The 72,089-nt window shown below is 38.7% G+C and overlaps 1 protein-coding gene across 1 annotated transcript; it reads left to right on the forward strand.

The window, feature by feature from the left end:
* Positions 1-11,965: 11,965 nt before the first annotated feature.
* Positions 11,966-45,670, forward strand: LOC128660055 (gastrula zinc finger protein XlCGF26.1). Its single transcript, XM_053713653.1, has 6 exons — positions 11,966-12,093; positions 15,929-16,035; positions 23,126-23,239; positions 27,213-27,296; positions 32,430-32,534; positions 43,451-45,670. Exons 2-6 carry the CDS (start codon positions 16,020-16,022, stop codon positions 44,788-44,790), a joined length of 1,659 nt encoding a protein of 552 aa, XP_053569628.1. The 5' UTR covers positions 11,966-12,093; positions 15,929-16,019; the 3' UTR covers positions 44,791-45,670.
* The last annotated feature ends 26,419 nt before the right edge of the window (positions 45,671-72,089 follow it).

Below are 72,089 nucleotides of genomic sequence, written 5' to 3' on the forward strand. Positions count from 1 at the left end.
ATTTTGGAGGGATGTTGCTCCATGCTTATACTGATATATATATATATATATATATATATATATATATATATATATATATATATATATACATACACACACACACACACACTAATACAGATACACACACACATTAACACACACACATTAAAACACACATACATTAAAACACATGTACATTAAAACACACACACACAAATTAACACACACAAAAACATTAACAAACACACATACACACATTAACACAAACACACATTAACACACAAACACATTAACACACACACACTAACACACACTAAAACACACACACATTAAAACACACACACACACATTAACACACACACACACATTAAAACACACACACACATTAAAACACACACACATTAACACACACACACACACATATCAACACACAAACACACTTCTATATATTAACACACATTTATTTAAAAAAAACTAAATCTGGCTCCTAAGTATATTGGTTGGCTCCTAGAATACATTTGTTAAGCCCTGACATACCTTTTCTGCAATGGGCTGTTTCCCTGTACCACACTGGAGTTCAGGAAGTGGTAGGAAATTGAAAAGAGACGTAGTAAATATTTACACTGTGATAGAACGGAACAGTGACACATGCAGGTAGAAATTAAAAGTGCAGGCAATTTTTTTTTTACTGTCACGGACGGTCTTTCTGCAGACGCACTACAGTTTCTGCGATGAGATCGCACATCGCACACTGTTCTGCCTTGGGGACAGCAATTTGTATTGTCAGAACAGAAGTGAACAATTTTTAGTTAAGTCTCCACTCCAGCTTAAAATGAAATGGGAACATGCAGTTTAAAAAACGCCACAAGATGGCATATGGGTAGGAATTGGAGGTATCGGTTTAAGTATCGGTGCATTTGCATGAGTACTCATGCAAATACTTGGTATCAGTGCTACCCTAGTATTAACCCTTCACTAGCACAGAGAGGTGCAAAATGTGTATTAAAGGGCAATTGTAGTGAAAACATCTTTTTTGTAAGGATGTAATTTTGTCACTATTGACACTGCATATCTATTTAACCCCCGTCAAGGGGACTAAAAGAAGTAAATGCACAGAACAGAGATGTTCAGTGTGCTAGCTGGGAGCTAGTTCCTGATTGGTGGTTACCCACATATGCCTCTTTTCATTGGCTCACCTGATGTGTTCAGCTAGCTCCCAGGAGTGCACTGCTGCTCTGGAGCTGACTTTTATTCTGTATTTAACACATTTGCAGAGGTTAAACAACTTCATGTCAACGTTCAAATCTAAATATATAAATCTAAATATATATATACACAGTTTATATATTATATATCCTATATTATAAAAGACAAGAGTTTGTCTGAAGCCGTCATGCGCAGTTCAGACAAACTCTTGCAGCTGATCGCACGCGCACCCACCCGACAGCAGCGCGAGGACCCGGCAGCACAGCTGATCGCAAAAACATAGCAGCGCGAGGACCGGCATGTGGAGGGGAGAGAGAGAGAGAGAAAGAGAGAGAGAGAAAGAGAAAGAGAGAGAGAGACAGAGAGAGAGAGACAGAGAAAGAGAGAGAGAGAGAGAGAGAGAGAGAGAGAGAGAGAGAGAAGAGAGAAGAGAGAAGAGAGAGAGAGAGAGATAGAGAGAGAGAGAGAGAGAGAGAGAGAGAGAGAGAGAGAGAGAGAGAGAGAACAACACGGCCCGTGTGAACGGGCTTTAGGACTAGTATATATATATATATAAAACATTTAACTAATGCTCTTCCATATTCATTATAACATTTTTAGCTTCTTGTCCTTTCATTTATATTAGTCCTCAGAATATATTTTATGCAGTTCATGGAATAAATCTGTTTTAAACAACTGGGTTTATAACTAAAAGGGACACACATTTTCATATAGTTCCAGTTTTAGAGCTGTTGAATGGAGCATGTGCAATTTTATCATTCAGAAACTGGTTGTATTTGTTGCATCAGCATATGCTCACAGCTCTGCGTCAGTGTAAATAGTGATCATTTCAGAGTTACAGTAAATCAGAGCAGATTTTTATAACACCTTTATGCTGTAAAACGACTTTTATTATTCTTAGGCTACACATCCACAGTAGATTTTATTACCTTCCTTTTTGTCAGTAGGGGCAGTGTAACGAAATCTGTAAATAAAGCTGATTAAAACAGAACACCTCTTTTTCCCCCTGATCGGATGCATCCTGTCACATGACCTTTCATGTATTCTGGGAATTGTAGTCCTGCTCTTGTACTATTTTCCTGCCTGTTCAGTCTGCAGCTAGGTGAGTGCAGGATGCAGTAACTGTCTGTATAATGTAGCACTGTAATTAGCTATAATAGGCAGTGGTACTGTATAATATGCTGTAATCTGTGTGTGTGTCATGTAGCACTGTAATTAGCTATAATAGGCTGTGGTACTGTATAATGTGCTGTAATATGTGTGTGTGTCATGTAGCCCTCTGATTAGATATATATAGTCTGTAGTACTGTATAATGTGCTGTAATCTGTGTGTGTGTCATGTAGCCCTGTGATTAGATATATATAGGCTGTGGTACTGTATAATGTGCTGTAATCTGTGTGTGCCATGTAGTCCTGTGATTAGATATATACAGGCTGTGGTATTGTATAATGTGCTGTAATCTGTGTGTGTGTGTGTCATGTAGCCCTGTGATTAGATATATATAGGCTGTGGTACTGTATAATGTACTGTAATCTGTGTGTGTGTCATGTAGTCCTGTGATTAGATATATATAGTCTGTGGTACTGTATAATGTGCTGTAATCTGTGTGTGTGTCATGAAGCCCTGTGATTATATATATATATATATATATATATATATATATATATATATATATATATATATATATATATATATATATATAGGCTGTGGTACTGTATAATGTGTTGTAATCTGTCTGTGTGTGCCATGTAGCCCTGCGATTAGATATATATAGGCTGTGGTACTGTATAATGTGCTGTAATCTGTTTGTGTGTCATGCATGCAGCCCTGTAATTAGATATTTATAGGCTGTGGTACTGTATAATGTGCTGTAATCTGTGTGTGTGTATCATGTAGTCCTGTGATTAGATATATATAGGCTGTGGTACTGTATAATGTGCTGTAATCTGTGTGTGTGTGTCGTGTAGTCCTGTGATTAGATATATATAGGCTGTGGTACTGTATTATGTGCTGTAATCTGTGTGTGTGTATCATGTAGTCCTGTGATTAGATATATAGGCTGTGGTACTGTATAATGTGCCGTAATCTGTGTGTGTGCCATGTAGCCCTGTGATTAGATATATATAGGCTTTGGTACTGTATAATGTGCTATAATCTGTGTGTGTGTTTTAGTTATATATAGGCTGTGGTACTGTATAATGTGCTGTAATCTGTGTGTGTGTCATGTAGCCCTGTGATTAGATATATATAGACTGTGGTACTGTATAATGTGCTGTAATCTGTGTGTGTCATGTAGCCCTGTAATTAGATATATATAGGCTGTGGTACTGTATAATGTGTTATAATCTGTGTGTGTCATGTAGCCCTGTGATTAGATATATATAGGCTGTGGTACTATATAATGTGCTGTAATCTGTCTGTGTGTATCATGTAGCCCTGTGATTAGATATATATAGGCTGTGGTACTGTATAATGTGCTGTACTGTGTGTGTCATGTAGCCCTGTGATTAGATATATATAGGCTGTGGTACTGTATAATGTGCTGTAATCTGTGTGTGTGCCATGTAGCCCTGTGATTAGATATATATAGGCTGTGGTACTGTATAATGTGCTGTAATCTGTGTGTGTGCCATGTAGCCCTGTGATTAGATATATATAGGCTTTGGTACTGTATAATGCACTGTAATCTGTGTGTGTGTGTGTCATGTAGCCCTGTGATTAGATATATATAGGCTGTGCTACTGTATAATGTGCTGTAATCTGTGTGTGTCATGTAGCCCTGTAATTAGATATATAGGCTGTGGTACTGTATAATGTGCTGTAATCTGTGTGTGTGCCATGTAGCCCTGTGATTAGATATATATAGGATGTGGTACTGTATAATGTGCTGTAATCTGTGTGTGTCATGTAGCCCTGTGATTATATATATATATAGGCTGTGGTACTGTATAATGTACTGTAATCCGTGTGTGTGTCATGTAGCCCTGTGATCATATATATATAGACTGTGGTACTGTATAATGTGCTGTAATCTGTGTGTGTGTCATGTAACCCTGTGATTAGATATATATAGGCTGTGGTACTGTATAATGTGCTGTAATCTGTGTGTGTGTCATGTAGTCCTGTGATTAGATATATATATAGGCTATGATACTGTATAATGTGCTTTAATCTGTGTGTGTGTCATGTAGTACTGTGATTAGATATATATAGGCTGTGGTACTGTAATCTGTCTGTGTGTGTCATGTAGCCCTGTGATTAGATATATATAGGCTATGATACTGTATAATGTGCTGTAATCTGTGTGTGTCATGTAGTCCTGTGATTAGATATATATAGGCTTTGGTACTGTATAATGTGCTGTAATCTGTGTGTGTGTGTGTGTGTGTGTGTGTACCATGTATTCCTGTGAATATATATATATATATATATATATATATATATATATATATATATAATATATATATATATATATATATATATATATATATATATATATATATATATATATATATATATATATATATATATATATATATATATATATATGTTATGGTTCTGTATAATGTGCTGTATTCTGTGTGTGTCATGAAGCCCTATCATCGTATTGTATATCTGGAAAATGAGGGCACAAACATGTTGTGGGCAGAAGGGTTGGCCATCTCACATATTACCCTCTACCTGCACCCCTGGTCTGGCACTTTATTACCCAGATCGTAGAGCGCAAATGTCTTTACAGTATCTATCTGGATAGAACAGGCATAATTTGCTGGGAATTACCAAATAACACAACACAAGGCCACATGCACAATTATGTGTGTGTTTGCTATTACATAACGTATAGGGCTACCGTAGTTAGTACTGATTGCATAGCAGCTGGTTAATAGCAGCATATATAGTGACATAACAGTACTTACAGTACAGCAGCTTGTTAATATAAGCATATACCGGTATAACAGTACTGACAGTACAGCAGCTTGTTAATAGCAGCATATACAGGTACATAACAGTACTTACAGTACAGCAGCTTGTTAATAGCAGCATATACATGGATATCACAGTACAACAGATAGTTAATAGCAGCATAGACATGGATATAACATTACTGACAGTACAGTAGCTTGTAAATAGCAGCATATACAGGTACATAACAGTACTGACAGTACAGCAGCTTGTTAGTAGCAGCATATACAGGTATATAACAGTACAGCAGCTTGTTAGTAGCGGCATATACAGGTATGTAACAGTACTGACAGTACAGCAGCTTGTTAGTAGCAGCATATACAGGTATATAACAGTACTGACAGTACAGCAGCTTGTTAGTAGCAGCATATACAGGTATATAACAGTACAGCAGCTTGTTAGTAGCGGCATATACAGGTATGTAACAGTACTGACAGTACAGCAGCTTGTTAGTAGCAGCATATACAGGTTTATAACAGTACTGACAGTACAGCAGCTTGTTAGTAGCAGCATATACAGGTATATAACAGTACTGACAGTACAGTGGATTGTTAATAGCAGAATATACAGGTATATAACAGTACTAATAGTACAGCAGCTTAATAATAGCAGCATATACAGGGATATAACAGTACTGACAGCACAACAGCTTGTTAATAGCAGCATATACAGGTATGTAACAGTACTGACAGTACAGCAGCTTGTTAGTAGCAGCATATACAGGTATATAACAGTACTGACAGTACAGCAGCTTGTTAGTAGCAGTATATACAGGTATATAACAGTACAGCAGCTTGTTAGTAGCGGCATATACAGGTATGTAACAGTACTGACAGTACAGCAGCTTGTTAGTAGCAGCATATACAGGTTTATAACAGTACTGACAGTACAGCAGCTTGTTAGTAGCAGCATATACAGGTATATAACAGTACTGACAGTACAGTGGATTGTTAATAGCAGAATATACAGGTATATAACAGTACTGATAGTACAACAGCTTAATAATAGCAGCATATACAGGGATATAACAGTACTGACAGTACAACAGCTTGTTAATAGCAGCATATACAGGTACATAACAGTACTGACAGTACAGCACCTTGTTAACAGCAACATATACAGGGATATAACAGTACTGACAGTACAGTAGCTTGTTAATAGCATTGTTATGCACTGACTGTACTGTCAGTGCATAACAATACTGACAGTATAGTAGTTTGTTAATATCAGCATATACAAGTACATAACAGTACTGACAGTACAGCAGCTTGTTAATAGCAGCATATACAGGGATATAACAGCACTGACAGTATAGCAGTTTTTTAATAGCAGCATATACAGGGATATAACCGTAGTGACAATGCAACATCTTGTTGATAGCAGCATATACAGGGATATAACAGTACTAACAGTACTGCACTGTTGATAGCAGCATATACATGGACATAATAATATTGGTAATACAGCAGCTTGTTAATTGCAGCATATACAGGGATATAACAGTACTGACAGTATAGCAGTTTGTTAATTGCAGCATATACAGGGATATAACAGTAGTGGCAATGTAGCAGCTTGTTGATAGAGGCATATACAGGGATATAACAGTATTGACAGTACAGCAGCTTGTTCATAGCAGCATATACAGGTATATAGCTGTATTCACAGTATAGTAGCTTGTTAACAGCAGCATATATTGGATATAACAGTATTGACAGTACAGCAACTTGTTGATAGCAACATATACAGGTAAATAACAGTACTGACAATGCAGCAGTTTGTTGATAGCAGCATATACAGGGATATAACAGTACTGACAGTACAGCAGCTTGTTAATTGCAGCACATACAGATACATAACAGTACTGACAGTATAGTAGATTGTTAATAGCAGCATATGCAGGGATATAACAGTACTGACAGTACAGTAGCTTGTTAATAGCATCATATACAGGGATATAACAGTACTGAGAGTATAGTAGCTTGTTAATAGCATAATATACATGGATATAACAGTACTGACAGTATAGCAGCTTGTTAGTAGCAGCATATACAGAGATATGACAGTACAGCAGGTTGTTAATAGCAGAATATACATGGATAGAACAGTACGGACAGTATAGCAACTTGTTAATAGCACCCTATACAGGTATATAAAAGTGCTGACAGTACAGTAGCTTTCTCCCCAGCCACGCTCCATTGTGCCAAACTCTGAAGAATAAAGTGAATTGGAGGATATCATGTGAGCACTCCTTTACACAGTACTATTGTGTTTTTATATAACAGTACTAATAGTACATCAGCTTATTAATAGCAGCGTATACAGGTACATAACAATGATAACAATACAGCAGCTTGTTAATAGCAGCATATACAGGTATAACAGTACAGCAGCTTATTAATAACAGCATATTCAGGGATATAACTGTACTGACAGTACAATAGCTTGTTAATAGCAGCATATACAGGTATATAACAGTACTGACAATAACGCAGCTTATTAATAGTAGCATATACATGGATATAACAGTACTGACAGTACAGCAGCTTGTTAATAGCAGCATATACAGGTACATAACTGTACTGACAGTACAGCAGCTTATTAATAGCAACATATACAGGGCTATAACAGTACTGACAGTACAGCAGCTTGTTAATAGTACTGTTATATCATTGTATATGTTGCTATTAACAAGCTGCTGTACTGTCAGTGCTATTATATCCCTGTAAAAGCTGCTAACAGTACAGCAGCTTGTTAATAGCAGCATATACAGGGATATAACAGTACTGACAGTATAGCAGCTTGTTAATAGAAGCATATACAGGGATATAACAGTACTGATAGTACAGCAGCTTATTAATAGCAGCATATACAGGTACATAACAGCACTGACAGTAGAAACAGCTTGTTAATAGCAGTAGATGCAGGGATATAACAGTACTGACAGTACGGTAGCTTGTTAATAGCAGCATATACAGGGATATAACAGTACTGACAAAACAGCAGTTTGTTAATAGCAGCATATACAGGGTTATAGCAGTACTGATAGTACAGCAGCTTATTAATAGCATCATATACAGGTACATAACAGCACTGACAGTAGAACAGCTTGTTAATAGCAGTAGATACAGATATATCACAGTACAGTAGCTTGTTAATAACAGCATATACAGGGATATAACAGTACTGACAGTACAGCAGTTTGTTAATAGCAGCATATACAGGGATATAACAGTACTAATAGTACAGCAGCTTATTAATAGCAGCATATACAGGTACTGCTGTACTGTCAGTACTGTTATATCCCTGTATATGCTGCTTGTTAATAGCAATATATACAGGGATATAACAGTACTGACAGTACAGAAGTTTGTTAATAGCAGCATATACAGGGATATAACAGTACTGATAGTACAGCAGCTTATTAATAGCAGCATATACAGGTACATAACAGTACTGACAGTATAGCAGCTTGTTAATAGCAGTAGATGCAGGGATATAACAGTACTGACAGTACAGCAGCTTGGTAATAGCAGCATATACAGGGATATAACAGTACAGCAGCTTGTTAATAGCAACATATACAGGTAACATAGAAACATAGATATTACCTAACAGTATAAACGTATCTAGTTCGTAGGATAGCCATATGCTTGTCCCAGGCATTTTTAAAGTCCCCGACAGTGGGCTCGCTTCCATTGAGTCTTTAAAAATGGAGCCGTAAGCTACCGAAGCGGCCGACAGCTAAAAGTAATTTACGGCTCCATTTTAGTACCAGGTTTCCATTGAAATATTTTGCGGATAGCGTGCAGTCGCTCTTTTCGTGTAGCTGTAAGTTAACGTTGTATTAACGCTTCCATCTGATGTCGGATTTCTTGAAAATCAATTAGTTGCTAAGGTAACCCGACCTTACGCTATAGAATTTACGTTTAACGTCCGTGCTCCTTACCGGTGATCACCTCTCAAGAAAAATAAAGATACACTTATCCATATTTTTAATAATCAAATACTATTTTCTAATATAATTATATTTACAACTTCATAAATATAAGTAATATTTATTGCTGCCCTAGGCATAGGTCTAGTTTGCATTCTGTAGATATGTTCTTGCATATATTATTATATTTAAATATATACTGATATTTCTATTAGAATATAAGTTCAACTATTTCTATACATGAGACAACAATAAATATTACTTATAACAATTTATTTCTACATTAAAACACTTGCATTATTTGCAAGTTTTATAATTTCAATAGAAAATAGGTCTCAAAAACCACAATTTTCCTCTTTTACACCTAGTTGAGCTGGGTGTAATATTTCTCAATGTATCGACAGCCTCCGACAGTGTATTAACGGTTAGCGCTTTCATTGGAAACCTGGTATATTTTATCGATTAACGGCTTCTATTACTTTCTATGGGACGCGAAGATCTTTTCGGCAGCCGAAGTCCGGCTGCCGATATTGAGGTATAACGCACCATTGGAAACAGTCGATAAACGATATTGCTTCCAACAGCATATTTATCGGTTTGCGAGTGCACGCAAACTGAATTACGACTCAATGGAAGCGAGGCCAGTGTTTGTTATTACTACCTCTTGAGGAAGTTTATTCCATTAATCAATCACTCTTTCTGTAAAGAAGTGCTTCCTCAAATTACTCCTGAATCTACTACCCTTCAGCTTGAGATCATGACCCCATGTTCTTGAATTTTTCATTTTATGTAAAATACCCACAGCCTCAGTTTTACTAAGCCCTTTAACGTACTTGAAAGTTGCTATCACATCACCTCTTTTCCTTCTCTCCTCTAAGTTATACATATTTAGGTCATTGAGTCTATCCTGGTAAGTTTTATTTTTTAGACCATGTACCATTTTGGTAGCCCTCCGTTGTACAGATTCAAGTTTGTTAATATTCTTCTGAAGATATGGCCTCCAGAACTGCACACAATACTCAAGATGAGGCCTAACTAATGATCTATAAAGTGGCATAAGAACCTTACTATTTCTGCTGCAAATACCTCTACCAATACATCCAAGCATTCTGCTAGCCTTACTTGCTGTATTACTACATTGTTTACTAAGTTTTAAATCATCTGAAATAATAATTCACAAGTCCTGTTCCTCATCTGTAACAGTCAGTAAAGTGTCATTGAGTCTGTAATTAACATTTGGATTTTTCTTCCCTAAATGCATTATTTTACACTTTGCTGTGTTAAACTTTAGATCCCAGTCGTTTGTCCAATCCTCCAATTGTTGTATATCACTTCTCATTTTATCTACCCCCCTGGAACATCCACTCTGTTACAATTTTTTGTATCATCTGCAAACAGACATACTTTCCCCCGTAGCCCTTTGCTGATATCATAGATAAATATGTTAAACAAAACAGGCCCCAGAACTGACCCCTGAGGAACACCACTAGTTACATAACAGTACTGACAGTACATCAGCTTGTTAATAACAGCATATGCAGGGACATAACAGTACTGACAGTACAGTAGCTTGTTAATAGCAGCATATACAGGTACATAACAATACTAACAGTACAGTAGCTTATTAATATCAGCATATACAAGTACATAACAGTACTGATAGTACAGCAGCAACATATACAGGGATATAACACTACTGACAGTATATTAGCTTGTTAATAGCAGCATACACAGGGATATAACAGTACTGACAGTATATTAGCCTGTTAATAGCAGCATATACAGGGATATAACAGTAGTGACAATGCAGCAGCTCGTTGATAGCAGCATATACAGGTATATAACAGTAATGATAGTACATCAGCTTGTTAATAGCAGCGTATACAGGTACATAACAGTGATAACAGTACAGCAGCTTGTTAATCGCAGCATATACAGAGATAACATGGATATAACAGTGCTGACAGAACAACAGTTTGTTAATAGCAGCATATACAGGTATTTAACCGTACTGACAGTACAGCAGCTTATTAATAGCAGCATATACAGGGATATTACAGTACTGACAGTATAGCAGCTTGTTAATAGCAGCATATACAGGAATATAACAGTACTGACAGTACAGCAGCTTGTTAGTAGCAGCATATACAGGGATATAACATTACTGACAGTACAGCAGCTTGTTAATAGTACTGTTATATCATTGTATATGCTGCTATTAACAAGCTGCTGTACTGTCAGTACTATTATATCCCAGTAAAAGCTGCTAACAGTACAGCAGCTTAATAGCAGCATATACAGGGATATAACAGTACTGACAGTATAGCAGCTTGTTAATAGCAGCATATACAGGGATATAACAATACTGACAGTACAGCAGCTTGTTAATAGCAGCATATACAGGGATATAACAGTACTGACAGTATAGCAGCTTGTTAATAGCAGCATATACAGAGATATAACAATACTGACTGTATAGCAGCTTGTTAAGAACAACATATACAGAGATACAACTTTTAGTACTGGCAGTATAGTAGCTTGTTGATGGGCACAACAGTTATCTGAGCATAGTTACTATACACATATTGGTCTGTCAGTCAAGCATGTGCAGGGTTCAAACATAGCAATTAATAGTGTAAAACAAAGAAAAACAGACAGAGCCTGCCTCCGGAGAAATACTGCTTCAGTCTGCATGACCAGCACTGGTGATCGTAGTGACATTCTACTCTTGACCATCGCTATATGCGACCTACGCTTTTAACATACCTCATACTTGTTTGAGGGTATACCATGTGAGTGTGCTGTGTATTATTTGTGCTGTAATAAATTTGTTGTAATCTGATTTACACTTAGAGTGGTTTGCGCTCTGTCTGTTTTTCTTTGTTTTACATGTTTTGCCAAGAGGTGTTCCAGCACCTGTTTGACTTAGAGCTGCAATTCCACCTGGATGTTTAACTCTTTGAAGATTCAGTAATGAACTTTTAAGCATTGCACAGTGTTCTATTGGTTTGTAAGTATTGGATGTATGTTTTGTACTTGTTATATCTATTTCCTATTTATTGAATACTAGTCATTATATATTTTTTTCATTTGCATCTATGTTATTATTTTTTATTAGTGGCGCTCTTATGTGTGTGTTTATAGCAATTAATAGGGCTTTATAAATGCTGATTACTTTTGTGTAAAAACTGTGGTTTGTCCCAAACTTCCTGGAGAGACAAAAAAGTAAAATCTGTAACCTAGTTTTTCAAAACACTGCAAATTGCCTAAACCAGATATCTGATTTGCAACATTTAAAAGAGAACCTTGCGCTACAGAATGTGCTTATTGGCCTTGTCGGATAGCGTGAGACAAAGCACACATATTAAACAAAAGCAAGAGGTGTTTTAATGGCGTCACACACTCTGTACCTAAACATAGGCAGTATGTAAAATGGTAGCTCCCGTTCATAAAACAATATATAAGCTGCCTTTTTAACAGAATGTGCATATAAGAAATGTGTAGATCTTATAACATTTTTTGTCTGTTTTCTTATGGGGGGGTTCAAATGTATTCCAATTCGTATAATCAGATCCTGAATGTAAACAATATTATAGATGGACTTTAATTAATCTATTCTAATCAAAATACGCTATAAATCCCGCGTTCTGGCCACCCAGCTTAAAAGTTGTTTTTTGGGGGGTTTTTTTGTGAGCTAACAGTATGAACTGTTCTCCTCCAGTTATCGCTCATAGCTAGAGCCCTGATTGGAGAACAGTAAAAACCATCAGCTAACAAAACTAAAAAACTTTTAAAGTACAGTCAACTACAACATTTTTATTTTAAAAAAAATAGATAATCCCTTTTTTACCCATTCACCAGTTTTGCACAAAACAACACTGTTATATTAATGCACTTTTTACCTCTGTGATTACCTTGTATCTAAGCCTCTGCAGTTCTTTTAACAGACTTGCATTTTAGCATATCAGTGCTGACTCATAAATAACTTCACAGGAGTGAGCACAATGTTATCTATATAGCATGCAGTAAATTCAGAGTAGTGGAATTTTTGAAATTCATCTATATAGCATGACCTATCTAAATCATGAAAGTTTAATTTTGACTAGACTGTCCCTTTAAAGTGGCAGGCTGGAATGCGGGGTATAAGAATTTTATTGCTATATTAAGTTATTGCGTATCTTATAACTAATTAATTAAAGGGACAGTCAACACCAGAATTTGTGTTGTTTTAAAAGATAGAAAATCCCTTAATTACCCATTTCCCAGTTTTGTATAACCAACACAGTTATATTAATACGCGTTTTACCTCTGTAATTATCTTGTATCTAAACATCTTCTGACAGCCCCCTTATTTCAGTTCTTTTGACAGACTTGCATTTTAGCCAATCAGTTCTCACTCCTCTGTAAATTCACGTGCATGAGCTCAATGTTATCTATATGAAACACATGAACTAACACCTTCTAGTGGTCAAAATGCATTCAGCTTAGAGGTGGCCTTCAAGGTCTAATAAATTAGCATATGAACATCCTTGGTTTAGCTTTCAACTAAGGATACCAAAAGAACAAAGCAAAATTGGTGATAAAAGTAAATTGGAAAGTTGTTTAAAATTACATGCCCTCTTTGAATCATGAAAGTTTTTTTAGGACTTGACTGTCCCTTTAATGTCTATCTAAAATATTGTTTCCATTTCAGATCTGATTATACGAATTGGAAACGTTACTTTTATTTTAACAATCTATGGCCTAGATTACGAGTTGTGCGTTAGGGTTAAAAAGCAGCGTTGGCCGGTCCCAACGCTGCTTTTTAACGCCTGCTGGTATTACGAGTCTTGCAGGTACAGGTGTACCGCTCACTTTTTTGGACAGACTCAGAAATACTGCAAATCCACTTACGTCAATTGTGTATCCTATATTTTCAATGGGACTTGCATAGCGCTGGTATTACGAGTCTGACCAAAAGTGAGCGGTAGACCCTCTCCTGTCAAGCCTGGTACCGCATTTAAAAGTCAGTAGTTAAGAGTTTTACACTACAATGCCGTAGCATAAAACTCGTAACTAAAGTGCTAAAAAGTACACTAACACCCATAAACTACCTATTAACCCCTAAACCGAGGCCCCCCCCCCACATCGCAAACACTAAAATAAATATTTTAACCACTAATCTGCTGAACCGGACTTCGCCACCACTATAATAAATATATTAACCCCTAAACCGCCGCACTCCCGCATCACAAACACTAGTTAAATATTATTAACCCCTAATCTGCCATCCCTAACATCGCCGCCACCTACCTACATTTATTAACCCCTAATCTGCCGCCCCCAACGTCGACGCCACTATATTAAATGTATTAACCCCCTAAACCTAAGTCTAACCCTAACCCCCCCTAACTTAAATATAATTACAATAAATCTAAATAAAATTACTACAATTAACTAAATTATTCCTATTTAAAACTAAATACTTACCTATAAAATAAACCCTAAGCTAGCTACAATATAACTAATAGCCAGCCAGCTCACCGCTAACGTAAGCAGCGCTGGTATTGAGGTGAGATGTGGAGCAAAATTTTGCTCTTCGCTCACTTTTTTGCGGTTAACGCGGGGTTTGTAAAAACACGTAATACTAGCGCTGTCTGTAAGTGAGCGGTGAGCATAAACTGCTTGTTAGCACCGCACAGCTTCTAACGCAAAACTCGTAATCTAGGCGGATGTATGGCACATGTTCCTGGTGTGAATAAACCTGTTTGAATTGTCCCTGTTCACCAGAGAGCTGTTGAGTTAGAACATATTTCCTGTTTCACTTTAAAGGAACACTAAAGTCAAAATGAAACTTGCATGATTCAGATAGAGCATGCAATTTTAAGACACTTTTAAATTCACTTCTATTTTCAAATGTGCTTTGTTCTCTTGGTATCCCTTGTTGAAAAAGAATATGCACATATCCTACACTAGTCGAAGCTAGGTGCTCATTGGTACTTGCACATATTTGTCCCTTGTGATTGGCTACTAGTGCATTGATGTTCCTTCAGCAAAGGATAACAAGATAATGAAGCACATTTGAGAATAGAAATAAATAGGAAAGTTGTTTAAACAAGTTGGGATAGAGACAAAATAATATATGTACTTTAATTACTTTATCTGCAAATTTATACTGCAGTGCCTCGCCATTAACCCTTTCTTTTTAGTTTCTGAATTGTAAAACTCTAACTCCCCCCACACAATTCGTTTTATGGCTGTATCTATGTTTATTGTTCTTTTGGTAAAATGCAAAAGTGAATAGGGATTATCTGCTGGAGCTTGCCTAGAAGCTGTGAACTTGTTGAAATACAATGCCTGTGTCTAAACGCTGATAAGAGGGGTGGAGTTGGCTGCTCCAGGCAGCTTAGCTATGTAATTAATTTTGCTTACTTTTGAAAACTATTTTAAAATACTTGCCAGCAATTTTTAAACATTGTTTTTATGCAAACTATTTTAAATTAATTAGCCATTTTAGGATATGCACAGATCTCAACATGTTTTATGGCACTTTAAAATTGTATGTCCTATCAAAATCATGAAAGAAAATGTTGGGGTTTCCTGACCCTTTAAAGGGTTAAACACAGGATCAGTATTGCTAAATGACATGCTATAACAAATAAAAACGTAATTTTCGTACTAGAATGTTTCTTTAAACAAGTTAAAAATATTCCTGAAAAATGGCAAGTTGCTGCTGTTCTTTCAAATACAAGAACATTTTTGAGACTCATTTCCCTTAAATGATGTATAGTTTCTCTTTTTTTTTTTTTGCTTGTGGTTATTTTTAGTATCTTTTTATTAAAATCAAAAACTTTATTTTTCTCCAGACTGTCAAGTCCTTCCAATCTTTATTGCAATCAAGAAAGTTAGTGTGGATCAGCTTATTCCAGCAGAACCAGAGGTTCTGGCCCAACTGAAATGGATCCGTACTTGTGTGAGTATAATTAACAGTGGTCAGGATTTCACAGAGCGTAGCGGGAATATATGACACTCACACCTACAATTCTAACATTTGCCAACTAGAGAAAAAAATCAAGAGATTATGTGCAGATTATAAGAGTTTGTTTAGTGTCTAACACCTTTACTGTGCATGATTCTGCATGGGCGTCTTCTACACAATGTTTTTAATGCAAACTACAAATTGGCATCCTGGGGGATGCGAGATGGAATCACCAGGCCCTGGACACCTGGAATTGCCCTGCTACTAGACCATTTTGTAAACACCTTAATCTCAGCTTCTTAAATCCTAGAAAATATGTATTATATCCATCCAGAGGGAGGCACTTTTGGACCTCCCACCTGTAATAGTGATTTTTTTTGCATGAAGGTCAATAATAAGATAATGCACTTTTTTGTATGCTACTGAAATAGCAAAAGATAATACAACAATCTATTGAATAATATTATGGCTATTAACTGTTCCTATTTCAGTAGTGTACCCACAGAGGAATAGATTACAAGTGGAGCGCTATATATTGCTTTCATGAAAGCGGTATTAGTGCTCCACTTTGTAATTCCAGCGCATGATAATGTGCGCTGATATAACTAGTTAGTCGCAATGCGAACAAGACCTTGCGTTCGCATTGCTAGGAAGCATTGTGCTAATGAGAGCGCGCTTCCATAGGCTCCTATGGGAGCCTCGTTCTGATACCGTCACAAACGGCATCATTACTTCAGCACTAGCGAAGGGGGTAATTCGCACAGCAATGGCAGCAATCAAATATATATGTATATGCTGATATACATATGTATTTATTTCTTAATATGTTTATATACACTTATAAACACATAAATATATATGTTTCTAAGCATATACTTATATATTTACTGGGAACACACAGTTCCCATAGACCGCAATGCAATGGCACTTCCCCCCCCCCAACTTTAACCCCAAATACTGCCTAGTGCAGTAATTTTATTAAAAAAAAAATATGCTGCCATCTTTATTTTTTAATAAGATACGCTAGACTGTATTTTAGGGGCATTTGAGTCAGATTTATAAAATTAACCAGAGATCCAATCTCTGGTTAATTTTATAAGCGCTAATTGGTAGCAATAACCAGCAACTTGTAATGGCTGGTTAATTATTGCACTATCGCAAATGGGCAAATTTGCCCATTTGGGGGAGCACAATAATTTAGCGATCCACTTGTAATCTAGCCCAGAGTGTATTATGTGTTAAAATATAACAATTACTATGGAATCTTTAGCACATATTTCCATATATTACATTAAACTAACATAACTGTTACCATTTTTGTTGCCTGATAATTGGTGGAGTTTGTTAACATTCTAAATGATATAATTTACAACTTAAATTAGCTCTTTGGAGGGGAAAACTGTATTTAGAGTGTATCCTGCAGCCTTTTCTAAATCAAGACCTTTGCCTCTGGACATTTTAAGAAATATAGTATTTGTGTGTTCAATACACATACACCTAGATTTAGAATTTTGCGTTAGCCGTCCAAACCAGCGTTAAGGGGTCCTAACACTGGTTTTGGCCGCCCGCTGGTATTTAGAGTCAGTCAGGAAAGGGTCTAACGCTCACTTTTCAGCGGCGACTTTTCCATACTGCAGATCCCCTTATGTCAATTGCGTATCCTATCTTTTCAATGGGATCTTTCTAACGCTGGTATTTAGAGTCTTGGCTGAAGTGAGCGTTAGAACTCTAACGACAAGACTCCAGCCGCAGAAAAAAAATCAGGAGTTAAGAGCTTTATGGGCTAATGCCGGTTCATAAAGCTCTTAACTACTGTGCTCTAAAGTACACTAACACCCATAAACTACCTATGCACCCCTTAACCGAGGTCCCCCCACATCGCCACCACTATAATTACATTTTTTAACCCCTAATCTGCCGACCGCACACCGCCGCAACCTACATTATCCCTATGTACCCCTAATCTGCTGCCCCTAACATCGCCGACACCTATATAATATTTATTAACCCCTAATCTGCCCCCCCCCCCCACGTCGCCGCTACCTACCCACACTTATTAAACCCTAATCTGCCGACCGGACCTCGCCGCTACTCTAATAAATGTATTAACCACTAAAGCTAAGTCTAACCCTAACCCTAACACCCCACTAAGGTAAATATAATTTAAATCTAACGAAATAAAATAAATCTTATTAAATAAATTAATCCTATTTAAAGCTAAATACTTACCTGTAAAATAAACCCTAATATAGCTTCAATATAACGAATAATTATATTGTAGCTATTTTAGGATTTACAGGCAACTTTGTATTTATTTTAACTAGGTACAATAGCTATTAAATAGTTATTTACTATTTAATAGCTACCTAGTTAAAATAATTACAAAATTACCTGTAAAATAAATCCTAACCTAAGTTACAATTAAACCTAACACTACACTATCAATAAATTAATTAACTAAACTACCTACAATTATCTACAATTAAATCAACTAAACTAAATTACAAAAACAAACAAACACTAAATTACAAAAAATAAAAAAAGATTACAAGAATTTTAAACTAATTACACCTACCCTAAGCCCCCTAAAAAAATAACAAAGCCCCCCAAAATAAAAAAATGCCCTACCCTATTCTAAAATTAAAAGTTAACAGCTCTTTTACCTTACCAGCCCTTAAAAGGGCCTTTTGCGGGGCATGCCCCAAAGTCATCAGCTCTTTTGCATTTAAAAAAAAACATACAATACCCCCCCAACATTACAACCCACCACCCACATACCCCTAATCTAACCCAAACCCCCCTTAGAAAACCTAACACTAAGCCCCTGAAGATCTCCCTACCTTATCTTCACCACGCCGGGTATCACCGATCCGTCCAGAAGAGGGTCCGAAGTCTTCATCCTATCCGGCAAGAAGAGGACATCTGGACCGGTAGACATGTTCATCCAGGCGGCGTCTTCTATCTTCATCCATCCGGCGCGGAGCGGGACCATTTTGAAGCAGCCGACGCGGATCCATCCTCTTCTTCCGGCAACTCCCGACTAATGAAGGTTCCTTTAAGTGACATCATCCAAGATGGCGTCCCTCGAATTCCGATTGGCTGATAGGATTCTATCAGCCAATCGGAATTAATGTAGGAAAAATCTGATTGGCTGATTGAATCAGCCAATCAGATTCAAGTTCAATCCGATTGGCTGATCCAATCAGCCAATCAGATTGAGCTCGCATTCTATTGGCTGTTCCGATCAGCCAATAGAATGCAAGCTCAATCTGATTGGCTGAATCCTGTATGCCATACAAAGGGTTAAATGTATGCCAAGCCCTGTTATTCTTAACACTTAACTGTGTTATATACACCAACTAAAGACAGCAACTATGTTCCAGAGACTCTAAAGGATCTTAGTTTTTAGGGGAAATGTAAAATGTTGACTTCCATCTCCCCTTTCACAGAATTTTCCACCCACTAGTTTAACCCTTTTGCAGCTATCATCAGATCTTGTATTTATTGCACTAGTATTGAAAGGTGATACAGCCCCACTACCAGCTGTACATGATGACTTTCCCATTCCTTGTTTACAGATTCTCCAATCATCAGATCTGTATTTATTACACTAATATTATAGGGTGATACAGCACCACTACCGGCTGTACATGATGACTTTCCCATTCCTTAATTACAGGTTCTCCAGTCATCAGATCTGTATTTATTACACTAATATTTTAGGTGATACAGCCTTACTACTAGCTGTACGTGATGACTTTCCTATTCCTTGTTTACAGGTTCTCCAGTCATCAGATCTGTATTTATTACACTAATATTATTTGGTGATACAACACAACTACCGGCTGTACATGATGACTTTCCCATTCCTTGTTTACAGGTTCTCCAGTCATCAGATCTGTATTTATTACACTAATATTATAGGGTGATACAGCACCACTACCGGCTGTACATGATGACTTTCCCATTCCTTGTTTACAGGTTCTCCAGTCATTAGATCTGTATTTATGACACTAATATTAATGGTGATACAGCACCACTACCAGCTGTACATGGTGACTTTCCCATTCCTTGTTTACAGGTTCACCAGTCATCAGATCTGTATTTATTACACTAATATTATAGGTGATACAGCACCACTACCAGCTGTACATGATGAGTTTACCATTCCTTGTGTACAGGTTCTCCAGTCATCAGATCTGTATTTATTACACTAATATTATAGGGTGATACAGCGCCACTACCAGCTGTACATGATGACTTTCCCATTCCTTGTTTACAGGTTCTTCAGTCATTAGATCTGTATTTATTACACTAATATTATAGGTGATACAGCACCACTACCAGCTGTACATGATGAGTTTACCATTCCTTGTGTACAGGTTCTCCAGTCATCAGATCTGTATTTATTACACTAATATTATAGGGTGATACAACACCACTACCGGCTGTACATGATGACTTTCTCATTCCTTGTTTACAGGTTCTACAGTCATCAGATCTGTATTTATTACACTAATATTATAGGTGATACAGCACCACTACCTGCTGTACATGATGACTTTCCCATTCCTTGTTTACAGGTTCTTCAGTCATTAGATCTGTATTTATTACACTAATATTATAGGGTGATACAGCACCAACACCGGCTGTACATGATGACTTTCCCATTCCTTGTTTACAGGTTCTCCAGTTATCAGATCTGTATTTATTACACTAATATTATAGGGTGATACAGCACCAACACCGGCTGTACATGATGACTTTCCCATTCCTTAATTACAGGTTCTCCAGTCATCATATCTGTATTTATTACACTAATATTATAGGTGATACAGCACCATTACCGGCTGTACATGGAAGACTTTCCCATTCCTTGTTTACAGGTTCTCCAGTCATTAGATCTGTATTTATTGCACTAATATTATAGGTGATACAGCACCACTACCAGCTGTACATGATGACTTTACCATTCCTTGTGTACAGGTTCTCCAGTCATCAGATCTGTATTTATTACACTAATATTATAGGTGATACAGCACCACTACCGGCTGTACATGAAGACCTTCCCATTCCTTGTTTACAGGTTCTCCAGTCATCAGATCTGTATTTATTACACTAATATTATAGGTGATACAGCACCACTACCAGCTGTACATGATGACTTTCCCATTCCTTGTTTACAGGTTCTCCAGTCATCAGATCTGTATTTATTACACTAATATCATAGGTGATACAGCACCATTACCTGCTGTACATGATGACTTTACCATTCCTTGTGTACAGGTTCTCCAGTCATCAGATCTGTATTTATTACACTAATATTATTTGGTGATACAGCACCACTACCAGCTGTACATGATGACTTTACCATTCCTTGTGTACAGGTTCTCCAGTCATCAGATCTGTATTTATTACACTAATATTATAGGTGATACAGCACCACTACCGGCTGTACATGATGACTTTCCCATTCCTTGTTTACAGGTTCTCCAGTCATCAGATCTGTATTTATTACACTAATATTATTTGGTGATACAGCACCACTACCAGCTGTACATGATGACTTTACCATTCCTTGTGTACAGGTTCTCCAGTCATCAGATCTGTATTTATTACACTAATATTATAGGTGATACAGCACCACTACCGGCTGTACATGAAGACTTTCCCATTCCTTGTTTACAGGTTCTCCAGTCATCAGATCTGTGTTTATTACACTAATATAGGGTGATACAGCACCACTACCGGCTGTACATGAAGACTCTCCCATTCCTTGTTTACAGCTTCTCCAGTCATCAGATCTGTATTTATTACACTAATATAGGGTGATACAGCACCACTACCGGCTGTACATGAAGACTCTCCCATTCCTTGTTTACAGGTTCTCCAGTCATCAGATCTGTATTTATTACACTAATATAGGGTGATACAGCACCACTACCGGCTGTACATGAAGACTCTCCCATTCCTTGTTTACAGGTTCTCCAGTCATCAGATCTTTATTTATTACACTAATATTATAGGGTTATACAGCACCACTACCTGCTGTACATGATGACTCTCCCATTCCTTGTTTACAGGTTCTCCAGTCATCAGATCTGTATTTATTACACTAATATTATAGGGTTATACAGCACCACTACCTGCTGTACATGATGACTCTCCCATTCCTTGTTTACAGGTTCTTCAGTCATTAGATCTGTATTTATTACACTAATATTATAGGGTGATACAGCACCACTACCGGCTGTACATGATGACTTTCCCATTCCTTGTTTACAGGTTCTTCAGTCATTAGATCTGTATTTATTACACTAATATTATAGGTAATACAGCACCACTACCGTCTGTACATGATGACTTTCCCATTCCTTAATTACAGGTTCTCCAGTCATCAGATCTGTATTTATTACACTAATATTATAGGTGATACAGCACCACTACCGGCTGTACATGATGACTTTCCCATTCCTTGTTTACAGGTTCTCCAGTCATCAGATCTGTATTTATTACACTAATATTATAGGTGATACAGCACCACTACCGGCTGTACATGATGACTTTCCCATTCCTTGTTTACAGGTTCTCCAGTCATCAGATCTGTATTTATTACACTAATATTATAGGTGATACAGCACCACTACCGGCTGTACATGATGACTTTCCCATTCCTTAATTACAGGTTCTCCAGTCATCAGATCTGTATTTATTACACTAATATTATAGGTGATACAGCACCACTACCGGCTGTACATGATGACTTTCCCATTCCTTGTTTACAGGTTCTCCAGTCATCAGATCTGTATTTATTACACTGATATTATAGGTGATACAGCACCACTACCTGCTGTACATGAAGACTCTCCCATTCCTTGTTTACAGGTTCTCCAGTCATCAGATCTGTATTTATTGCACTAATATAGGGTGATACAGCACCACTACCAGGTGTACATGATGACTTTACCATTCCTTGTTTACAGTTTCTCCAGTCATTATATCTGTATTTATTACACAAATATTATAGGGTTATACAGCACCACTACCGGCTGTACATGATGACTTTCCCATTCTTTGTTTACAGGTTCTCCAGTGGTCGAACAGGAGAGTTTAGAGGTGAAGACTGAGAAGGACAATCCGCACACTGATGGTCATGTGACCACAATAAAGCGGGAATACGAAACATTTACTAATGATGGTGAGAAGATTGTAATATTATTATTACATTTTGAGGTTGTTTTGTTATTATTACAAGTTTTCAAATTCTCCTGTGGATAAACTGGGAGAAAAAAATATATAATATATTGCACAAATTTGTGGGGGTTTTTTTAGATTAAAATAAGATTTCAGTGAAAGAAACAATAAATAGAATCTTACGGTTAGTGCAATATCTGACAATGTGAGTATGTGATCTTATCATCATCAATACATTAAGTCTTTGTGTTTAACCCCCACAAAGGATTTAAAACATAATTAAAGTTTCCAGCTGTTCATCTGCCGCTGCTGATTGTCACAGCGGCTGTGTCTGTTTGGATCCAACTGTTTTTACCTCTGTGATTATTTTGTATCTAAGCCTCTGCAGCCTGCCCCTTATTTCAGTTCTTTTGACAGACTTGTATTTTAGCCAGTCAGTGCTGACTCATAAGGAACTCCACGGGAGTGAGCAAAATGTTATCTATTTGGCACACCTGAACTAGCACTGTATAGCTGTGAAAAACTGTCAAAATGAGAAGAGGCGACATTCAACGGCTTAGAAATCAGTTCATTAGCCTACCTAGGTTTGACTTTCAACAAAGAATACCAAAAGAACAAAGCAAATTTGATGATAAAAGTAAAATGGAAAGTTGTTTAAAATGACATACCATATCTTAATCATAAAAGTTTAGTTTTGACAAAATACTTAATTCATGCACCTCCCTCTAATCATGTGTGCTGTCATTATGGAAATTAGGGTTACACTGCTGGTATCTGGAGGAGAGTTACTGCACATGTGTAGTGAAAGATAGATTTCAACATGGCGGCACTCAATTTATTTAGTGTTACATATTCTTGCACAAAGTGCTAAATTTACATTCTCTAAGGCAGGGGTGCCCACACTTTTTTGTGTTGGGATCTACTTTTCAAATGTCCAGCTCAATAAGATCTACCCACTAAAAATGGGCCAGCTCCTAAGCTTACATTCCTGCTTTTTTAAATAAAGATACCAACAGAATGAAGAAAAATTAATAATAGGAGTAAATTATAAAGTTGTATAAAATTGCATGTTCTATATCTAAATCATAAAAAAATAAAATGTGTGTTTCATATCCCTTTAAGGTTGCAAGATTTAGCATAAAGATACAACAGATTAATACTGAAGATAAAAGTAGCACTGACTTTAATTTGGGTTTACAGGAGCAACTCCTTGTGCCATGTTACAAAACCCTGCATTCAAATTACTGCCAGTGACCCCTTTACTTTGCACCGCATACTTGGCCTGATATGACCCAGTGAGGCTTACACAAATAAATTTCAATAGTGCGCCATGCAGACCATTTCTTACCGGATCAACACGTTAATTTGCCAGATGTCAATCAGACTTGTTCCTTTAGCATAGCACAGCAGCCTCCGCATTTACTTTTTCTATATATTGACACTTACCCTCCTAACCCTAAAATACTCACTATACTATACTCACTCAACCATGCTTTTGATAGGCCAATTGTGTTGTCGTTCAAAAATCATCTACATTGATTGGTTGAAATCGATGTCCCTCAAGATCCAATCCTGTAGCACTTTTTGTGTCCGACCATCAGACTGTTTAATGACCTGCCCCTTCACACACTGCGGTAGATAAAGTGGTATCCCTACCAACCATACTCTACTCACGCCCCAGTGTTAAGATCACGTAACTTGACCACATTTTTTTGATCACATAGGCCACGATCTACCAGCAGTGCCTTTGGGATCTACTGGTAGATCCTGATCTTGCTATTGGGCACCCCTGCTCTAAGGAATTAAAATATCTAATCCTGTACTACAGCATCATTTTAAAGTGATGGTAAACTCTGTTATTGGTAACTGACAGATTTTGATTATTTAATTGTCAGTATATGACCGGGTTATAATACAATATATTTAATAATTATTTTTTAAAACAAACACCCAATAAAATGCATATACGAAACAATTACAATTAATATAAATTCCTAAATTCTTTATATTAGTTACATTTATAAACACATTGAATTATATTTATAGAAAACCAGATATGAATCAAACTATACAAGCTTAAACTGTTACAATATTCTTTACAAAGCAAACCAAATGTACCTTTAGAATTAACCTTATTCACAATTGAATTGCATTACATCACCACAATGAAATACCAAAGTATGGGCCACTAACTTTCAGACCAGTACAACTAAACTACTTAGCCTACAATTTATCCTATATAACTCTAATTTAAAACATTGGAAATCATATATATTATTTGTGCAAATAACTCTATGCCAATTTATCTCAGCTGAAATAAATTCTTAATTATCTACAATTAAGACAAATTATAAAATATATTTATATGGCTGCAATTATAAATTACTTGGCAAACAAAAGACTAGTTTTAAACTACACAGGATTATGAATGCAAGCTAAAATACAAAGTGCCCTTTTAAATTTATCAGCTTCAATCTGACTATGGCAACAATGAATGTATTTCTTTATACAAATAATCAGATCAATATTTCAGCTTCCAAATTTTCTTGTGGGTCATCTATGGAGGGTGCACTCACAATGTGCAAAAGTAACAGATCCCAATTTGTTAATCTCTTTGTTCAAGAAAGTGTCCCCAAGATGGCAAAGAGTATACTGGTCCCAAAGCCTATGTATTTTCTCTCCAAAAATTAATGCTTCTTTGAGTCTGTGCTAATTACTGTATTCTCAGAATTTCTGTTTGTTACCCCCTACGGGGCTTTGAGCTTCAAAAGCTAAACCTTTTGTTTTTTGCTGATGTATTGTAATCAGGAAAAAGGTATCTTATGTTTGATCTAAGATTTGCAATACACAGCCATATAGATGACCATCTCTTTGAAGTATATTGCCTGACCTAATGACCTAATGTTTCAGAGCAAGAAGAATGGGGGTTGTTTCACCCAGCCAATACCATCTCATATCAAATTGGATTTTTAGCTACAAAATGAAATATTAGATATCTATGATACATCTGTAGTTTATTTAATGTTACTCACAGATACCCTGACATAATACAATATCTATTAAACCGCATTAACATTTAAAGTGTTTTATATGCACTTTTATTAAAATGTATACATATTCACAAACCGTTGTAGCGCCGCATCGCTCCACCCCTCTTATTTGTTTCCCTGAATAAACTGGACGCTTATCTTGTTTCCACCCTCTCTGCACGTCAGAGAATTTGCTCGCTCCCGACACTGATATTTTTAACACATGCGCATTGGTGAGAATGACGCATACCAAGTAACCATTGAGTCACGAGATTCAATGTTTACTTGGTTCAGTGTGAATGAAAAATTTCATGTGAGTGAGAAATAGGAGCTATAGGTCCCTTATAAAATGAGCATTCGTTGACAATTCTGAAATATCAGTAAGTTTATAACTATTTAATTTATTAGTAAATACAAATTGCATATTTATTTATTAGATATCACTGTTTACTTTTGCGTGCTGTGTGGAAAGTGACAATTAATGCATGCGTTCCACAAAACATGCACGCGCAAAATTGTCACCGGATTAAAACGCTCCTGATTGGATGGGCGTATTGGTAGAATGCGATACTGTGCATGCGCAAAGCGGATTGCATAGAAGTAAACCTATCTCGTGACAGGCTTGCTGATTGATCGAAATATATAAACAATGGATATGACGTCACAGGGGGCTGGAGATAGAACACATAAGACTGACTTATAATTACAAGATTTGTAAGTTATTCGTCATATATTGTATTAAATTAAATTTGGTGTGTAAATTTAATGTAATCGAACAAGATTATTCCTATAATCTATTAATATGGAGTTTACGATCCCTTTAATATTAATCTGCATTGAAGAAAATGGCGGACAATGCTCTAATGGGATTTCTGCATTGTGTATCATTAGTATGTATCTGCACATTAAACTCATTCCTTATTGACTGGTTTCCATTGGTTTCTATAGAGATTTTTGAGGTGAAGATAGAAGAATCAGATGAGGATTGTTCAGACCCCTTAATGACTGAAAACGTTACATCAGCAGCCGATGGTGAGAACTGATTGATCTAATTGACTCTGATGCTGTTTTGTTCTGTGTGTTTTGTCCCTGATTCTTTACTGTTGCACTTTTTTCTTGAGGGCGAGTTGAGTTTTTCTTAAGGTCCTCTTCTATCCGAAATCTCAGAGCATCAGGTAAATTAAAGTTAAAAGGGACATGCAATCCCAAATGTGTCCATGTCAGACAGAGCAGAGCATTTCTTTTTTATGACAAGATGAGTCCACGAATCATCTTAATTACTAATGGGATATTCATCTCCTTGTCAGCAGGAGGCGCAAAGAGCACCACAGCAGAGCTGTTAAATAGCTCCTCCCTTCCCTCCCACCCCAGTCATTCTCTTTGCCTACGTTAGTGATAGGAAGTGGTAAAGTGATGTGTTAGTATAGATTCTTCATTCAAGAGTTTATTATTTTTAAAGTAGTGCAAGATTGTACTGCTTTGTTCTAGGGTGTAGCCGTAGTCCATATCAGTCTCTTCAGTAGAGCATTAGTGGCTTTAGAGCAATGGGAACTTGTGGGACATAATTCTCACTGCGCCTCCCATATATAGGTTGCTGTCCTAATTCAGAATACCTGAGAGATATTTATTCAGGAATTTCTTTCTTTCTCAGGCCCATGTGGGGGAGAGGACCTATCAGGCCTGGGGTTCTGCCTTGCTGTCAGGCAGACTTAAAGGTAAGTGCTTCTTTTTCTTTTTCTGGGGCTAACACTGAAATGGACGCTCAGAAAAGGGTGGGAGCACTTCACTATTGTTTATTCATAATATGGGTGACACAAAGATAGTACTCTTTATTATGTTTTGGGCAGCATTTAACTTTTTGGGCAGCATTGAACATAAAGATGTTAAGCAGGCACTGGGTGGCAGTTGGCTATGGTGGTTTCACACATTAACGGCTGGGAGACATGGTTGTTTATTTTCAACGCCCACGATGTGCGGGGCCTTCCGTTTTCGTGCCTTTTACATTGCGCTCCTGTATTACGATCAAACAGGGGACAACATAGGCAGAAGGTTCCAGTCTCTCCCTAGAAGGGCATGTTTTAAGTCGGAACAAGTTCTTCTTTGTGCCAGATAGTAAAAGGGAAGTCCTCTGGTTCTTGCAGTCAGGTAGGCACCTCAGCTGAGGTGTAGGGTGTCATTTTATTCGGTCCTATATGCTAGAAAGTACGTTTTTTGCTTGCACAGTAAAAAAGTTAAACGTTTAAATTTAAAGTGACAGTAACTTTTTTATCACTTACAAATTTTTACTACTAATTTGAGGTTTTATTTGATAATTTCTCAATTGTGACCTAGTATGGACCAATGGGACTTGCAAGATGTCACTTGCTCCTTATGTTTTGAAGCTAATGTGGAACCACCAATCCCTTTCTGTCCCTCATGTATTGAGAGGACTTTGAATTTTAGGTAAAAGATTTTTTCTGAAAAAAAGGAAAGCAATCCAAGAAGCCTGCTAGTGAATCCAAGACAGCATGAAGGACATGCCCCCAATCCGGGACCGGATCTGGTAGGGGGCAGACTTTCCTTCTTCGTTCAAGCTTGGGTTTGGGATGTTCAGGATCCCTGGGCAATAGAAATAGTGTCTCAGGGATACAAACTGGAGTTCAAAAGTTTTCCTCCCAGAGGCAGGTTTCTTCTTTCAAGATTATCTGCAGACCAGACAAAGAGAGAGGCGTTCTTACACTGTGTAGGAGACCTCTCCGCCCTGGGAGTGATTGTTCCCGTTCCAGTACAGGAACAGTGTTTGGGATTTTATTCCAATCTGTTCGTGATTCCCAAAAAGGAGGAAACCTTCAGACCAATTTTAGACCTCAAGAGTAAACCAATTTCTCAGGGTACCATCCTTCAAGATCGAAACTATTCGTTCCATTCTTCCCTTGATCCAAGAGGGTCAATGTATGACAACAGTGGATTTAAAGGATGCATACCTACATGTTCCCATCCACAGGGATCATCACAAGTTCCTAAGGTTTGCCTTTCTGGACAAACACTTCCAGTTTGTGGCTCTTCCTTTCAGTCTTGCAACAGCTCCCAGAATTTTCACAAAGGTTCTGGGATCTCTGTTAGCGGTGCTTTGATTACAGGGAATTGCAGTGGCACCCTATCTGGACGACATCCTAGTCCAGGCGCCATCTTTTCAACTAGCAAGATCCCACACAAACTTGGTGTTGTCCTTCCTACGATCTCACGGGTGGAAGGTAAATTTGGAAAAGAGTTCCTTAGTTCCAAATACAAGGGTAACTTTCTTAGGAACCATCATAGACTCCTTGTCTATGAAGGAAATTAAAGATTATCGATACTTGTCTAGTCCTTCAGCCCACTCCTCGACCATCAGTGGCTCAGTGTATGGAGTTAATCGGACTGATGGTGGCGGCAATGGACATCATCCCGTTTGCTCGTTTCCATCTCAGACCTCTGCAGTTAAGCATGCTCAGGCAATGGAACGGAGATTATGCAGACTTGTCTCCTCGAATATTACTGGGGCAGGAGACAAGGGACTCTCTTCAATGGTGGTTGTCTCTGGACCATCTCTCCCAGGGAACCTGCTTTCGCAGACCATCTTGGGTGATTGTGACAACAGACGCCAGCCTTCTGGGGCAGGGAGCAGTCTGGTTCTCCCTAAAGGCTCAGGGAGTTTGAACTCCGTCAGAGTCTGTTCTTCCTATAAACATTCTAGAACCGAGAGCGATCTTCAATGCCCTTCAGTGGCTTATATCAATCATCAGGGAGGAACGAGGAGTTCCTTAGCGATGACAGAGGTATCCAAAATAATCCAGTGGGCGGAAGCCCACTCTTGTTCTCTATCGGCGATCCACATCCCAGAGGTGGACAACTGGGAGGCGGATTTCCTGAGCAGACAAACATTTCATCCGGGGGAGTGGGAACTCCATCCGGAAGTGTTCTCCAACCTGATTCTCAAGTGGGGTCAGCTGGAATTGGATCTCATGGCATCCCGACAAAATGCCAAGCTCCCGAGATACAGGTCGAGGTCCAGGGACCCCCAGGCAGAACTGATAGATGAGGCTGCTTCTTGGGTGGTAACTAGCCATAGAACAAGCTATTATGCTATTGTTCGTTCTCAGGTTGAGCGCTTCTCTCTTTTTATTAATGCAAATTATGACATTTAGGGAAGTCTCCCTAAGTGCGATGCGGGAATCCAGACATGGACCCGTTGCTCAGTGTGCCTAGAGGGATATGGCTGCACCTCACTGACGAGGCCCACAATTGGCCGAAATGTACGTCTGGGGTTTTGCTGTTTCTCTCGTTCAGAGAGGTATTGCCTGGTATTTTGACGCTAGACTGTACTGTGAAGTCAGGATCAGACTGATATGCTTCAGGAAAGTTCTTCTCTGTGAAAGGCACATGTTGAGCAAAAAGAGGCTGCTTCTTGGGTGGTAACTAGCCATAGAACAAGCTATTATGCTATTGTTCTATTGTTCGTTCTCAGGTTGAGCGCTTCTCTCTTTTTATTTATGCAAATTATGACATTTAGGGAAGTCTCCCGAAGTGTGATGCGGGAATCCAGACGTGGACCCGTTGCTCAGTGTGCCTAGAGGGATATGGCTGCACCTCACTGACGAGGCCCACAATAGGCCGAAACGTACGTCTGGGGTTTTGCTGTTTCTCTCGTTCAGAGAGAGATTGCCTGGTATTTCGGTGCTGAACTGTACTGTGAAGTCAGGATCAGACTGATATGCTTCAGGAAAGTTCTTCTCTGTGAAAGGCACATGTTGAGCAAAAAGAGGCTGCTTCTTGGGTGGTAACTAGCCATAGAACAAGCTATTATGCTATTGTTCATTCTAATGTTGAGCACTTCTCTCTTTTTATTTATGCAGAACTGATAGATGCTCTGGCGGTTCCTTGGAACTTCAGTCTAGCATACCTATTTCCTCCATTTGCTCTTCTTCCTCGGGTAATTGCTTGAATCAAACAGGAGAGGGCCTCGGTGATCCTCATGGCACTGGCCTGGCCTCACAGGATTTGGTATGCAGATCTGGTGGAGATGGCATCTCTGCTACCTTGGAGACTTCCGTTGAGGAAGGACCTTCTAATTCAGGGGCCCTTCCTTCACCCAAATCTAGTTTCTATTTTGTTACACAAACGTTTGGCAGATATTCCAGATGTACAATCATTTTGTCAGGCCTTGTTTAGGATCAGGCCTGTGTTCAAACCAGTTACACCCCCATGGAGTCTTAATTTAGTTCTCAAAGTTCTTCAAGGGGCTCCGTTTGAGCATATGCATTCCTTAGATAATAAGTTGTTATCTTGGAAAGTTTTATTTCTTGATGCTATTTCTTCTGCTCTGGAGAGTGTCAGAGCTCTCGACATTACAGTACGAGTCTCATTACCTTATTTTCTATTCATATAAGGTAGTTTTATGTACTAAAGTAGGATTTCTTCCTAAGGTTGTTTCTGATCGGAACATTAATCAGGAGATTGTTGTTCCTTCTTTGTGTCCTAATCCTTCTTCTCAGAAAGAATGACTTCTGCACAATTTGGACGTGGCCCATGCTTTAAAGTTTTATCTGCAGGCGACCAAGGACTTTCGTCAGTCTTCTTCTTTGTTTGTGATTTTCTCAGGAAAACGTAAGGGACAGAAAGCTACGGATACTTCTCTTTCTTTTTGGCTGAAGAGTATCATACGTTTTGCATATGAGACTGCTGGACAGCAGCCTCCCGAGAGGGTTACCAGCTGACCAGGAGGTGAAAATCCCATTAGTAATTAAGATGATCCGTGGACTCATCGTGTCAAAAAAGAAATACATTTATCAGGTAAGCATAAATTTTCTTTTTTAACAATTCCAATTTGCTCTTAAGTCTACCTAGGTATGTTTTTCTACAAAGGATACCAATAGAACAAAGCACATTAGATAATAGATGCAAATTGAAAATTATTGCTCTTAAGCATGAAAGTTTAGTTTTGAATTTACTCTCCAGCTCAAATTGTTTCCCACAGTCAATGTCTCAATATCCTCAGGTTTCCCTTGAAGGATCTAGTTCAGTAAGCAGTACTGTAGGGTCATTGTTATAAAGATTGGAATTAAACACCCTCCTGGCTACTGCACTTATACTATAGGGGTCTGTTGCCCTCTGTATATAATATATTTCCTATTGCTTATCATTCTACAGAGCGTTTTCCAGAGTCATCAGAGGTGAAGAAAGAGAAAGAAGATATGGACACAGAGGATCATGTGACCATCATAAAGACTAAAATAGATACATTTACTGATGATGGTGAGTATTGTTTAGCTTTGTTTTGTGACCTCTGCAGGGACATTACACTTATAGCACATGTCAGCAAATACGCAGCCATTGCCTTGCAAAAGAAATAACACTGTCATTTTGTTGGTGCGTTTTACAATGTTTTTCAAATCAAGAGCAGTTCAGAGATAAAAGCCTAATGGAAACTATGTTCATGGTCCTGATTGTTGTGGTCAATTAGGGAGAGTTATGAATTAACTTGTGCTGTGAGTTAACCAATCACTGTGTAGAATATTGTAGGCTCAGGTCAATTTTACCACTGTTAAGGTAACATATTGCTGTTTTTTTTCTATTGGTATATGTACAGGAAACAGTTAATTTAAAAATATTTGTAATTACAAAACACTTATGTTGTCCTGCTGTAGAGCAAATAGGACAAGTCTAAACATTTTAAAGGGAAGTCGCACACACAAGTTTTGTATCATGCATGCAGTATAGGTTTTGTACGTCCCGCTGATCCTTACTGGCTGATCAGGACATCTGCCTCTGCTTTACTCTGTCTAAACCTCTGCTAGTGGGACAAGAAAACACTGATTTATCCAAGACTGGAGCATGAGTCTAAAACACATTTTATTACATTTTGAAATAGAATAAATGCACACTCTGACATGCACATGCATATATACCAAGAAGCAGTTTTTACATATCAAACTCAAAAAGGTACTGGAAACAGCGGTAAGTAAAACAACTTTTAATCCGCAAACTGTTTAAAATCTATTGACAAGTTCATGGTCAGATGCACAGACCAACGAAAAGCACAGTATACGCATTTCGACTCAGCGCCGTATTCATAACTGTATAAAACGTATTGCCCATTTCAGTTTAAAAAGGGTGTACTAAGCACCCATAGGTTAAAAGAGGACACTACTCCATTAGGAATTAACCCTTTATGTTGGAAAAGTTTTGTTAACATTATTCCCTTTACTTTGGCAAAGTAAAATAGTAGCACAAAGCTCCCTTACACTTATCAATAATATTTCTGGTATTGAGATGACAAATCATAACAGTGAAAATTGTGATCGTACATCCGTTCTAGAATTTTGCTCTATGGGTGATTCTACAAACAGGGACTATACAAATGCATAATCAAATACTTATTAACCCTCAGATACAATTTAGTATGGACTAATTAGATCAACAATAATATAGATTAATAGTACCACCAATGCTCAGAAGTGGTACTATGACATTCATCCATATAAGGACATGTGAATAAGACCTTAATCACACCTAATCTGTTCATATTATGAATTAATAGTAAGGAGTAGTTTGTAGATATACTCATCAATACAATATCTATCATCCTGGGCCATCCAGTTGCTAGAACTGTTGCAGAAGCTGAAGAATGTTACATGAAAAACCTATGAAAAAAACAAAATTTATGCTTACCTGATAAATTTCTTTCTTTCCGAACATGGAGAGTCTTATCCACCTGACTCAGCACAGCCCCTAGCCCATAGTTATAAGCATCCGTTTGCACTATGAATCTCCTGTGGAAATCAGGGGCCTGTAGTACAGGGGAGTCCGTAAGGGCAATTTTCAATGAATTAAAAGCTCTGTCACACTCAGGGGTCCATTTGACTGTTTGAGGTAGGCTTTTTTTGTAAGGTCTGTTAGGGGTTTGGCTATGGTACTATAGTGTGGCACAAACTTTCTATAGTACCCTGCGGTACTCAGGAAGGACATAACCTGTTTCTTTGTCTCGGGGCACAGTACCCCTCCTCCCACCAGGTGACCCAAGTACTGGACCTCCTCCATGCCCAGCTGGCACTTATCTGGTTTTATAGTTAGCCCAGCACTGGCTATTCGGTACAATACACTGGCTAAATGTGTGAGGTGTTCCTCCCAGGTATCACTGAACACTGCAATATCATCCAGGCATGCAACAGTTTGCCCCTCTAGCCCCTCCAACAAGTGGTTAACTAGCCATTGGAAGGTGGCAGGGGCATTTTTCATCCCAAAGGGCTTCACTTGGAATTCATATGACCCAAAAGGAGTGATAAAGGCAGACCTCTCTTGTGCTTCTTGGGTCATAGGGATCTGCCAGTATCCCCTGCTTAGATCCATGATACTAAGAAACTTGGCCCCTGCTAGCCTGTCCAGTAGCTCATCTATGCTCATCTATGCGAGGCATAGGATAGGCATCAAGTTCAGTCACTAAATTTAGCTTTCGGTAATCTACACAGAACCTAGTGGTTTTGTCCTTTGGGGACTAGTACTACTGGGGAGGCCCAAGGGCTGTGGGACCTTCAAATCACTCCCAGCTCCAGCAACTCCTCTATCTCCATTTTTATGTCAGCACTGACCTGCAAGGATACCCTGTACTCTGCTTGTCTGAGGGGATGGTTATTCCCAGTATCTACATGATGTGTGACTAAGTGTATCCTGCCAGGCTTCCCTGTGAACACGCTGTAGTAAGGCCTAAGCACCTCAGACAGCTGATGCCGCTTATCCCCAGTTAAGTGGGCACTAATCTGGGCGGCTTCTAGGGTGTTGTTTTTTCTGGTGGGGGCCAGTAAATCAACAAGGGGGTCAGTCTCATGCTCTTCTCCAGGCAAACTACACAGTTAACACGGTGGGTTATCTGTCATAATAGGCTTTTATTATATTTACATGATAGATTATTTGCCTTTTACCTTCCTCATCCAGAGACACCACATAGTTCACATCATTCATTCTCTTTAGGATAGTGAACGGACCCTCCCAGGCAGCCTGTAGTTTGTTCTGTCTCGTGGGTATTAAAACAAGCACTTTCTGTCCCACATCATACACTCTCTCTCTGGCATTCCGGTCATACCACTGCTTCTGCTTAGACTGGGCAGCCTTTAGGTTTTCCTGTACCTCTGTCCCATTCTGTCCCTGAACCTTATTACATAGTCTACTACCGAAGTCTCTTGAGCACCCAATTTTCCTTCCCACTTCTCCCTGATCAGATCAAGGGGGCCACGCACTCCATATAGGAGTTCAAAGGGGGAGAAACCAGTGGATTCCTGGGGCACCTCTCTATAAGCATAAAGGAGGTGCGGCAGGTAACGCTCCCAGTCCTTCCCCTGTGACTCCACAAAGGTTTTGAGCATCTGCTTCAGGGTCCCATTAAACCTTTCACACAAGCCATTGGTCTGGGGGTGGTATGGGCTAGTCACTAGGTGTTCTACCTGCACTTTTTTACATAGACTCTGCATAAGGCTAGACATAAATTGGGTGCCCTGATCAGTTAGCATTTCCGTAGGGAAACCTACCCTTGAAAAGATACCCAATAAAGCATCAGCCACTTTATCAGTCCTGATAGAGGACAGGATCACCACCTCTGGGTAGCGAGTCGCATAATCCACTACTGTCAGAATGAATCTTTTCCCTGAACTGCTTGGGATAGCTAGGGGCCCTACTATATCCACAGCCACCCTCTCAAATGGCTTAGTCACTATGGGAAGGGGAATTAAAGGGGCACGACCCACCTCTCCAGGTTTCCCCACTTTCTGACATGCAGGACAGGAGCGACAATAATTAGCAACATCAGTACCCATCCCCTGCCAATAAAAGTGATGGGATAACCGGGCTTTGGTTCTCTGTACCCCTAGATGTCTTGCCATAGGAATTTCATGGGCCACTCCCAACAGTTCTAAACTGTTTAGGTACCACTAACTGTCTCTCAGCTAGCCAGGGATTCTGTCCCTCCACTGGAATAAACTCCCGGTACATCCTCCCTTTATCCCAGTTCACTCTCTCTTTATTAGAGTCAGCAGGCAGCTGCCTAGCTAGGTCCCCGATCTCCTCTAGTGTGGGATCGGTCCCCTGGGCCTGCTGAAAATCTTGACTCTGACCAATGATTAGTTGCTGTGCGGTTTGAGGCCCCCGACCTTCCTTATCAGTGTTCTCCCCTGGGTCATCGGGCTGAAGCACCCACTGCTCCCTAATCTGGGCAGACTGCTGTGGGGTCACCACTGATACAGAGGGGCACTCCCCTTCTGGCACTACTTCCACACACTTCTGGTACTGAGGGATGATTGCTTCACACACCAACAGACTGTCATTCTCATTCAGCTCTCTCTCTCTCTGTCAGTGCATACTCCCACATTTTCACAGGGCACTAGAGACATGTCTGGTTCAGGTAAAGGCTGCATCACACACACACCCTGCCCCCTACCCTTCAGCACATATCTGGGCATAGTTACATATGGTCTCTTGTACATTAGGACCCCTATCTTGTTTACCTAGGTCACAAGTATCATGATCAGGTATATACTGTGACAATAATCTACCAAAATCAGTACCAAGCAATACATTTGTAGGAATATTATTTGACACTCCCACATCTCTTAACCCTCTTCCTGCTCCCCAATCTAGATATACTCGTGCCATAGGCACTGCATGCTGTACTCCCCTAATCCCGTTTACTGCTAGAGTTATTCCAGGGATAATGTCCTCCGAGCTCACTAGCTCTGGACACACAATAGTCACTTCTGCACCCGTGTCCTGAAGCCCCAATGTTACCTTATCTCCAACAGTCACAGGTTGTAAGTTCTCATTGGTACTTTCCTCTGGCCGGGTTACAAACAAAACAGAAGATGATAATCCTGAGGAGCGGCCTCCTCCTGCTGATGCTGAAGGTTTCTTCCTCTCTGGGCAGTTAGTGCTGATGTGACCCATTTTTTGACAAGCAAAACACTTGCGGGTATCCCCCTGCCCAGGTGCAGCACCCGCCCCTCCTTTCCCAGAGGGAGCAGACACACTAGACAAAGGCACAGCAGGTTTTGTAAAGTTGGGGTCATGCAGCAGCTCCTTTCCAGGTGGATCCCCCCTTAGCAAAGGATTTTCTCCCATTCCCTGGTGACCTGTTGGCTGTGTAAAAATCAGCCAGCTCACCAGCTTCCAATGCTGTTATGGGTTTACGATCCAAAACCCATTCTTGAACTTCTGCTGGGCACAGCTGTATAAATTGCTCCTTCACTATCAGATCTTCCAGCTCCTCTATAGTGGCAACCTTTAGCCCTCTGACCCACTGTTTAAAGGCTGTCATCAGGTTTCCAACAGCTGCAGTATAGCTCTCTGACGAACCTTTCTGCAGAGAACGGAATTTATTCCTGTACACCTCAGGAGTAAGATTATACCTCCTCTGCAGTGCAGCTTTGATGGAATAATAGTCCTGATCAAACTCTGGGGGTAGTTCAGCAAAAGCCTCCAGTGCAGGACCTTTCAGGCCAGGGGTAAGGTACTTGGCCCACTACTCCCTTGGCAGCTGGAACTGTCTGCAAACTTTCTCAAAGCTACGCAGGAATACATCCACATCGCCATCTTTCTCCAGAGTGGGAAAATTCTCTGCGCACACTCTGGGAATAGGTGGGTCTCTAGGTTCACTAACAACAGGTGAGACCATCCCTCTCTCCAACCGTACAAGCTGTAGCTGATACTCTCTCTCAGCCTGTCTTTCAGCAGCCTGTCTCTCATAAAATTTGGCAATCAGCTCCATGCGCAAACTTGCATCCACTGAGCCCATATGTTTCAGAGCCGTTTGCAAATAACAGTCCAATGAATCCTCAGATCCTGATGAATCGCTGCCCCCAGCTGCAGACACCTCTCCTGAGACTTCAACTGGTGTGGCCTGGCTGTTATCATATTCGATAAGAAGTTGTATTAGTCCATCTTTGTTCTTTCCACAGAATGGGATATCTCGCTCCTGGCATAACAGTGCCAACATTTCCTTCATTTGTTGCTGATATAACTCCATAGTAAAAATAAAATAGAAAAGAAAAACAGAATAGGGAAGGGGACTGTTTGCAATGAGTGACTATATAATGCACTGAGTTTTAGCCTTTGGAAATTGGGAGTTACAATTTCTTTTTAGTACTGGGATTTTCACACTAGCAAATCCACAAGCACTAACATCAAATAACAAAATGTATCTACACCACTGCCCACCAATTTGTGATGACCAGGGTTATCCAACCCTGCGCCAGTCACTTATTTTGCACAGAAAGGGTTATCAGACCCCTTCTACTCTCACTAATATGTCACAATCTAGCCACACCAGGCAAGTTTGTGATTTAGTTCAGTGGGTGCAAGGGTTAACAACACTCTCCAGTCTGTACTAGACGTAAAAGAAATGCCCCAAACTCCCCTTTAATGAAACCCACACTAAACTAACTATAATATCTAGCTGCCACCACTTAAGATTATATGATATGGGAAATCTTAAGGAAACCCCAGATTTACACATTAACTCTTAGAATACAATTTAGCAGAAAATAACCTAAAATATACAGTTCTAATATTCCAGTCTCTTTCAGTAACATGGTTAAATTATTAGACAAAGGCCAAAGCTTAATAAATGAATTATTTATTATGCCAAAAATATTATGCACACTGCATTATTAATAAAAAAAGTTGTTACAAATAAAATTACACACAGCAAACAGGTTAAAATAAAATGAAGAAAATAACAGACCTAATACTGTCCTAGCTTATAAGTCTGCACCAGGGAGATGGGCAAGAGAAGATGGTCACTCACGCTGTAGCAGCCTCCCATGTAGAATGAACAATTTCAGTGTTAAAACACAAGACCTTTATACCTTTTTTTCCATAGATCAGGTTGCCTGACCTCACTCACTCAGCAGGGGCTGGCCCGGGAAACCCCCTATATTTTACAACAGTCAATAAACTTTAAGTACCTTTGGCTGACATTAGAGAACACAATATAATTTCTGCTAGATACATCCATTTTCATATAGACTGACAGGCAATCTCTTCCTTACATTGTGAGAAACGGTTTGATACCAGATATGACAGGGTTGTCATACTTCCCTTCATTTAATGTCATCATATGTCTTAAACACATCTCTACATTGTACCAATGTCCTTTTATTTACCTTATCAGTTTTTGGGACTGAGGCACTGTGTTGTATCTCTGGAGCTGACAGATTGACTGGCTTTATGACTCAATGCATACACAATAACATTTGGAAAAAGGGGTCTTAGAAACTATTTATGAGGGGTTCTGGCACATCAAAGAAAACACAAACACAGTTCTTCTTAAAAAAACAAATCTTTTTTAGCTCACAGGCTAAAGAGAATTAACCCCTTAGCAGCTAACATTTACCAGTGTCTTGTTCATCGTTGGGAGGTGGTGGAAGACCGGTATAACCGGATGTTTCACATCTAGATAGTCAAAAGTATCCTTATCTAGAATTCCTTCTTCCAACCCATCATCCAAAAGGTGCAAAAGTTCAACCTGCTATTTTTCTGTTTTCCTCTGCTTACACCTCTGCAAGTGTGACAAGAAAACACTGACTTATTCAAGACTGGAGCATGAGTCTAAAAAAATTATATTAAATTTTGAAATAAAATAATAAATGCACACTCTGACATGCACACGCATAAATACCAAGAAGCAGTTTTTACATAAACATACAGGATATGCACAGAAGCAGCCTATATACAAATATATATATATATATATATATATATATATATATATATATATATATATATATATATATACAGAAGCAGCCTATATACACATATATATACAGAAGCAGCCTATATGCATAGAAGCAGCCTATATGCACTGAAGCAGCCTATACACACAGATATGCATAGAAGCGGCCTATACACATAGATATGTACAGAAGCGGTCTATATAAATATATGCAGAGAATCGGCCTATACACACACACATATGCCCCAAAGCTTCCTATACACACACATATATGTACAGAAGTGAACTATATACATACACTCAGAAGCTGCCTATACACACACACATATGCCCCAAAGCTGCCTATACACACACATATATGTACAGAAGTGAACTATATACATACACTCAGAAGCTGCCTATACACACACATATGTACAGAAGTGAACTATATACATACACTCAGAAGCTGCCTATACACACACATATATGTACAGAAGTGAACTATATACATACACTCAGAAGCTGCCTATACACACACATATATGTACAGAAGTGAACTATATACATACACTCAAAAGCTGCCTATACACACACATATATGTACAGAAGTGAACTATATCAAGTTGGAGGATTATCAGAACGCTCGCTCACTGTGGAGCTGAGCGAGTGCTGCATTAGATGTATATAGTATTACATTTATCTTATGTGTCTCATATAAAAAATACATTCAGTTTGTGAAGGCATTCTAATAAAAGCACTCACACTTTTTCTGCATTATAAATACATCTGCACTATTGAGTGCACAGCTCCAGGAATGCACACCTCTGTGAATGATTGTTATTTCTCATTGCAAACTACGGGGGGGGGGGGAAAGTGAAAACACCCTACTATAAGCCCTAGCCTAATAAACCCTAAACTGCTACCCCCACATTGCAAAGTACCTAAATAAACTATTAACCCCTAAACAGCCATCCCCCCACAATGAAAAGTAATAAACTATCTTCTAAACCCCCTAACCTAACACCCCATAACTTAACCAAAATTAATATACCACTAAATTTAAAAAAAAAATCCTAACTACCAAGTACCGATACTTTTTTCAAATACTCACCAATACCAATTACCGATACTTTTTTAATGTCATAACAGTTTACTAAGCACAATACAGACTAATGAGTTAAGATCGCTTCTTTATAATTATGAACTGTATCTCAAAAGACATTTTGAAATAATAAAACAGTTGTATGTGCTTGTTGTCACAAAGTTCACAGAACATGTTTATAAATAAAAATATTACAATAACATATATTAAAGGGACAGTAAAGTCAAAACTAAACTTTCCTGATTCAGATAGGGCATGCAATTTTAAACAACTTTCCAATTTACTTTTATCATCAAATTTGCTTTGTTCCCTTGGTGGTATTTTTGAAAAGCTAAACCTAGCTAGGCTCAAACTGATTTCTAAACCATTGAAAACCGCCTCTTAGCTCAGAGCATTTTGAAAGTTTTTCACAGTAAGACAGTGTTAGTTCATGTGTGTCATATAGATAACATTGTGCTCACTCCCGTGAAGTTATTTAGGAATCTTCACTGATTGACTACACTGCATGTCTGTCAAAAGCATTTAGATAAGGAGGCTGTCTGCAGAGGCTTAGATACAAGGTAATCACAGAGGTAAAACGTATATTAATATAACTGTGTTGGTTATGCAAAAACGGGGAATGGGTAATAAAGGGATTATCTATCTTTTTAAATAAGAAACATTTTGGTGTAGACTGTCCCTTTAATAATAACAATAAATAACAGCTGCAGCAGCTGGGGCTGGAAAACTACAGTTTAAAGGGGTGATAACTGGATGCAATTGGGTTGTAGGGTGCCTATATAACTCATCAATCTGACATTTCTACTTAATACAAAGTAATATAATTTAATTCTAAAAATAATATTGGGGAAGGAGTATCCCAGTAATTCCCTTTGAGAAAAATAGGGCATTTGCATTCTACTGACTCAACAGAAAATAGGGCTGGTCTTCATATTTTTCCAGGGCTGCTTTTTATTCCCAGTCCAGCCCTGGTTAAGGATGTTCCTCAGAGTACAGTATGTTTTGAGCATAATTGTGCAAGATGAGAGCTAGCAGTATAACAGGCAATCTAGCAATTAGAATACATTTTCAAAAGTTAGTGGCAAGTTCATATTATGGAACAGAAGCATCTCTCTATGTTCAGCTATTAGTCTGTTTCTGCTATCAGTAAGGACCTTGATGCTAAGCTGAACAGTCTTTCACTTTTCACACTACTGCATGGGACAGAAAGATATTTTTGGGCCATTAAATCTCAGTTTATTAACTTCCCAGTACTTCAGGGGTTTGTCTGAATGAGGTACAGTGATCTCTCCCAGGTAGGCTTCCAGCTGTAAAGTAGCAGCTTTTGTGTACTGCTCTGACGTACAATAATACAAATAACAGCAATTTGTATTGGCAGAACAGAAGTGAACAATTTTTAGTTAAAGGGCCATAATACCCAAATGTTTAAACACTTGAAAGTGATGCAGCATATCTGTAAAAAGCTGACTAGAAAATAATCACCTGAACATCTCTATGTAAAAAAGAAAGATATTTTACCTCAAAAGTTCCTAAGTAGCCACATCCCATTGTAAAGGATTTCTAAGCAACATATCAGTATGTCTGTCCCGGGACAGCCGAAGGGATGAGCCTCATGCACTCTCATGTTATTTCCCTATTCAGTGTAAGGAAGTTTATAATGAAATCTCATGAGAGTTAAGTCAAATCTCATGAGATCACATTAAAAGAGTTCATGACCTCAGCACTGCTGATGCTGATTGTCTGCTCTTCATTTCTTCATTTTTTTTTTACCTACAGCTGAGCAGTAGCTGAAGTATAACTTTTTACACAGAACTTACTCTGCTGAGCTGAGGAGATTGTGAGGTAAAATATCTTCCTTTTTTACATAGAGATGCTCAGGTGATATTTTCCTGTCAGCTTTTTACAGTTATACTGCATCAGTTTCAAGTGATTTAGCATATGAGTATTATGTCCTTTTAAGTCTCCACTCCAGCTTAAAATGAAATGGGAATATGCAGTTTGAAAAACACCACAAGATGGCGTATGGGTAGGAATTGGAGGTATCGGTTTAAGTATAGTACAAGTATTAATGCAAATACTTGGTATCGGCACCAATACTGATACTAGTATCGGTATTGGTGCAACCCTAATTTTAAGTATTTCTATTTAAAACATGTTAAAAATGATGTTGTATGTTTGCACATATTTAGACGTGTGTTTGTGTGTATGTATATATATATATATATATATATATATATATATATATATATATATATATATATATATACACACACACACAAGTAAAATTCATTAATCTGCGTTTACTAGAGTTTGGAATATAGTATACCTATTCACATATTGAAACACTTTTATGTTCTTCTTTTGTTTTTTTAGAGAGTAACTTTAATCATGCATATCAACACGAACCAACTGCAAGCATCAGAATGCCACCACACAGCCCAAATGTACCAAGGACTAATTCTCAAATATTGGATATGTTTCAATGGACATTTGAAGATAACAGTGAAATAACAGATCTTGGACAACACACAATATGCATAGAGCATAAAAAATCACTACAACAAAAAGGAAAATATCAAAATGTATCTCACCAAAGGACTCATATGGAGGATACATCTTTTTCATTTTCTGAGCATTCAAAATGGCTGAAACAAAAGAAAATTAGTCAGTTACAGCAAACTATTCACACAAAACCAATTATATGTATAGAATGTGGAAAATGTTTTACATACAAATCTGGTTTTCTGAGACACCAAAGAATCCACACAGGGGAAAAACCATTTACATGCACACAATGTGGAAAATGCTTTACATTTAAGTCTGTTCTTCTGAAACACCAAAAATTTCACACAGGAGAGAAACCATTCACATGTACACAGTGCGGGAAAAGCTTTACTTGCAAATCTGATCTACTAAAGCACCATAGGATTCATACTGGGGAAAAACTATTTGCTTGTATGGAATGTAGGAAAAGATTTTCTCAGAAGTCTGATCTCATCAGACACCAAAAAGTTCATACAGGAGAGAAACCTTTTAAATGTAGAGATTGTGGAAAACGTTTTGCACATAAATCATATGTGATAAAACACGAAAAAAGTCACACAGGGATAAAACCATTCAGTTGCACGGAGTGTGAAAAAAGCTTTGCATGCAAGTCAAACCTTATAAAACACCAAAGGATTCATACAGGGGAGAAACCTTTTATATGTAGTTGGTGTGGTAAATGTTTTACACAAGAGAGCAGTCTTACAACTCATGAAAGAGTTCACACGAGGAAGAAACCATACACATGTACAGAGTGTGAGAAATGTTTTACACAAAAGTCAGGCCTCCAAAAACATCAAATGATTCATACAGGGGAGAAACTATACAAATGTACAGAGTGTTCAAAGTGTTTCACACTAAAGAGTCAACTCATATCTCATGAAAGAATCCATACAGGGGTAAAACCATTTACTTGTGCAGAGTGTGGAAAATGTTTTACATACAAATCCGTTCTCATAAAACATCAACTGATTCATACAGGGGAGAAACCTTTTGCGTGTACAGAGTGTGGGAAATGTTTTACACAAAAGAATAATCTCACAGCGCATGAACGAATCCACACAGGAGAGAAACCATTTGCTTGTAACGAATGTAATAAAAGTTTTAAACACAAGGCATATCTCATTAAACATCAAAAAAGTCATACAGGGGAGACAACTTTTGCATAAATAGAATGTGAGGTTTGCACAAAAGTAAGGTCATTTAAAAAATTCCAATACTCGGATGTCAAAATAGTTATGTAAAAAAAGTTTTAAAAAAAATGTTTTACAAAAGCATTTCTGTTAAACTCAACAATAGGTTTACATAGGGGTAAAACCTTTAATGTAAGAAATATTTTACACAAAAATGTTTCTCATAATCTATCATTGCATACATACTGAGGTAAAATCAGGCATGAACATCATATATACATATGCCCTTGAAACAGCAATACGTTTTACTCAAAGCATTTTTTATAATCCAAGTGTAAAAGTGTTTCTACTAAACTGAAATTCAGATGTGCACATTTTAATTTTAACCTTTACGCCCCTTTAAATAGGGGATCTTATTCTATAAAATGCAAATATTCACCATAAAAATAAACATAATCTTCAACATTAGGCGCCAGGTTTTTATGAATTGGATAGGGACCTTATATTCCTGTTTTACTACAAATATATAAACTAGAAAGAGTGGATTTTTTTGTTTCAAATAATGGGTCACTTATTTTCTTGTGATACTGTCTATAACTATATGAATTGTATACACCTGTAGCACTAGGCTCTATGTATATCTTTTATAGAGAAATAGACAAGTACAGAATTACATCCAAATCATTTAACATGCTTTAGCATGGAAGCAATTGTTGTGGGTAAGTTATTCACTTGCAATACTAAACAACAGGAATGTTATTTTTCTAAATAAACTTTATTGAAAGCTGCATAAGGGGTACAATGTAAATATAAAACAGTAAATATGAAATGTGACAAATGTTTTTTAACCTAAGCATCTAAAAAAGATTAAATATTTGTCATTGTATAATTTCATAAATAAACATGTCATAACAGATTATTTGTTTCTGTTAAATGGACAGTATACACCAATTTCCATGTAACACCATGTAATAGACACTACTATAAAAAAGAATATGTACAGATGCTGATGTAGAAATCAAGTATAAAACCTTTTAAAAATGTACTTAGAAGCTCCCAGTTTAGCACTGTTGATTAGGTTAGAATGGGACACCCAGTGAAAGAGGCTGGGAAAACAAGAAGAGCAAACCCTCCCCCCTCCCCTGATATGAAAAGACAGATAACATAAACTGGAGCCAGCAGGAATCTGTAAACGCATGTATACATCTGACACTGTGAGACTTGGTTTGGAGTCTGAAAATCAGCACAATGTTATTAAAAAATAAGCAAAACTATACATTGTTCCAAAAACACACCCAGATGGTCTATATAAATGTATCATCTACAAAACATTTATGCAAAGAAAAATCTAGTGTAAAATATTTATTTAATTATAATTTGAATCTGACTTGAATAAACCAACAACAATTAATAATAAATACAGTAGACTATACAATGGGCAGGTGATAAAAAGGAAAGGAGAAGGATCAATTTGGCTTGAAGGAAAATAACATAATTTTCTTCTTAAACGAGGAGAGTCCACAGCTGCATTCATTACTTTGGGAAATACAGAACCTAGCCACCAGGAGGAGGCAAAGACACCCCAGCCGATGGCTTAAATACCTCTCTCATTTCCCTCTTCCCCGGTCATTCTTTGCCTTTTGTCACAGGAGGTTGGCAGAGAATTGTCGAAAGATTTGGTTTAGTCTCTTATGGAGGATAGTACTCTTCGGAATGGGACTGGAGTTTTATGTAGTCTTGTCAGCCTCTCAGTGAGAGCATGGATGAAAGTTAGAGTTCAGAGATGCAGGGAGAGTCTTTCTGCGAAACCATCCTGACTCATCTAAACAGCTCCTTAGGCAATCAGCGTTGACGAGTTTCGCTGCCTGCTTTCTTCACTCAAGTCCATGTCAGAAGCGATGCTACTATCTGTCACACTTTAAGGGCCGTGTTCCTGTTCCACGGCGTAGATTCCGGCTCGTTTCATTTTACTTTCAATATGTAACGTAAAGAAGAAGTCAGGGTCTCAGTGAGACTCCTTTATCTTTATGGAATCAAGGGTTAATATCTCCTGAGGGGTACTTTAATCATGTTTTGTTATGTGATTATGTCTGCTTATGTGTAGTGATACTTGGGCTTGTGGCTATTTCTGAACATAACAGCCTTTTTTGTCAGGCTGCATAGTCTTTTTGGACTGGCACGCTTTTCTTTGGCCTGCACGGTGCACCTTGTGACCAGGCGTGGTCACGTTTTCTGTTTTCCATTTCCGTATTCTGACCGTGTGGCGACTAAGAGAGTCTGTTTCGCTAGTTGTCTGGGTCATAGGAGGTGGTGAGTGCCCCAGCCATTGGGGGTGTAAGGTGCCGTTTATTTTTTATACCTCAATCACCAAGTTATGGAGGATTCTGATTTATTGGAGACGGATGTCTCTGATTCAGATTCTTCTTCTTGGCAGAGAAGTGTCAGAATTTATTTTCTCTCTTATGGAGGGTAGTACTCTTCGACATGGGACTGGAGTAATCCTATCAGTCTCTCAGTGAGGGCTTGGATGAAAGTTAGAGTCCGGAGATGCAGGGAGAGTCTTTCTGTGAAACCATCCCGACTCATGTTAACAGCTCCTCAAGCAATTGGCATTGTCAAACTTAGCTCCGCTGCCTGCTTTCTTCTCTCAAGTCCATTGCGGAGGCGATGCTACTATCCATCACACTTGAAGGGCCATGTTCCTGTTCCACAGCGTTGATTCCGGTAAGATTGTCTCATTTTACTTTCTTTGTGAATGTACTGTAATTCAGATGTTTCGCCGAGAGGCTACCACCTTGCGGGTCTAACTTAACATAAGGGTCTCCGTGAGTCTCCTTTAGTATCTTGGACTCCAGGGTTAATATCTCCTGAGGGGGGTTATTGAACAGGGTTTTTTTTATTATGTTTGTTATGTGATTCAACCTGCTTATGTGTGGTGTTAATTGGGCTCATGGTTTGGAACATTAAGGCCTCTGAAGTGACGTGACCTTATGGTTGGGCGCGCTTTTTTGGACTGTACGGTTCACCTTGTGACAGGGCGTGATTACGTTCCGTCTTCCATTTCCGCATTCCTGAACGTGTGGCGAAGGAGAAATTCTAGTCTTTTGGGGTCTGGTGAGTGCCCCAGCCATTGTGGGTGTCAGGTCCATATCCTCTTTCCAGTTATGAAGGATTCTGATGCTGAGACTGTTCATATTTCAGATTCAGTTATGGAGGATTCTGACACTTACACTGTTTTAATTTCAGATTCAGATTCTGCGTCCGGTGACGAATCCAGATTGGCCTCGTTGACACATGTCAACCATTTATGTTCTGTATGCCATATGAGAGCGCCTTGTTCCTTGGGCTCTTGGAATCAAGGAACAGCTGAGCAATCCACCTCTGGGGGTCCTGTCCTCTGAGAAGCGAGTTCCCTACCGCTCCATACTTCTACACATGCGGGTAACTCAGTTTATAATTATTCCTCCATGCAGGGAGGCGTGTTCCCCCCGGAGGTTGCAGCACGTTTTCGCTTCCACATATTGTTGGTGATTATTCGTCTGCAGAGTCCAGGCGTTTATTTGCGATTGTGCTCGTGCCCTATTGTCCCGGGTCTCCCGCCTTGGGGAGGGCCTCTACAGTTCCCTGTGGGTGTAACTGTTCCTGAGTGTTGTGCCTTTCATTACAGAATTGCACGCCTTTGCGTATTACTCAGACATGTTTTTCAGTTATTAAATGACCCTATCCATATCGAATACGGGAATTTTCAGTCTGCTAATTCGAATGGTGCACCTCATTAGACATGTGGGGATGATGTAATCTCCTGATTTTTATTTTATTGAGATCTTTCTCATTTTATGGAAGATCAGGGCTCCGTTTGGCTGGTCCTGTGGGTAAGCCTGTGTCTTCTTGGGCGTTAATCTCCGGGTTGCCTTAGGTTTTATTTTTATCTGTTAGGTTGTTTTTTATTTTGTTTATGTTTCCTTTGGGAACCTTCTGGGATCAATACTCTTTGTTACTTCTTCGGAAGTTGTTTTGGACATGTAATTTCTATGTTAAAAATGTCTGTTTTCCTTATTTCCCCTCTGAGCGAGGATTTATGCAGCTTGATGGTTAGGGCCCTGGGTGCAGGCTGGTCCGGTTGGGTTTGTTCTGTCTTGTGGCTGTTTAGATACGTGGCGCTGTTCTGCTTGGCTGGTCCAGTTGAGGCTCTGAGTGCTCAGGTTATCATTTGTCTAACATGTTTCAACTAAGCATTCAAGAGGACCTGTGGGTCTGTGAGGCGGGAAGGATTGTTTAAGTCCTTATAGCCTTCAATCATGGATGACTGGGTCAGTGGAGTTCCGCTGCATCACTCTTTCTTACGTCTGGTCTTATCAGACCCTATAGTTTCCTCCCCCACGCAGTGGAGGGTTGGAGGGCTTAGCGTGTACTGTCTAGCTGAGTTATAAGACTTTCTTGGTCTTCAGTTGTCTCCGGGTGAGTTAGGTCTCCTTTTTAGGGCCCTGGATTCCCTCTGGGAGATGGTTGATCCCTGTGGGACATTGGGCTTAGCTCGGGGCTCCCCGGAGCTGGGAAGGCTTTGTGCCTTTTCTCCCTGTATTCCTCTGTTTGTATGGAGGTGATGTGGAGACTAGCCCTGCTCAAGGGGTTTTGACCTCAAGGTATCCCTTGCTTTGTTGTCCTGAGGCTAAGGATTGGTTCCTTCCTTCGGTCTGGACTTACGAGTTATTCTCATTATCCAGATTGATCTGGATATTGCATTCATATCCCTTGTGTTTGTTTTTTTGTCAGACAGGGTGTTCAGTTCTCAGGTATTGTTTGATTGAACAATTGGGTGCCCACACCTGTTTTCTCCCTGCGGCTTCCAGTTGCTGAAGCTTCGCTCAGCATTTTCCCTTGTGGACCCAGTTATGGGTTGTTACTGGAATCTTAGGCCTAAGGGCTGGTTTGGGGTTCCCCAGTACTGAGAACTTGAGTTATGCCCTTTACTTAATCTACCTGACCTGGTCATGGTTGGCCAGGTTTTTCTGATTGTCTGTTACTCATTAGGCTTGATGCACCTTAGGGTTGGATTCCCTAGGTCAGCTTGCTAGGATAACTTGGATTCACTGCTCTGCAGGATAATGGGTTTACAGTGTCTCTGCTGCATCCATTACATAGGGGATGTGTGTTAGCAAGCTACCTTTTAAGGGGGTCCATTCCAAGGACATCTGTGTTGGGGATTGAGCTCTCCTTTAGCCGGTGGCTTCGTGCCTTGAGGACAGATGTTGCCCTTCTGGCTCCATCCCTTTTCTTAAGGGGTTATTCTCCTTCTTATGGAGATGTAGTCCCTTTTTTGGGGTTCTCCTGGATTCAGGAGGTTGGAACTGTGGGTTACCTTATCAGAGAGGGGTGTCTCTCTGGGTTGTTACGTTCCATCTGGAGTCTTACTGGCTCCAAGTTGAGACTTGTTGAACTTTTTGCTAGATCCTTTGGGTCTGTGGCCTTGTCGTCTGTTTTAGGAGTTGGGTTGTGCCCGTGCTCTGTGGGGATGGCTGTGGCCAGTCTTCCGCTCATTCTTGAGCTGGTTTCGGGGTTCTTCTGTTCCCCTGTTTCAGATCCGCTGATGCTGGGTTGGTCTGGCTGGGTGTGGGTTCTGAGAGACATAATTTTCAGCATCTAGGTGGGCATAGTTGCTAGCTCCCTAGGCTTACAGGCAGAGGGGCCAGGATTACACCTCCTTTGGGCTCTGGGTGTAACCTCTCCTCGGGGGCCTCGATTGAGGTTCTGTTTTCCCCTTTTGGAGACCTATGTGTAGGTCTGTCAGCTTAGGTTGCCTAGAGCGTGCCCTCTGTCTGGGGGTTGCTTTTTGCAGTCTGTTCCCATGTTGGCTGCTTCTACTTACTAGCAAGTATCCTCTGTGTCATCCTGATGTTGACTTTGTGTTCTTACTCAGGGTTTTTTGTCTGAGTCTGTTACTATGTTTTTTTGTGATTGGATACTTTGGTATTCCATGTTCAGTCGCTTTGAGGACTCTGTCTTCAGTTGTCTTTCACTGCTTGCATGATGTTGGAGAGAAGACTTTATCTGTCTTTCTGCCCGGTCTTATCCCGGGTTCCGCTTGGTCTAGACGTAGCCTCCTTTTCTTTGTTGGGCCCATTTGAGTCTTTGTAAGCTGGGCTCACTATTGGAGGTTTCCTTTTATGGATGTGGTGACCTTTTTGGTTTCCTTCGGTTCTCCTTGCCTTGTCCCTTTGGGAGTTTAGGCTGGTGTCCCCTTCATTAGTGTTGGGGGAGTGGTGAGGGACCGACTGTTGGGCGACGGTGTCTCCTGCAGGACTGTTAGCTCAGTTGAGTCCAATTTACGGTCTCCAGCTTGGCTTCTGTACTATCTGCGGGTCAGTGTCCTTGGGGCCTTTCCTTTTAAAGTTTGTTTGTTGTTGGGTAGGGGTTCAGGGCTGGTGCCCTCAGTATGGGCCTCCTATTGTACCCTCCCGTCTTGGCATTCAGTGTCCTCTATAGCTTGGGTATTGTTTTCCCAAAAGTAAAGAATGCAGCTGTGGACTTTTGTAATTGTGTAATTTTTTTTGTGGGGTGTCCCTATTTATTCTTCTGGCACCTTTCACCTGATATTTCTTTTACTGATCCTTGTTCCTCGGCTGAATGACTGGGGGATGAGTGGAGTGGGAGGAGTATTGAAGCCTTTGGCTGGGGTGTCTTTGCAGCTGTGGACTCTTTCCATCAGAAGAAAAGAAAATTATCAGGTAAGCCTAATTTATGTTTTTAATACATTTTTATACATTATTTGAGCATCTTTGGAGTCTTTTTTTTATCTGGAATCATCTACCGTTTGGGGACACAGGACCCTTTTGCTGGATGATTAGTGTGCTGGAAGAATAGTGAGCTGGGCCATTTTATTAGTCCAGTAGGTGATATTAGCACTATTAGGTGTTTCCCAAAGTGTGAGTACCCCTTCTATCATTGGGCTACCATCGTGTTGTTGTCATTTTGTTTAACTGCTCTTGGAGGCGCCATTTTTCTATATGTTTACTTCTAGATTTTTGTTTCCCATCGGCTAGATTACGAGTTTTTGTCAGTAAGGCTTGCGGGGCTAATGAGCCTTTTTTCTCACCGCTCCCTTAAGACAACGCTGGTATTACAGTTTTTTTTAAACCTGGCGTTAGCCGCAAAAAGGTAAGCGTAGAGCAAAATTTAGCTCCACATCTCACCTCAATACCAGCGTTGCTTAAGTCAGCGGTAAGATGGCTAAACGTGCTCGTGCACGATTTCCCCATAGGAAACAATGGGGCTGAGCTGGCTGAAAAAAACCCTAAACTCTAAAGCAGCCCCATTATTTCCTATGGGGAAAGGAATTTTATATCTGCACCTAACACCCTAACATGAACCCCGAGTCTAAACACCCCTAATCTTATTAACCCCTAATCTGCCACCCCCGCTATCGCTGACACCTGCATTATATTATTAACCCCTAATCTGCCTCTCCGGACACCGCAGCCACCTACATTATCCCTATGAACCCCTAATCTACTGCCCCCAACATCGCCGACACCTACATTATATTTATTAACCCCTAATCTGCCCCCCCCAACGTCGCCGCAACTATATTAAATTTGAAGTTCAATCCTATTGGCTGATTGGATCAGCCAATAGGATTGAGCTCAAATTCTATTAGCTGTTCTAATCAGCCAATATAATGCAAGCTCAATCCTATTGGCTGATTGGATCAGTCAATAGGAATTTTCCTACCTTAATTCCGATTGGCTGATAGAATCCTATCAGCCAATCGGAATTCAAGGGATGCCATCTTGGATGACGTCATTTAAAGGAACCTTCATTCTTCGTTAGGACGTCGATGGAAGAGGATGGCTCCGTGTCGGCTGGATTGAAGATGGATCCGCTCCGGATGGATGAAGATAGAAGATGCCGCCTGGATGAAGATTACTGCCGGTCTGGATGTCCTCTTCTTGCCGGATCGGATGAAGACTTCTGCCCCTCTGGAGGTCCACTTCTGTGCCCGGCTGGGTGAAAACGTCTCAAGGTAGGGTGATCTTAAAGGGTGTAGTGTTAGGTTTTATTAAGGGGGTATTGGGTGGGTTTTAGAGTAGGGTTGGGTGTGTGGGTGGTGGGTTTTAATATTGGGGGGGTATTGTATTTTTTTTTTACAGGTAAAAGAGCTGATTACTTTGGGGCAATGCCCCACAAAAGGCCCTTTTAAGGGCTATTTGTAATTTAGTGTAGGGTAGGGAATTTTATTATTTTGGGGGGCTTTTTTATTTTATTAGGGGGATTAGATTACGTGGAATTATTTAAAAAAAAATGTATTCTTTTTTTATTTTCTGTAATTTAGTGTTTGTTCTTTAGTTTCTTTAATTTAATTGTATTTAATTGTAGGTAGTTTAGGGAATTAATTTAATTATAGTGTAGTGTTAGGTGTAATTGTAACTTAGGTTAGGATTTATTTTATAGGTAAATGTGTCTTTATTTTAACTAGGTAGTTATTAAATAGTTAATATCTATTTAATAACTATTGTACCTAGTTAAAATAAATACAAAGTTGCCTGTAAAATAAAAATAAACCCTAAGATGGCTATAATGTAATTATTAGTTATATTGTAGCTATCTTATGGTTTATTTTATAGGTATTTAGTTTTAAATAGAAATAATTTATTTAATTGTAGTTAGGTTATTTCGGTTTATTTAAATTATATTTAAGTTAGGGGGGGTTAGGGTTAGACTTAGATTTAGGGGTTAATAAATTTAGTATAGTGGCGGCGACGTTGGGGGCGGCAGATTAGGGGTTAATAAATGTAGGTAGGTGGCAGCGATGTTAGGGACGGCAGATTAGGGGTTAATAATATTTAACTAGTGTTTGCGAGGCTGCTTGGAGGACCTCTTCTGCCCGGATCGGATGAAGACTTCTGCCCCTCTGGAGGTCCACTTGTGCCCGGCTGGGTGAAGACGGCTCAAGGTAGGGAGATCTTCAGGGGGGTAGTGTTAGGTTTTTTTAAGGAGGGGATTGGGTGGGTTTTAGAGTAGGGTTGGGTGGTGGGTTTTAATGTTGGGGGGGCTATTGTATTTTGTTTACAGGTGAAAGAGCTGATTACTTTGGGGCAATGCCCCGCAAAAGGCCCTTTTAAGGGCTATTTGTAATTTAGTGTATTTAATTTATTCTTTTTTTATTTTCTGTAATTTAGTGTTTGTTCTTTAGTTTCTTTAATTTAATTGTATTTAATTGTAGGTAGTTTAGGTAATTAGTTTAATTATAGTGTAGTGTTAGGTGTAATTGTAACTTAGGTTAGGATTTATTTTACAGGTATATTTGTCTTTATTTTAACTAGGAAGTTATTAAATAGTTAATAACTATTTAATAACTATTGTACCTAGTTAAAATAAATACAAAGTTGCCTGTAAAATAAATATAAATCCTAAGCTAGCTACAATGTAATTATTAATTATTTTGTAGCTAGCTTAGGGTTTATTTTATCGGTAAGTATTTAGTTTTAAATAGGATTAATTTATTTAATTGTAGTAATTTTATTTAGATTATTTAAAATTATATTTAAGTTAGGGGGGGTTAGGGTTAGGTTTAGACTTAGGTTTAGGGGTTAATACCTTTAATATAGTAGCGGCGATGTTGGGGGTGGCATATTAGGGGTTAATAAATGTAAGTAGGTGTCGGCGATGTTAGGGACGGCAGATTAGGGGTTAATAAAATTTAACTAGTGTTTGCGATGCGGGAGTGTGGCGGTTTAGGGGTTAATATATTTATTAAAGTGGCGGCGATATCCGATCGGCAGATTAGGGGTTAATAGATTTATTAAAGTGTTTCTGATATGGGGGGCCTCGGTTTAGGGGTTAATAGGTAGTTTATGGGTGTTAATGTACTTTTAGCACTTTAGTTAAGAGTTTTATGTTCCAGCGTTAGCCCATAAAACTCTTCACTACTGACTTTTAAGTGCGGTAGAAATCTTGACAGGAGAGGCTGTACCGCTCACTTCTTCCAAGACTCGTAATACCAGCGTTAGGCAAATCCCATTAAATAGATAGGATATATTCAGTGGGGCACGGAATAGAGGACTTGCCAGGTCCCAAAATAATCCAAGAACAAAGAATATTCCAGCCTCCAAAATTCTTTAAAAGAACCTTTATTTCCACATAGGGTCCTCAGCAACAAACATACAACGTTTCAAGCCTAAGCAGGCTCTTAGTCATGTATAATTGAACATACACAGGTAAATGCCTTTATATACCCTCCCCTGTTATTCATCTTCCTGTGTTAAACTAATTGCACAACAGTGCCATCTTGTGGATCCAAAAATCAATGTATCACAAAGTTATCACAGGAAGAGAGTAAATGTGTGTACAGAACATTTATTTAAAAAAACATAAAACCCATGTACATATATATTAAAAAGAGGAATTGTGCACAACCTTTACAAAAACAATGTAATCAACTCAGTAATGTCTTACATATTATCTTAGCAATCTAATATACTATGAAAAAGATTTATAGAAAATAATTTATTAGAAAAAAAGACTCCAGTCAAAACCCTTATTCATCCCTTTGGGCCTCATTGTTTCCAACTTATATATCCAAAACATCTCTCTGGTTTTTAGCAATCGTTCCCTATCTCCACCTCTTCTGGGCCTATCTACCTGTTCTAAGATTTGAAACCTAAGTTGGCTGATGTTAGCCTTTTGTCTTTTGTACAAGATCTGAACAATTCAGTTACAGGACTTAAGTTTACTCTAAATATGAACGAAATAGGTATTGAATACTTAGATACATATGTATACAATAAAGGAGGGTTTTTGAATACAGATCTCTATACCAAGAGTAGTGATAGAAATAATCTGCTAAAATATGGCAGTTATCACCCTGAAAGTATATTCAAGGCTATTCCAAGGAGCCAATTTACTAGAGTAAAACGTATTGTATCAGATAAAGACCAATGTAATTATAGGCTGGAACAGATGGCCAATAAATTCATCAGTAGGAATTATCCCCCTACATTAATTGCAGAACAACTAGATGTAATTACTAAGGATATAAATGTAGAGAAGAAAAATAAAAAACAAGAAGTAAATCGTATGATCTTTGTCACACAATTCAATAGGTTAAGTAATAAAATTACTGGCGTCTTAAAGAAACATTGGCATATTTTGAGGGACTGTAATCCTGAGGTTATTGAATTTAAAGAGAATCTAATGGAGAGGAATCGGAGTATCAGGGACATGTTAGTGCATTCAGATATTGGTGGCCATAAACAAGATAGTCTAAGGACTATAGGCCCTAAGAGACCCATGTCTGAATTGCAGCAACTGTAGTTCTATGATAAAAGGAGAGAACTTCTATCACCCCATCAATGGGAAGAAATTTAAAATTAACAGATATCTAACCTGTAGGACAACTCACTGTGTTTATCTTATCAAATGCCCATGTGGCCAAATTTATATTGGTGAGACCTGTAGAGAGGTAAGGGAGAGGATAACTGAACATAAGTCTAATATAAGACGTAAAAATAAAGAAGCTCCAGTTTCCTCTTACTTCCTCTCTATGGGTCATAACATCAGCCAACTTAGGTTTCAAATCTTAGAACAGGTAGATAGGCACAGAAGAGGTGGAGATAGGGAACAATTGCTAAAAATCAGAGAAATGTTTTGGATATATAAGTTGGAAACAATGAGGCCCAAAGGGATGAATAAGGATTTTGACTGGAGTCTTTTTCTCTAAAAAATTATTTTCTATAAATCTTTTTCCTAGTATATTAGATTGCTAAGATAATATGTAAGACATTACTGAGTTGATTAAATTGTTTTTGTAAAGGTTGTGCACAATTCCTCTTTTTAATATATATGTACATGGGTTTTATGTTTTTTTAAATAAATGTTCTGTACACACATTTACTCTCTTCCTGTGATAACTTTGTGATACATTGATTTTTGTATCCACAAGATGGCACTGTTGTGCAATTAGTTTAACACAGGAAGATGAATAACAGGGGAGGGTATATAAAGGCATTTACCTGTGTATGTTCAATTATACATGACTAAGAGCCTGCTTAGGCTTGAAACGTTGTATGTTTGTTGCTGAGGACCCTATGTGGAAATAAAGGTTCTTTTAAAGAATTTTAGAGTCTGGAATATTCTTTGTTCTTAGACACTGAGAGTTCTCAGCTCGTTTTTCTAGGCAGTATCTTTGCCTTTGGGTATTGTGAGTATCCTTTTTGCTTACCCCTTATCTCCACTTTGTTATATTGGCTACAATAGAAGGCACCCTTCTTGTCTCTCTTTATCATTACATTTGGTAATTATTTTTAATTATAAAACAGCTAAAAGTGATTGTAAACTATCGATATGTGCACATTAAATTTAAACTCTTTGACCTTGTGAACATTTGAGTATATATGTTTTTCTACTCAATCTTTTGTTGTTTGGAAATCATTCCAAAATCTTCTTTGAAGTGACAGACTACTTGAACAATGTTTATTGTTTGTAAAGATAGATAATCCCTTTATTACTAATTGCCCAGTTTTGCATAACCAACAAGGATATATTGATTTACCTTTTACCTCTGTAATCCTATGCAGACTGCCCCTTATCTCAGTGCTATTTACAAACCTGCATTTCAGGCAATCAGTGCTGTCTCCTCAATGACTCCACAGGGGTGCGCACAGTGTTATCAATATGGCACACATGAACATGAACATGTGTATTTTATTAGCAATTTACAGCCAGACAGTGAGATAAGAGGCGGCCTGCAGAGTCTAAGAATTAAGCCTATGAGCCTACCTAGGTTTAGCCTTCAACAAAAAATACCAAGGGAACAAAGCAAATTTGATGATAAAAAGAAAAAAAATGGAAAGTTGTTTAAAATGACATGCCCTAACTGAATCATGGCAGTTTATTTGAACTTTACTGTCCCTTTATTGTCACCCTGCTCATCCAAATAACGTTAGCCATACTCCTATGGGCTGTATGATGTAGCAAAGCTATGCTTGCACTTTTGTGCCTAATTCTTTTTAACCAGGCAGGCTGAAGACTTGTGCATTATGATAATATACATGTGCAGTGTCAACCAAAGGGGATCCCCTATTGTGTAGGTGAAAACAATAATTCCAAACTCAATTTTGGAATCACTGTTTACCTGTGAAAGTAAAAAGGAATCTCCACGTTCATGTGAACTGTTAATGTAATAAGTTCAAGAAAATGTTATAATTATTATAATGTGCCCGTGTATTTTTAATTTTAAAATAGCATTGGGGATGTGCATATTTGTGATGACAATCGGATGTTCGGTTTTATTTTAACTAAATGAATATCAGAATGAATGCACAACAAAAAGGAAAAAAACAGAAAAATACTGACAACAGCCTTAATTATTTGATTCCTTTAAAAAAAAATTAAGGGGCTAATAAACCAGTTTGTCTTCTTGCCAGAGCCCTGGCTGTGCCAACAGGAGGTTAATACGCTCCGCTCCCAGGACCTGCCCTAAGTTTAGCCTACAGTTAGCATTGCCGGGGCTCTGGCAAGAAGAGGGCCAGGTTAGCATGCTCTCCAGAGTGTATTAAAGGGACAGTCAAATCCAAAATAAACTTTCATGATTCAGATAGGGCATGCAATTTTAAACAGCTTTCCAATTTACTTTTATCACCAATTTTGCTTTGTTCTCTTGGTATTCTTAGTTGAAAGCTAAACCTAGGTAGGCTCACATGTTAATTTCTTAGAGCTTGAAGGCCGCCTCTTATGTGAATGCATGTTGACAGTTTTTCACCACTAGAGGGTGTTAGTTCATGTGTGTCATATAGATAACATTGAGCTCACACACGGGAAGATACCTAGGGGTCAGCACTGATTGGCTAATGCAAGTCTGTCAAAAGAACTGAAATAAGGGGGCAGTCTGCAGAGGCTTAGATACAAGGTAATTACAGAGGTAAAACGTGTATTATTATAACTGTGTTGGTTATGCAAAACTGGGGAATGGGTAATAAAGGGATGGGATTATCTATCTTTTTAAACAACAACAATTCTGGTGTTGACTGTCCCTTTAAGGTAAGTATTGAACTTTTCACCTATAGCTTTAAAACATTTACATTCATTTTAATGAAAACTAATGTAAATGTTTGACTAAAATTCAGTATTTGTTTAATTTTTAACTAAGTGAATACCAAATAGTGCCGCCACCAAATATTCAAAGAAACTAATATCCCCTTGTAATTAAAATGTTGTCTAAAAACATAATTTCTTGGCTGCACATCTCTAAATAGCATTAATATAATTATTAGTGAATAAACATGAGAATAGAGGGGGGGGCATTACATAAGATATAGTGTAAAATAATTGAACTACAGGCTTTTTTAATTAATTTGTTTCATATTATTCAAAAACTGACTTACACGTTGCCACTGCTCATTACTACAAAATAACCTCCAGCCATTCCTCATCAATACATCTTAGCTGAAGTATTTTGCTGAAATGTCCATCTCCTTTCTAGGTTTATGGAACAGGTTAATTTGGTTGGTGTGACTAGTTTGAAAATGGGCAATCTGTGACTTTTTTATAGTCATGATCTATTTATTGTTTATATATTTTAAGGTAAAAAAAGAATGCTTACATTTCATTATTTTAATGTTTGTCAAGTAATGTGTGCTGGTCCAAAGAAGGTGAGAAACCCTAGACACTGCTGCCAACTTGTACCAAAGGTAATAATTCCTTTTTGACCACACAAAAAGTGTGATCAGTTATACAACGTGGACCAAGAGAAAAGGTATTTGTAATTTTTATTTAATTTTTTGCAAAGAGTGAATACTTAGATGTGAATTCCATAGCAGGGAAAGTAGAGGCGGGGTCATTTCTGACATGTGATCACTGTGACTGGTTGTCATAGTAATCACATGACCATCGGGGCACTTTATTGGGCATCACTGGACTGCCTCACCCATGAAGCATCCAGTGATAGCCCACTGAGCATGTATTGAAGCATACCACTAGGCTCCATATTAAGCATACAGTTACTGTGACTGTGTGTACCATGAGCCATCCCTATAAGCATTTTAAGGCTGTATGAATACCATGAGCTATGCCTTTAACAGTTTGAGTGAATCTTTGACCTGTCCCATTGAGACTGTGTGTGTGTGTGGTGTGAGCTGTCCCTTTAAGGTTGTGTGTGTCCTGTGAATTTGGCATGATTGTGTGTAATTGTTTGTGCTGTCATATGTCTGTGTTTGGGTAAGCATGTGGAGTGCTCTGTCTCTTTAAATGTTGTGTTATCCATGTGCCTGTAATTTAAGACTGTGTATTTGTGGTGTGAGCTGTCCATATAAGCCTGTGTGCATTGTGTGTGTGCCTGTCACTTTAAATTTTGTGTATGCTTTAAGGTTGTGTTCTTTGTAATAGTGTGTCTGTCGCTTTAAAGCTATATCACCTAGATTACGAGTTTTGAGTGCTATAGGGAAAGTAAAGAACGCAACAAAAGTTGCGTTATTTAACCCCCTATAGCGCTGCCATTACAAGTTTAAAAAAATCCGGCTTTTGCGGGCGATATGGCTGCACACAGTCTTAAAGCTCCATACCGCACCAACAACAAGCAGCGTTTTGACGTGCTCCTGCACGCTTTCCCCATAGACATCAATAGGGAGAGCTGGCAAAAAAAAAGTATTTAACACCTGCGATCGCGGAAACAAAAGCTCCGTAACACAGCCCCATTGATGTCTATGGGGAAAAAGAAAATACAGTTTAAACCTAACATAAACCCTGAGTCTAAACACCCCTAATCTGCTGCCCCTGACATCGCCGATGCCTGCCTACAGTTATTAACCACTAACCTGCCACTCCCGATATCACCGCCACCTAAATAAAAATATTAACCCCTAATGTGCCACTCCCGATATCGCCGCCACTATACTAAAGTTATTAACTCCTATTCCGCTGCAACTATATTAAAGTTATTAACCCCTATTCCGCCGCTCCCCAACATTGCTGCAACTAAATAAAGTTATTAACCCCTAAACCTCTGGCCTCCCACATCACTACCACTAAATAAACCTATTAACCCCTAAACCGCCAGCCCCCCAAATTGCAACATCCTAAATTAAACTATTAACCCCCAACCCTAACGTAACCCTAACCCTAACACCCCCTAACTTTAACATAATGAAATTAGATCTAAATTAAATTTACAATTATTAACTAAATAATTCCTATTTAAAACTAAATACTTACCTGTGAAATAAAACCTAAGGTAGCTTAGGTTTTATTTCACAGGTAAGTTTGTATTTATTTTAACTAGGTAGATTAGTTAGTAAATAGTTATTAACTATTTACTAACTACCTAGCTAAAATAAATACAAACTTACCTGTGAAATTAAACCTAACCTGCCTTACACTAAAAAAAATGAAATGATCCAAAAAAATAAAAATTATTCATTTTCTAATACCCTTTAAAAAAAAAAAACAACCCAAAATAAAAAAGCCTAATCTAGAATAAACTACCAAGGACCCAAGGGCCTTTTGGGGGGGGGGCCTTATAAGGGCCTTTTGTAGGGCATTGCCCTGAGTTAAACAGCTCTTTTGCTCCAAAAAAAATACAAATACCCCCTAACAATATACAAACCCCCACCCCCCAAACTACCAAGGGCCCTTAAAAGGGCCTTTTGGGGACCCTTAAAAGGACCTTTTGGGGACCCTTAAAAGGACCTTTTGGGGACCGTTAAAAGGACCTTTTGGGGACCGTTAAAAGGACCTTTTGTAGGGTATTGCCCTGAGTTAAACAGCTCTTTTGCTCCAAAAAAATACAAACACCCCCTAACACTATACAAACCCCCACCCCCGCAAACTACCAAGGGCCCTTAAAAGGGCCTTTTGGGTGGCCCTTAAAAGGGCCTTTTGGGTGGCCCTTAAAAGGGCCTTTTGTATGGCATTGCCCTAAGTTAAACAGCTCTTTTGCTTAAAAAAAACAAAAAAAACGCCCCAAAATAATCAGCTCTTTTACCTGTAAACAAAAATACAAACAACCCCCCCAATAGTAAAACCCACCACCCACACAACCAACCCCCCAAATAAAATACTATCTAAAAAAAACTAAGCTCCCCATTGCCCTGAAAAGGGCATTTGGATGGGCATTGCCCTTAAAAGGGCAGTTAGCTATTTTGTGGCCCAAAGTCCCTAACCTAAAAATAAAACCCACCCAATACACCCTTTAAAAAACCGAACACTAACCCCCTGAAGATCGACTTACTGTTCTGAAAATCCGACATCCATCCTCAAGGAAGCGGCAGAAGTCTTCATCCAAGCCAGGCGAAGTGGTCCTCCAGACGGGCAGAAGTCTTCATCCAGACGGCATCTTCTATCTTCATCCATCCGACGGGGAGCGGCTCCATCTTCAAGACATCCGACGCGGAGCATCCTCTTCATCCGACAGACTGACGACGAATGAAGGTACCTTTAAGTAACGTCATCCAAGATGGCGTCCCTTAGATTCCGATTGGCTGATAGAATTCCATCAGCCAATCGGAATTAAGGAAGAAAAAATCCTATTGGCTGATGCAATCAGCCAAAAGGATTGAAGTTCAATCCTATTGGCTGATGCAATCAGCCAATAGGATTGAGCTTGCATTCTATTGGCTGTTCCAATCAGCCAATCGAATGCGAGCTCAATCCTATTGCCTGATTGGATCAGCCAATAGGATTGAACTTCAATCCTATTGGCTGATTGCATCAGCCAATAAGATTTTTTCTACCTTAATTCCGATTGACTGATAGAATTCTATTAGCCAATCAGAATCTAATGGACGACATCTTGGATGACGTCACTTAAAGGTACCTTCATTTGTCGTTAGTCCGTCGGATGAAGAGGATGCTCCGCGTCTGATGTCTTGAAGATTGAGCCGCTTCGCTTCGATTGGATGAAGATAGAAGATGCCGTCTGGATGAAGACTTCTGCCCGTCTGGAGGACCACTTTGCCCGACTTGGATGAAGACTTCTCCCAGCTTCGTTGAGGACTTCGACCTAGTTGGATGAAGACTTCTGCCGCTTCCTTGAGGATGGATGTCGGATTTTCAGAACAGTAAGTTGATCTTCAGGGGGTTAGTGTTAGGTTTTTTTAAGGGTGTATTGGGTGGGTTTTATTTTTAGGTTAGGGACTTTGGGCCGCAAAAGAGCTAACTGTCCTTTTAATGGCAATGCCCATCCAAATGCCCTTTTCATGGCAATGGGGAGCTTAGGTTTTTTTACATAGTATTTTATTTGGGGGGTTGGTTGTGTGGGTGGTGGGTTTTACTGTTGGGGGGGTTGTTTGTATTTTTTTACAGGTTAAAGAGCTGATTACTTTGGGGCAATGCCCCGCAAAAGGCCCCTTTAAGGGCTATTGGTAGTTTAGTTTAGGCTAGGGTTTATTTTTATTTTGGGGGGGCTTTTTTATTTTGATAGGGCTATTAGATTAGGTAGAATTAGTTTAAATGTCTTGTAATTTGTTTATTATTTTCTGTAATTTAGTGTTTGTTTGTTTTTGTACTTTAGCTAATTTAATTTAATTTAGGCAATTGTATTTAATTTAGTTAATTTATTTAATTATAGTGTAGTGTTAGGTGTTACTGTAACTTAGGTTAGGTTTTATTTTACAGGTACTTTTGTATTTATTTTAGCTAGGTAGTTATTAAATAGTTAATAACTATTTAATAACTATTCCACCTAGTTAGAATAAATACAAACTTGCCTGTAAAATAAAAATAAACCCTAAGATAGCTACAATGTAACTATTAGTTATATTGTAGCTAACTTAGGGTTTATTTTACAGGTAAGTATTTAGTTTTAAATAGGAATAATTTAGGTAATGATAGGAATTTTTAGTTAGATTTATTTTAATTATATTTAAGTTAGGGGGTGTTAGGGTTAGGGTTAGACTTAGGTTTAGGGGTTAATACATTTAGTATAGTGGCGGCGACATTGGGGGCGGCAGATTAGGGGTTAATAAATGTAGGTAGGTGGTGGCGATGTTAGGGACGGCAGATTAGGGGTTAATAATATTTAACTAATGGTTGCGAGGCGGGAGTGCGGCAGTTTAGGGGTTAATATGTTTATTATAGTGTCGGCGACGTTGGGCGGCAGATTAGGGGTTAATAAGTGTAGGTAGGTTGCAGCGACATTGGGGGCGGCAGATTAGGGGTTAATAAAAATAATGTAGGTGTCGGCGATGTTGGGGGCAGCAGATTAGGGGTTCATAAATATAATGTAGGTGGCGGTGGTGTCCGGAGCGGCAGATTAGGGGTTAAAAAATGTATTTTAGTGTTTGCAATGCGGGAGGGCCTCAGTTTAGGGGTTAATAGGTAGTTTATGGGTGTTAGTGTACTTTTTAGCACTTGAGTTATGAGTTTTATGTTACAGCGTTGTACCATAAAACTCAACTACTGACTTTTAAATGCGTTAGGACTCTTGACAGGGTAGGCTGTACCGCTCACTTTTTGGCCTCCCAGGACAGACTCGTAATACCGGCGCTATGGAAGTCCCATACAAAAAAGACTTTACAAAGTTTATGTAAGTCGTTTTGCGGTAAGGCCAAATAAGTGTGCGGTACACCTATACCTGCAAGACTCGTAATACCAGCGGGCGTAAAAAAGCAGCGTTAGGACCTCTTAACGCTGCTTTTTTCCTTAACGCACAACTCGTAATCTAGCCGTAAGATAGCTACAATATAACTATTAGTTATATTGTAGTTAGCTTAGGTTTTATTTCACAGGTAAGTATTTAGTTTTAAATAGGAATTATTTGGTTAATAATTGTAAGTTTAATTTAGCTATGTTTTAATTATGTTAAAGTTAGGGGGTGTTAGGGTTAGTGTTACATTAGGGTTTTGTTAGGGTTAGGGGTCAATAGTTTAATTTAGGTTGTTGCAATGTGGGGGGCTGGTGGTTTAGGGGTTAATAGGTTAATTTAGTTAATAATTGTAAGTTTTATTTATCTCTATTTTAATTATGTTAAAGTTAGGGGTTGTTAGGGTTAGATTAGGGTTAGGTTTAGGGGTTACTAGTTTAATTTAGTTTTTTGTGATGTGGGGGGCTTTTGGTTTAGGGGTTAATAGTTTAATTTATTATATTTTGTTGTGGGGGGCTTTCGGTTTAGGGGTTAATAGGTTTATTATAGTGGCGGCGCTGTAGGGCCTAATAACTTTAGTATAGTGTTTGCGATGCGGGAGGGCGGCGGTTTAGGGGTTAATAACTTTAGAATAGTGGTGACGATGTTGGAGAGTGGCGGAATAGGGGTTAATAAATTTTATTAGTGACGGCGATATCGGGAGCGGCAGATTATGGGTTAATAAAGTTAATTTAGTATTTGCGATGCGGGAGGGCCTTGGGTTTAGGGGTTAATAGGTAGTTTATGGGTGTTTAGTGTACTTTGTTGCAGTTTAGTTATGAGTTTTATGTTACAGCTTTGTAGCGTAAAACTCATAATTACTGACTTTAGATTGCGTTACAGATCTTGTTATTTTAGGCTGTAATGCCGGGTTTTTTAGCCAGAATGCGCTATGGGAATCCCATGAAAAAAGTCATTTTTACGAGTGCGGACTGACGTTGCGTCACAGGCTAAAAGGCTTGCGGTACACCTATACCGACAAGACTCGCAATGGCTGCGTTACTGTTTTAACGCTGAAAATACCATATTTTCAGCGTTAAAAGACGAATGCACAAACTTGTAATCCAGGTGTAAATTACTTCTGTTATCAATTTGTCTTCATTCTCTTGGTATCTTTTGTTGAACAGCAGGGATGTAAAGTTTAGGATCCGGCTCATTTTTTGAGCACTATATGGCAGCAGTTTTGCAAGAATCTTATCTATTTGCAAGATCACTATATGGCAGCACTATATATTTCCTGCCGTGTAATGCTCCAGATGACTACCCAAGTATCTCTTTGTAATGGAGTGGACCTTGTCAGGAAATGTAGAGCATAAACAGAACGATGCAAAATAAGTTTTCACTTTTAAACAAAAGTTTTTACTTTTAGTCAGCAGTTCAAGGGTTAAACAACCACTCTTGTTGCTAAACAACCAAGCAACATAAAAACCGCACACATACAGAGGTATATGCTTTAGAACAGAAAAACACACAACTTATATAATCCTACACGTTCTTAGGATAAAGCATTAGTAATACAGGTTATCCAAGACAAATCTCCCAGTGTCTTGCTACTTCCCTGTCTGAGATCTAAATGAATCTCTCCTTGCTTGCAAGAGCTGCCTTATATAGCCCTCTAACTATCCTCAGCTGTTGCTAATTGGCTGCTTGTTGTCTGCCTGTTACTAATAGTAATATTTTCAGCAGTGAGCTGCAGGCCTTACAGCATTTTGGTTCTTTCAGTATAGTAGTTTTCCCTGTAGAGAAATTAACCCTTTCTACAGGAATGAGTTGATACACTCCATCACACTCTTCAAACACGGAATATCATGGGAATTAAGCAAATTTGACAATAGAAGTAAATTGCACACTGTTTAAAAATGGTATGTTCTGTCTGAATCACAAAAACAAACTTATAATTGGGTTTCATATGCCATTAAAAGCACATTTGTTGGTCCCTTTAAAACAGGGATGGGGAACCTTGGCACTCCTGATGTTTCAGAACTACATTACCCATGATGCTTAGGCACTCTGAAGTCCAGTTGAGTATCATGGGAAATGTAGTTCTAAACATCAGGAGTGCCAACGTCCCCATCTCTGCTTTAAATGTTAGTCATAAACAAGCTGGTTTTTCTACTCTTGGTATCGTAGGTGAAAGTCTGTTTCCAATAGAAGTCATAACCTTCCTGTATGAAAATCTCCATGCTACTGAGACTATATTGTCAGCATTGGTAGATGATTCCGAATGATCCTGCAGATCTGATAATGTTGTGAGCTATATTTTGTCACAAATGTGACTCTGTCCGCCCTCTTTACATCATTTTTCACCAATGTTTTTCTGTCTATTTTTAACAACACTGAATACTTTGCATCATTAATTAATTTATTTGAAAACCCGCTTTCCCTTAGTCGTTTTTCTAAAGTTCTTATTTTCCAAAGAACTGTTTCTTTTTAATCTCACGAACTGCTCCTTTGCTATTGCTTTTGTAACTTGTTTAGGGTGATTAGTTTTTGCAGCAAGGCATGCCTGGAAATCAGTTGTCAGTAAACTGTCTCAATGATATTGTCCTGTAAATCTGCTTTCCACTTAAAGGCACAGTCAAGTCAAAATTAAACTTTCATGATTCAGATAGGGCAGAAAATGTTAAACAACTTACTAATTTACTTTTATCATCAAATTTGCTTTGTTTTCTTGGTATTCTTTGTTGAAAACTAAACCTAGATAGGCTCATATGCTAATTTCTAAGCCTTTGAAGGCGCCTCTTATCTCAGTGCATTTTGACAGTTTTTCCCAGTTAGACACTGCTAGTTCATGTGTGGCATATAGATAACATAATTAAACACAAAGAGAGGCGCCAAAATGTGCGTATCAGTTGAATCACAACGTCAGGAAGGTAAAAGTAAGTACAGGGTACTCACATTTGCGAGGAGCACACCATGTGCTTGTAGACACAGGCTGGTTATCACAGCTAACCAGCTAGCTGATCCTTGATACTGGAACTGGATCACAGATGGTAGTGGGTGAAGATGGTCCATCTCATATGGTAGCTGGGTGCTCAGATAAAAAGTTCAAATTGTGGTATCGTATTAAAACATTTATTTAAAATTATGCCAAAGAACATTTAAAACAGAGCCATTAAAATCAAATAATATTGCAACGCGTTTTATCGGCGCTATTGCAGTTTCATCAGGCATATTCAACATTTTAAAACCACTGACGCTACCATATATTACTTATAAGACCTCCCACTAATGGGAGTGAACAGCTGACCAATCACTACCATCATCAGGGTGGGTGTGTATCTTGCACATGTTCCTGTGCAAAAACGGGACGTATAAAATAGTGTATAGCCATTAATATAATGAACCAAAGCACAATGTAACAACTCGGAAAGATAACTTTAAATGGTAAAATACAAAGATTATATATACTATTAAAATATATCGACCGTAAAGACTAAATAAGTATACCGTATCTAAATGGATATTTAGGTCAATGTATTTAAGATCCCAATAAATGTAGCCTTCATCTCCTTTTTATGCATTACTATGAATTTATAAATGGTGGTGTGTCAGAAACATAAGATAGTAAATGAAAGTATGTTGCGCTAACAATGATATTTCACAGATCCCATATTAAAATGTTTTCTTAACTATGAGCCTAAATTTGTTAGCTTCACTGATGGTGACATCAGAACAGTAGAGCGTGTTAGAGACCATGTGACTTTTGATATTAAAAACAAAGGAGGGGGTGTGTTAATGATCAGAACAGGAGGGCGTGTTAGTGACCATTAATAGTGATGTCACAGGAGGGGGGCGTGTTAGTGATCCTGCATCCATTGATCTAAGTAATAGATACAGTCTATAACAATGTGAGATAACAAGAAAAACCTTTAGATAAAAGTGTTTAAAAGGAAACTTGTTTGTTGCCTGCAAGTGTGTAGTGTATCTTAACCCCTTGAGTGCTAACGACGGCTCTGAGCCGTCGCAGAGTTTCCCACTCTGGTGCTAACGATGGCTCAGAGCCGTCGCTAGCACTCTCCCACCTTGAGGGAGATCTGGGGGCTCCCACCCGCTCCTACCCCGGCGATCGTGCCTGTAGAATGACAGCCATCGCCGGGGCTTCCCGTTTTGTGTGGTGACATCACGCGCAATAACGTGATGATGTCACAGCGCAACTTTATTTATACTTAATGTTAAGTATAGGCGAAGGGGCATGCTGCTTAGAAGCCTGTATCTCAGGCATCTAAGCAGCTACAGACCCCCAAGACCCACCATTCGAAAGGTAATCGCCCAACCTTTCCAACAGTGTAAGGGGTCTGAAAAAAATTGTTCAAAAAATAAAATTAAAAAAACATTAAAAAATCTTAGCACCCAGGTGGGAAAGTGCTTAGCACTCAAAGGGTTAATGAAGTGCAGATGTAATTACTACTGAGTATTTAATGTGATGTGCTGACTGCTAACGGCAAACAGTGCAAAAAGAGCTGAAATACACCAAAAGCTAAACTATATAGCTACAATAAAGGCTGAAGCCATGAGCCGTGGAAGTGTCAATAATATCTATGTAACTGCAATAAGGGCTAAAGCTATAGAACGTGATAGTGTGAAAAATAACAATAACAATTATAGTGCTTGTAATAGTATGTAAAGATAAAACACAGATGAACTAATAAAAATATATATATAAAAATATATATAATATATATATATATATATATATATATATATATATATATATATATATATATATATATATATATATATATATATATATATATATATATATATATATATATATATATATATATATATATATATATATATATATATATAAAATGAGGTATAACTACCAAATATATACTGGTTGTATGCAAATCACAACTAGGATCCTTTGTGATCCCAAAGTGTCTTATATTGATAGGTATCCCCACTGATACATGTCTATTGTGAACTACAAGATAATATTAAGAAAATCCAATATGTAAACTGATATTGTTTGAATATATCATACACCAGAACTTATGGATTCCGCACCAAACTCTCAACTGAGACTGCCCTTACCAAGGTTACTAACGATCTTCTCTCTGCTAAAAATATTGGCCACTACTCTATACTCATCTTACTTGACCTCTCAGCGGCCTTCGACACAGTTGACCACCCCCTCCTCTTACAGACCCTTAGCTCTTTTGGCCTCTGTGACACTGCTCTTTCCTGGATTCACTCCTATCTTTCTCACAGGTCTTTTTCTGTGTCATTTGCCAGCGACTCCTCCTCTCCAATGCCTCTGTCTGTTGGAGTACCTCACGGATCTGTTCTGGGTCCTCTACTCTTGTCAATTTATACTTCTTCGCTGGGTAAACTTATCAACAGTTATGGCTTCAAATATCACCTCTATGCTGATGACACCCTCTCTCCCTCTGTCCTTTCTCATGTCAGTGACTGCTTATCTGGTATTTCTTCCTGGATGGCCTCTCACCACCTAAAGATTAACATGTCCAAGACTGAGCTCCTTCTTATCCCCCCCTCAAGCTTTACGTCGACTTCTGACTTCTCTATCCCTGTTGACGGCATCACCATTTCCCCATCACCAGAAGTCCGCTGCCTCAGAGTTACACTTGACTCAAATCTATCCTTTGTCCCCCATGTCCAATCTCTTTCTACATCCTGCCGCAACCATCTACGCAATATTTCCAAGATTCATCCTTTTCTGAGCGCTAACATCACAAAGCAAAAGCAAATCCACTCCCTTGTTATTTCCTGACTTGACTACTGCAATAACCTACTTGCTGGCCTTCCTTTTTCCCGCCTCTCCCCCCTTCAATCCATTCTAAATGCCTCTGCCAGGCTGATCCACATTTCCCGTCGCTCTGTAACTGCTGCACCTCTCTGCAAGACCCTTCATTGGCTCCTCATTCACAGCAGAATTAAATTCAAAATTCTCACCCTTACATACAAAGCTTTCACCAACGCCGCTCCCCTCTACCTATCCTCTGTAATAAACAAGTATACTCCAGCGCGCCCACTAAGCTCCAACAATGACCTGCTCCTTGCATCTGCGACTATCACCTCCTCTCATGCTAGACTGCAGGACTTCTGTCGTGCAGCACCTACACTCTGGAACACTCTCCCTCATGCTGTCAGGCTTTGCCCTAATCTTTCTTCCTTTAAATGCTCCCTAAAGGCTTTTCTGTTCAGGGAAGCTTACCACTCAACTCAATAATAAATTAATTTCACTTACCTAACATTTCCCTCATCTAACTCTGCATTAACATCTTTCTCAATCTTGCAGTCCTCGCCTCCTGTTTCTCAACCTCTTACCCTTCTAGATTGTAAGTTCCCCCTGGAATATAGGGCCCTCAATTCCTCCTGTATGTGTTTTGTAATTTTTGTCCTGTCTCTTACAAGTTTTATATTATTGTTTTATTTAAATTAATTGTATTCATGGACAGCACTGTGGAATATGTTGACGCTTCATAAATAAAGTATAATAATAAAATAATAATAACTTCCCACCATTAATTAGGTATCTACACAGCATAATATATATATATATATATATATATATATATATATATATATATATATATATATATATATATATCTACACACACAGATAAAAAAAAAAAAGATACATGCAAGAAAAAACATAATTTCTCTTGCAAGGTGTATCCAGTCCACGGATTCATCCTTTACTTGTGGGATATTCTCATTCCCTACAGGAAGTGGCAAAGAGAGCACACAGCAAAGCTGTCCATATAGCTCCCCCTCTAGTTCCACCCCCCAGTCATTCTCTTTGCCGGCTCTAAGCACTAGGGTCTCTCTCGGGAGTGTAAAGTGAATGTGGTGTTAGAATTGTAGTTTTATTATCTTCAATCAAAAGTTTGTTATTTTAAATGGTACCGGCTTGTACTATTTACTCTCTAGCAGAAAAGTGATGAAGATTTCTGCTGAGAGGAAAATGATTTTAGCATGTTGTAACTAAAATCCACTGCTGTTCCCACACAGGACTGAGGAGTACCAGAAAACTTCAGTTGGGGGGAACAGTTTGCAGGGTGATCTGCAATAAGGTATGTTCAGTCATTTATTTCTAGACAAGACTGAGATAATGCTAGAAGAGACTGACAATATCCCCATGAGGGGAGGGTAAGCTATGTTCACAGACTTAGTAAGGAATTGAATGCTTACATAATAGGGCTAATATACTGGTTGGCACTTATTCAGGGCAATCGATTGTTTGGCTAAGGAAAAATCGTTTTGCAAGACACTTTGAAAGCCTTTTTGTGTTCTTTCTGGGGTTATTACCACATGGCTGTTTTTTAGTCACTTAGGAGTGATTTACTAGGCCTCACAGCTCCGGAGTAGAGTGGGAGGGGCCTAATTTCGTGCCTCAGATGCGCACTTAGAATTGCAGAGAAGTTCATGCTGTTTCACATGGAGGGTCCTGCTGATGTTTGAGGGCCTAAACGAAGCTATATTCCCCCAAATCTGATCCCTAAGGGCAGGTAGGGCCACAGTAAGGCTGTGGCAAGGTGCTGTAGTCATTTAACCGGGTGTTGGCTTTAGGCTGCTCCGGTTTGGGCATTAAGGGGTTAATCGTTTTGAAACTTGTGGTGCAATCTTATTAAGGCTTTAGCTATATACTGTGAAAATTTCAGAAAGATTGCTGCATTTTTCACTGTTTTGTAAAATTGTGTGCTCTTTTTATCTCTTAAAGGCACAGTAACGTTTTTTTCAAATTGTGTTTTTT

The sequence above is a fragment of the Bombina bombina genome, chromosome 5 (assembly GCF_027579735.1).
Source record: "Bombina bombina isolate aBomBom1 chromosome 5, aBomBom1.pri, whole genome shotgun sequence".
NCBI lineage: Eukaryota > Metazoa > Chordata > Amphibia > Anura > Bombinatoridae > Bombina > Bombina bombina.

Bases quoted from the DNA above. Each gene is read 5' to 3' on its own strand.
- LOC128660055 (XM_053713653.1), top strand. The intron at 23,240-27,212 runs GTGAGAAGATTG...TGGTTTCTATAG, and splicing joins CGAAACATTTACTAATGATG to AGATTTTTGAGGTGAAGATA. The intron at 32,535-43,450 runs GTGAGTATTGTT...TTGTTTTTTTAG, and splicing joins AGATACATTTACTGATGATG to AGAGTAACTTTAATCATGCA.